The sequence below is a fragment of the Barbus barbus genome (genome assembly GCF_936440315.1).
Source record: "Barbus barbus genome assembly, chromosome: 4".
In the NCBI taxonomy this organism is placed as follows: domain Eukaryota; kingdom Metazoa; phylum Chordata; class Actinopteri; order Cypriniformes; family Cyprinidae; genus Barbus; species Barbus barbus.
Window position 1 is genome coordinate 29,007,250 of NC_136732.1, and position 72,089 is coordinate 29,079,338.

At 39.0% G+C, this 72,089-nt stretch overlaps 1 protein-coding gene across 1 annotated transcript; it reads right to left on the bottom strand.

Moving 5' to 3' along the window:
* Positions 1 to 12,339: 12,339 nt before the first annotated feature.
* LOC306861442 (C1q-related factor-like) lies at positions 12,340 to 34,677 on the bottom strand. Its single transcript, XM_079403688.1, has 2 exons — positions 33,964 to 34,677; positions 12,340 to 14,038 (listed from the first exon to the last, which is right to left on the bottom strand). The coding sequence occupies exons 1-2, from the start codon at positions 34,573 to 34,575 to the stop codon at positions 13,859 to 13,861; spliced, it is 792 nt and encodes a 263-aa protein (XP_079259814.1). The 5' UTR covers positions 34,576 to 34,677; the 3' UTR covers positions 12,340 to 13,858.
* Positions 34,678 to 72,089: the final 37,412 nt, after the last annotated feature.

Here is a 72,089-nt window from a genome sequence, read left to right on the forward strand (position 1 = left end):
TATGTGCTTAATTACTACCAATGAATGGCTAATATTCTAGTAATATGCATGCTAATAAGCAACTAGTTAAGAGACCCTAAAATAAAGTATTTAGTCAGAATATGCTGCTAATTTTGAAGATCTGTGAATGGAAAAATACATTTATGGAACCACTTGGTGTAGTTACAGCATCTACCAGCAGGGGCTTGCTAACCAGCTAAACTTTTTTTTTTTTTTTTTTGTCCACCAAGACACTTCATAATTATGACATTATAACTTTTAACACAGCCCTTAGAAGAAGTTCATACATATTTTTGTATGAAAACGCTTGATCTCCTTGGTATTAAACTGCCATCAAGCATAATCAAATGGGTCTTCGGATGCTATTGTGTAACAGCAAGATTAAGGGCAACATGTACAAACGTGAATGAGAAGGCGAGAGAAAGAGAAGTAGAGAGCAAGATAAGGCTGGCCTTTATCAAAGTCAGAGGCTGCCCTTTTCTCCTTCAGTGGATTGTGTGCACTCTGTTTGTCTGTTGACAGTGCATGCGGAATTCAGGATGTGTTTGGATTATGGTGTGTGATAGGGCTTTCAAACACTTCAAACACTCGTGCACACACTTGTTTTCATTAGGCACGGATACTGAGGGGCCGTATTTGATGTTGACCTCCATTATGAGAGTACGCGGCCAAGGGGCAGGGTAAAGACATCGGGCTTGTCCCATTGCTGCTAGCCAGAAACGCTGCAAACAGGCAAATGTGCGTAATTGCTTGCACTCTAGTAATCTCAAATCAAATCAAAGTAGGGTCAAACTGAATATTATGCCTTTATGTGGGGTTGCTGTTCTTTGTTGCCTGAACACATATACTATAATTAAACACATAAGAGCCAATGAATGAAATTAACAGTAGGTTATAGAGATATGGATGGAGTTGTTGGACACAAATAACAGCAATCCAGGCTCATGAAAAATATGTTCCTGTGACGCCATTTTTTAACGTTGCTTCTTGTATGTTTTGCGACAGTTTCAATGTGAAATAACCAGTGAGTAGCACTAAAAAGCATGTTCAGTTTTCTCCAAAAATATAAACATAACTGTATCAGCATTTTATAACATTATATAATGTTTATAAAATATCACTGCAATTTAGAAATCCGGTGCCCCATAAGTGGTGCTAAAAGGTCAATGCTAAAATACTGTACCGCCCATACTAAACCCAACCAATAATGTTAGTTATACATCCATTTTCTGAAGTAACCATGCCATTTTATTTGGTTAATACATGGCTTTGAGCTCTTTTGTCAAACCGTGTTTCACTGGACTCAAACCGAAGCGCACCACATCGCAAGTGCAGTGTTGTACCAGGTGTGCTACCGAGCAAGTTTACTAATTTGGAAAAGCCATCCATATGGAGCTGGGTATGTGATGCAAATGCTAAAAGGTAGTAGTGTTTTAAATCATGCGCTATGGTAAATGTGTTTTGTGGTTGTAACAGTATTGTGCAAGGATCTGGTGAAAATGAGTCTTCATTAATTGCTAATCTATTAATCATAATTTGTGTGGAAAGGATTAGAAATTGTTGGTGTTTTACTGTCTCTAGTGTTCATTTCAAATGGAAACTGCCGTGAATTGTAAATTTTTCCAATGAGCCTGGATTGCATCAAGAGCATAAACCTGGCTTCTGTGTTACATTGAATCTAGTTCAACTCAGTTCACAGTTTTTTAGTTTTTTTTTCTTTTGGCACGGTAGCTTCATAATAAAAAAAGATGGATTAGGTGTGGATTAGATTTATTAAAAATACATTTCAGATCCTGCAATATGATAGGAAAACTGCATAATCAACACATTTGACTATCAATTAAGACAAATTATTAATTCCCCTGGATTCCCCTCCCATCTCTCTGCAAGTAGCCGGAAGCATGTTTGTGCAGCGCTGCTGTGATCCATGATGCCTTGCTTGGTGGTGCCCAAATACAGACGAATGCTTTTGTGATGACCCATCTGTCAAGAAGCCAGAGGCAAACACTTCTGCTTTGTGTGGTTATCAGTATTTGTGTTTGCAGAGGGATGTGCCATAATCACATTGGGTTCAGAAGGTGTGTGGAGCGGATGTATGACACTCATAGTCACAGCACTGGATCTCTCTCTCTGTTTATCTGTCTCTCTTTCGTTCAGGTTTTCAATGGAGTGCATTGTAAGAGCATTCATCACCCAAGCCGTGTTCCTGTCTACAGTGTTCACTGCTCCCTACACACTTAACAAGGCATATCTGTAGAAGTTCACTTCATCTGACAAAATTTATTTATTTGGAACAACCTGTAGTGTCATCAATGACAACAATCTGCTTGAGCACTATATGTATAGTGTGCTATTTACAGTGGGGGAAAATTTATTTGATCCCCTGCTGATTTTGTACGTTTGCCCACTGACAAAGAAATGATCAGTCTATAATTTTAATGGTAGGTTTATTTTAACAGTGAGAGACAGAATAACAACAACAAAAAATACAGAAAAACGCATTTCAAAAAAGTTATAAATTGATTTGCATTTTAATGAGTCAAATAATTATTTGACCCCTTCGTAAAACATGACTTAGTACTTACTTGGTGACAAAACCCTTGTTGGCAATCACAGAGGTCAGATGTTTCTTGTAGTTGACCAGCAGGTTTGCACACATCTCAGGAGTGATTTTGTCCCACTCCTCTTTGCAGATCGTCTCCAAGTCATTAAGGTTTTGAGGCTGACGTTTGGCAACTCGAACCTTCAGCTCCCACCACAGATTTTCTATGGGATTAAGGTCTGGAGACTGGCTAGGCCGCTCCAGGACCTTAATGTGCTTCTTCTTGAGCCACTCCTTTGTTGCCTTGGCCGTGTTTTGGGTCATTGTCATGCTGGAATACCCATCCACGACCCATTTTCAATGCCCTAGTTGGCTTCAATGCCCTGACCCTGACGGTACATGGCCCCGTCCATCGTCCCTTTGATGTGGTGCAGTTGTCCTGTCCCCTTAGCAGAAAAACACCCCCAAAGCATAATGTTTCCACCTCCGTGTTTTACGGTGGGGATGGTGTTCTTGGGGTTATAGGCAGCATTCCTCCTCCTCCAAACACGGCGAGTTGAGTTGATGCCAAAGAGCTCAATTTTGGTCTCATCTGGCCACAACACTTTCACCCAGTTCTCCTCTGAATCATTGGAAAACTTCAGACGGGCCTGTACATGTGCTTTCTTGAGCAGGGGGACCTTGCGGGCACTGCAGCATTTCAGTCCTTCAAGGTGTAGTGTGTCACCAATTGTTTTCTTGGTGACTATGGTCCCAGCTGCCTTGAGATCATTGACAAGATCCTCCTGTGTAGTTCTGGGCTGATTCCTCACCGTTCTCATTAGGGATGTCAACGATTAATTGATGATCGATTAATTGTCGATAAGCAATATAATCGATAAAAGCTATTGATGGTCGATTAACCTGTTAACGTTCACCAGAGCGACGTCGCACTGAACGCTCTTTGTTTGCATGTGTCATTGTTTTCTAATAGAATAAATGAAACGGGACAAAGTTAATCTTGACAAACTATGTATCATTCTGAAGGTCTAAGCCTCAAGCACCGACGACAGATCGCTGTTTTTCGATGGAAAGCTTATAAGGAATGTATTTGCTACATTTGTGTAAGCAGTACGTACCTTTATCATTGTAATAACGAGCCACAAACACGTCCACTGCTGAAATCCCAGTTTAGTTAGAGAGGTAAGGGTCCACAGAACAACATACCAGCGAGCACTTTTAGTCCAGCGAAACAATAACGTTGTAATAAGGATGAATATTCCTTTGTTTACGTTTCATTTCTTCAGAGAGTTATTGTTCGCGTCCGTTATGGAATAAATTACGCTAAAAAACAGCGTCTTGGTGGTAAAAAAACAACACGGTGTTGTAGCATACAGTTTTACAAACAGAATGAGACCGTCCACGGAAAAAAAAAGTCTCAGAAAAGCGGAATATTGATTATTTGAATTTGGCGCTCCCTCCAGTCAGCTCTGACGCACGCTGTGACACGCACGCTGTCATCTGAGCGGGGCGTAACTTAGCGATCTGCTTTATCCATAAAAAACTGTTTTTTTTTCTTCTACATTTTTTATATATGTGTGTGTGTGTATTGTGTGGGGAATGTGGCCATTTCTGCATGATTATAATATGTATGGACGAACATCAGTGTGTTTATTACCGACTCTATGACGGCTATCATTGTGATTCATTGATCAGCTATTATTGATTATATGGCCCATCTGTATGATTATCATCTGAATGGAAGCACATCAGCGTGTGATTACTGACTGTATGACCATGTCTGGCAATATCACTTCATGTCTGGCAATCAGAATACTTCAGTATACATACTATATACAAAGCATTCTTTTTCTATTTTTTTTTCCTTTTTTATTACTCAAATAATTATTTTTGTATTTTTTATTGCTCAAATAAATCTGTCTATTATTTTATAGTTGAAAAACTATGCAGGAACATGTATAATGACTAAAATAGCTTGTATAATTCTGCAATCCATTTGGTGGTTATTTTTCTTCAAACAGGGGGGTGGGGGGACTATAAATAGTTTCAGAAAAAATATTGCAGGAATCTCATTTTTCATGGTATCTTCTTCAAATTTGAAATATAAACTCATGAGACTCATGACACATTGCTCCAGGACTTATTTCATGTATTTGTATATGAAATAAAAAAAACATTCAGTGTGGAAAAATATTTTTCAAGGCACGTCAGTGTGTATAACTTTTTATCTTTTAGAGCATTATCAACTCTGGATGATGGATAGTAAAGCCGTGAGTGTCTTCTTTCCAAAGATACCTAATTTGTTTGTGTAAGCACACTTTGTCACAAACTGTTACCATTTTAATTTAGGTAGGTTATTTTCACCTATGAGGCCCACAATGGGGGCGAAGGTTAACAGGTTAAGCAGTTTCATTTTGCAGTGCGTGCGGCTCATGCCCAAAACACATGCAAACGTTTATGAGTGACGGTGAAGGGGCTGGATCTTACACGAAAATAATTTACTAATGTACAAACTACGCTTTTAATGTGATCCAAACTTTAAAAGTACATTAAAACAGATACAATACAAAGTTCTTTTGTATTGAAATGTAGTAATAAGTAATGTTCAATTATAATTTCCTTAGATAATTGTTGCATATCGGGCACATTCGCTTTGACAGGGCTGCGCAGGTGAGCAGGACAGATACTATAGAGGCTATTCATTCATACAACTTGTTAATTATGACATATTACGACATATTAATTTGTGGCCACTTTCCAGGTTTCATTCATTTGTTCCCTAGAAAACCCATGAATTTAAATGCGGGAGCAATTTAAGTCATAGTAACGAATTCTTAATTTGTGGCCACAAAATCTTTCATTTCCCCCCACATGTTTACCACAGTAAGAGATGCGAAAACAGCGATTAAAACAACAATAAAATAAACCTGCAAATCTAGAGGGTGAGACAGGGAGGATTTGGGAAAAGAAACAATAAATAATAAATTCGTGACCATCTGGCAAAACAGGACACAATGCCGCATATGGCTTGATTTAAATGTATGCGCTCGAACGGCATGAATCCAAAAGCATGGTCGCGATGTAACATTTGCCTGCTAACCAATTATTTTTCTTATTAACAAAGCTTTGCACCTCACTTTTGTCGTAATAGTCGCAATAAAATGGTCAAAATGGGTAACAGTGTGTTTTGCCGTTGCAACGCCGGTGGTTTTGGAAATCACTGACTGCACTTCACAGCCCCACGCGCCGTACTTTAGTTTGGGAACATTAAATTTTAAATGCCGATAATGTCCATTGCAAACATTGCGACAATGTTTTAAAATAAAACAACGAGCACCATGAAACCATTTTAATAATTGCACCAATTGTTGTCACCTTCTCACCAAGCTGCTTGGCGATGGTCTTGTAGCCCATTCCAGCGTTGTGTAGGTCTACAATCTTGTCCCTGACATCCTTGGACAGCTCGTTGGTCTTGGCCATGGTGGAGAGTTTGGAATCTAATTGATTGATTGCTTCTGTAGACAGGTTGTCTTTTATACAGGTAAAACTGCTCCTTACCTGTATAAAAGACACCTGGGAGCCAGAAATCTTGCGTATTGATAGGGGATCAAATACTTTTTTGACTCATTAAAATGCAAATCAATTTATAACTGTTTTGAAATGTGTTTTTCTGGATTTTTTGTTTCTTTGTCAGTGGGCAAACGTACAAAATCAGCAGGGGATCAAATAACCCCCCCACTGTATATACATTATGTATTGTGACTTGTATTATGTATTGAAAGAAATGAAAACTTTTATTCATTAAAGATGTATTACATTGAAGAAAAGTGACAGTAAGGACATTTATAATGTTACAAAAGATTTCTTTTTCAAATAAATGCTTTTCTTTTGAACTTTCATCAAAGAGTCCTGAAAAAAGTATCATGGTTTCCACTAAAATATAAAAAATCCGCAAAACTGTTTGAAAGAATTATGTGACATTAAAGACTAGAGGAATGGCAGTTAAAAATTCAGCTTTGCCATCACAGGAATAAATTGCATTTTAAAATATAATAAATAGAAAAGTTCTTTATTAGTCAAAAAACATTTAAGCATACGAGATATCTTTTGGGAAATGGTTGGAATAGGACTCTTTGTGAATGATGTAATACAGAGTCTTGGCCAATCAGCTGTTTATTGTCATAAGATTCTCCCTCATGAAATGTCAGTTAATATCTAAGCTCTATAAATACAGATTCCTAATATTACACAAAGATTGCATTAATATTTACCTTTGCCAGCAGTTGGAAAGTTACTTTAGTATATTAAATACACTGAACTTTAAAGCTGCAAATTTCTTGAAAATGTGTTTAAAAGTGTTTAATATGAGGAGCTGTATCTTTGTCTCATGTGATTAAATTGTTTTAGCCTCCTACACACACACACACACACACACACACACACACACACACACACACACACACACACACACACACACACAGACACATTTATTAAGAAGGATTCACTAGATATTTAACTAACCAGCATGTCAGGACACTGTGGCCTTTTCAGCTGGCAATAAATTGATGACCAAACTTCAGCCATCATCATGGAAACCAGTGACTTCTCGACATTAGGAGCCTTCAAATTGTGTGGCTTTGACCTTTGAGTCAGAAACTCTGAAGAAAGTCACCAATGTATGTGTGTCTTTGCTGCATTACACACAAATATATTTGTGGATCCTGTTCCCTCTCCTGTTGGCCCTGTGCAGGTGTGTGTGTGTTTGAGATCAGTGTGGTAATTGAAGAAGTGAGTTGCGGCGGGTGCATTGCCTAATTGGGCAGATGTCTCTGTGAGTCTCCCTCAGTGATGCAGTGGCCTTTAAGCAAAACATACACACTCATACAGACACGACAACACCTTTCCTATCACACATGCGCACACGCAATTATCATTTCCCCTTTTGTCTGCCTCATCAGCCCTTAGTTTATCTCCCAGAGATAAACCTGCATCTGTTCATATGAAAGTGTGCCTGAAGATTTGCACTTGAGAACCAGTCTAAGTACATTAGAAGTTCCCTCTAGGCTGCAGGATTGTTTGAGACCAATGTTGTTGTTTATTTTTTATCATGGGCCACTTGTGAAAATGGCTTTCCAATCTGAGCTCCTTCACTGAAGATCTGCTGGATTTTTCACATTATAAGGGAGCTGTGCTCCACAGTCTAGCTCATTGGAAGACTTGATTCTGATTGGTAATAAATATAAAAAATACAACAATAAATAAACATAATTTCATTTTTATTTTTCTGAATTGATTTAACACTATTGGTATTTAATTTTATTTATTGATTTGTTTGTTTATTGATTTATTTAGTTAGTAATTAAAAAAAAATATATATATTTTTAATAATAACGTTTGGCCAACAATAACTTAAGCATATGCCATTTTACATTTACAAATGATGAAAAATTTCAACTTTAGATTGGGTACTGCAAAAGCACGAACAACCAGTTAATGATTAATTTGTAAATATGTGAAAATAAGTTGAATTCTGGTCATTTGGGACACATTTTGCCATTGACATGACTGCTCATAAAGTTACTAATGATTAGTAAACATTTATGAACATTTACAGTTGATGAGTTTCCACTTTAGATCGGGTACTACAAAAACAAACAAATAATTCATCAATGATTTGTTAAGCTGTGAAAATAGTAAGTCTAGCTTTACAGACTGTGATTTAATGAATAATATATTAACATGGAGAGTTTGTGATGTGCTTAAAATTGCTTTTAATTAATTTTTTTTACAACATTTGTAAATAGAAAGAAAAATAGAGCATTAGGTAATATATGAACTGAAGTTCAATGACATTTGTTAGCATTCAAAAGTACATGAACAAATCAAGTAAAATTTTAAAATCATTTGTAGATTTTTAAAATGTGCATGATCATATGAATTGAAAGTTTAACGACATTTGTAAACAACAAACTAATGATCATTTAAGCATTATATAATGTGTGTTAATGATTTATTAAAGTAAACCATCTGTCAAAATCATTTGAAGATTGTTTTAAAAACCGCGCGATCAAATGAATTGAAGATTTAAAGACATTTGTAAGCAATTCCATTTACCTTACATAACATGTCAATCATTAGATAATAATAAGTCCATTAGTAAACTTTGACAAGCATATTTTCTATATATAAATGTCTAGCTATGTGAATGTATTAACTGATGATCTGTTAAGCATTAGGCTATATAATGTTTGATAATAATTTATTCATTAAAGTTATTATAAAGTGTTACCATGCTTATGAGAAGGTCTTGGTTTGTTATGTAAATATTATTCAAACCAGGTCATAGTTATACAAATGTTAGGGGAACATCACATTTGATCATTTTGAAACTGTTATTTTTAAATGTTCAGAACAATCAATTTTTAATGTTATGAATGCTTTTTTAATGTTATGAAATACAGTGTATAATGAAAATATAACTAACTAATAATGTGAATTAATTGCATTTAAAAATATTTTAAATAATAGAAAAAAAACTAAATTATAATCATTGTTGGAACCGTTACGAGCTATTATTAGAATATTGTGTAAAACTGAAAGTAACCTATTTTGATACAGCATCACTTCCTGTGTGGAAGCTGGAAATTGGTGAATGCTTCAGTTCCTGTCAAACAGGTGTGCTGAATTCCTCTGAGCTGGAATGCTGTCTATCTGACAGTCTTTAAACTACTCTGTGATCAGACTAAACTCAGAAGCTCTTTGATGGCAGTTTGGAGCAGGACAGATCCCAGGACAATAGTCTGGAGGTGTCGAAGCTCTGGAAGGTTAGAGCTCATGAAGGAAGAGAAGAGCACAGGATGTCTGTTACTGTTGTTTTATCTTGTTTTCCAGCAGTTCCCTAGAGATGCCCAAGTACATGGTGTGTGTGAATAGCGCCGTTTCGTTCAGAGAGAGAGAAATGGAGGGAGAATAAAAGGGTCTTCTGACCCATAATATTGTCAGGCGTCTGTGCTGATGTTCAGTAAAGAGAGTTTAGAATGAGAAAAGACTCAGCACACAAGAGGACCAGAGCGGGGAAACTGATAGAAGCAAGACTACAATGTCAGTTGTGGAAAAAAATAAATGCTGGAACTAAACATGGGATTTGAGATTATGGGGTTGGGGGATTTGCAATCTCAGTTCACATCATGAACTATTTTAATGAAAAGATTTCATGATTTACAGTGCTTCTGCCAAGTTTACATTCCCCTTGCTAAATTAGATGTGTAGATTTTTTTATTCTAAAGAGATCAAAAAGATATGACAGTAATTTTTTTAAATTAAACTATATAAATTATTTTCATGACATTGTATAAAATAGCTTTTTCAGTATTTTAAAATATAGTACTACCCGGAAGGAGTTCCATACAGTATATATTTTTTATATACTTTACAATTAAAAGATAATTTACTTTATACTTTTTTCTTTTTCAAACTTTGTTTATATCCTTTCAATGCCCTTCTAAATATTTTGTAATGTCACTCTCAAGTGGCAAACCTGGATCTCGGTATCATATAGCGATTATATGAAAAAATTCAAATGTGTAAAACATACCGAGAGACCAAATAGTTTGTAGTATTTGGAGGATTTTTCTTAAAGGGGTCATCGGACGCCCTTTTTCCACAAGTTGATATGATTCTTTAGGGTCTTAATGAAAAGCCTATAACATACTTTAGTTAAAATTTCTCAATGGTAGTGTAAAAAACACCTTCTTTAGCCTATCAAAATCAGCTCTGTTTTCAGCAAGCCATTCTAGTCCATGTTGATTTAAATGCTAACGGGCTCTGCTTACTCCACCCCTCTCTTCCGTGGGGTGACGAGCAGACTTTAAACTTCAGCTGTGAAACTGGCTAACTAGTACATTATTAGGAAAGGCAATTTGCAAAGATTGCCTTTCAAAAATGAAGCGGCTCAGATGTCGGGAGTAAATGACGACTGCTATGGTAATTCTTACATCCATCAACAAAACACCTCAAACGTTTAATCTGAGACATCTAGTCTTCCCCTGCACCGGAGTCGACACAATGGCGGACAGCTCACAGCTCACTCAGGGCGGGTCTAAGGTAAGACAACCTTGTCAATCAACTATCAAAATCTCAGAACAGGAGAAGAGGGCGGATCTTCAAGAACTCAAACTCGGCATTAGCAGTGCTAGCCTTTGCAAATAAACATTTCACTATTAGTACAAGCCTGTTATCTTTACAGAAACGTACTCGGTTTCAAAGTCAGTCTGATTATACTGTGCATAATAAATTCGCGTTTATGAATTTCACAGACAGGGAATAACAACATAGCTGGTCTCATGCTATCACAAACTTTATAAGTCCCACTTCTGATAATGAGCTCGACAACTTTAAGCGATCAACTCACATGGCTTTCACGTGCAAATTTTTACTACCACATTCCTATTCACGATCATTCTGATAGCACTTGAAGGCAGCATCAGTGAAAACAGGCAGAGACAATGATAGCTTTAGCAATTAGCCTTATAGAGTGCCAAGAAGCTCTTTCAGAAAGGCAATTTGGAAAACAAACGCATAATACTTTGTCTGGAGCTGACGTTTGCGCACAAAGCGTTGGTTTTGATTCCTAAACATTTAGGGGACATTACCGTTTTTTCTGGGATATTTCCTTCGAATATGAAATTTAACCACAGTGTTCTCGACTCAGATGAGGGGAGATTATGGCAACTCCTATGTTCATTAGTGCATCCCAAAAGACAACACTTGTAAAGCCTCTTTGGCGCTGACATTGTATATATCTCCAGTAATGGTGGACTGAAGCTTCTCACTCAGGGCTGTGTTTATGCTAATAGGGCAGTGAGCGTCACAAATGGGCGGGGCTTTTTCCGTGAACAGAGGGAGAATCTGAAACAGCTCATTTGGAGAGACTTTTCAAGACTTATGGGTTTTATAAATAATGAGTTGGTGGATTTTATAGGCTGGTTGTTTTCACACACTGCAGCCACACAACTGTGTTCAAATATAAAAGTGATTTTTGCATAATAGGTCCCCTTTAAGAACAGTAGGCAACTTCACTGCTCAGGACAAAACAAAAACTCATGCATGTAAACTTTTAAATAAGATGATATCTTTAGAATCAGTTGTCTTGTGGAATATAAAAAAACCTGCAATTTTTTTATGATGCCTTTTATTATTATTTTATTAAGGTAAACTTCTTGCACTTGCTATCAGCTTATGGGCAGAACTGCACATTCATTTAAATCCCTCTCAGAATATCACTTGATGTGATGTAGTTTGCAAATATCTGCCAACATCTCTCTCCTTCTCTCTTTCTCCTATCTCAGTGGGAGTGACTGCTCTAAACAGCAGCCCTGGCTGTTTGAATGTGTCCTCTGGAAGAAAGTGTCCTGAGATGCAACAGTGGTGACAACGTGAATCAAGCAATGAGGCACACTTAATGAAAGCTGTTGTTAAGTCTACAGCTGTGTTTTTTCCCTATGTGCTTTTGTGAGTCAGGCCAGGTGACAGGTACGAGATAAAAATAGAGAGATAGGAGGAAGAAATCCAGGGATGGAAAAGAAGCAGAGGCATAAACGTGCATCTTCGTTGCCTTCCTATTTATTCTGATGTAATTTGAAATGACTAAAGCATGTATTAAATAGCCTATTATGTGAGGTATTAGATAAATTGGAAGATTTATGCAAATGGATTTCGCTTTCCCAAAAATGGTTTTCTCGCACTGAACAAAAAAATCATTACAGAACAAATGACTCCAAAAATCCCATTTGTTATTTAAATTTATTCAACATTTCCAAAAGATAGAGTAGGACTGACAAACATAGCATAGATTTATATAATTTACAGCTATATTGTTTCTTTTATATCTTCTCTGTAGAGGCTTAGTTAAACGTGTCTTATGCAATCTCATTGGCTCTATATCACATCTTTGACCGGTTAAAGCATAGAACATTTCTCAAACCAATAATGTGGCAAAGACGAAATATAGTTCATGCTCTGGTGTTGGTACAGATACACACACACACACACACACACACACTCACAAACGCACGTGCACACTTACAAATAAACCTAATTTTCTCACATTCATACGTCCCACCGGAATAAAATATTACAGTGTAAAAATACGCACTGCATGTTGTTGCATTTGTTAGCAGGAATGATTGAGTGACAAGTGAAGCCCCTCAAAAGCACCTAAACTCATCCTCCAGCCCTCTTCAAAATCAATACTTTTTAAGAAAAGACTTCTGACATCTGAATTTCGCCGTAATGTTCAGATTATAAATAATAATTGCTATAAAGTAGTAATACTGTGGCTAGGTGGTTTTTATAATTTAAAATACCACCGAATGTTTGCCCAACTCTATTCTGTCATGTTTTTATTTGAATTGTTTTGTATTTTAAGTTCAGAAAAATATTCAATTTATGTGTTCATCACAGGCTCTCCATTCATTCTACAGTAAGTTAACTAACACTAAAACACACGTAAGCATCCTTTAAACCATCTCTTTCATAAAAAAAAAAAGAGTTTAGACTATTATAAATCATCTGGAGTTTCTGGAGGGGCAGGAGGTGACTGAGAGGAGCGAGATTAGGGTCGAGTGCTAATTGACAGGGGAGGAAAGGAGTCGTGGGAGTAGCAGAGTATCAGTTGTCTAAATTGAGTATCAAGTGCTTGTAAGGAATAACTTTCATTCACAATTCTCATCAGCTACTGCAGTCCCAACAGAGTACAACACATACGAAAAGAATGCTGATGGAAACCAGTTTCCAACAATAGCCAACAGGGGGTGCTGTGCCCAATGTAGAGGTAAGGAGACATCGGACACAAGCGTTAGAATTATATGAATACATAAGTTGTCATCAGATTCACATATCCTTCAAAAGTAACATACTTTTTTCCACAGGTTGTCAGGGATATTTTTAACATTAGATATCTGTGGGCAAAAATAGTTGTACTGAGGAAAAGCATATGAGAATGAGGTTAGAGATCTCTGCCAGTCACTCTTGGAGTCTTAAAACAAGAAAGACAAAAATGCCCTTTCAACACCGAAAGAGAAAAACGTCACTTTTATAACTTTATTTCCTTGTCTTTCATCAATCAATAAGGTGATTTGAAGAGAAGATACTGAACTCTCGTTCCACCGAGTCTCTTTCTGTAAAAATGTGTGCTGAAGCAATGGAGAGATCCTGGTAAAATAAAGCGCTGGGATGTTAAATGCTCCTTCCTTCACTTCCACTTTCCTTTCGCTATATTTCTTTCTTTCCAACTGCTTTTCCTCTGTGCTCACATATTCAGTCGGCGTAAAGAATGAAGCCAGAGAATGTGCTGTATTTGTTGTTGTTGCCCCCGTGGGCTTTGCCCCCATCCAGTTTGATGTAGACTTCATCGCCAGCGTCTAGATGCAGAATCACACTGTTTGAGGCATAGTCATAGTTCTGATCAGCATCTTGAGCGATCGCGCTGGCTCGCACCTACACAAGAGAGAGAGAAAGAGAGAGAAAACGAACAAAGGCATCAGTAATAGAAAATGTCTTTCTGACACATTTGGTTAAGGTTTAGCTAGTTAGAAAGCTCCTGACAGAGCTCGATGGTTGCCAGATGCTGGAACCACACCATCTAAATCCAAAGACATCTTAAACCATTCAAAATTATTTATGCAAGTAACATAGGTGATTGGCTTAAAAAACTGGCAAATTTGACAGATTTCAAATGCCATACTGCATAGGTCCTGCGCCAGCCAAGCAACTGCCATTATTGGAATGCTAATGGATAGCTTTCTCCAAGTATTAAAGACAAATCATGCTATGAGAGTTTTAATTTAGTGACAATCTTATTTTCTGACTCTGATACTTAAAATCTGCAACCTCTGCGAAGGTTAAATCTTCTCATTAAACAGGAAGGATCAGATATCCACCAACACATAAGCGCGCATAAGACTCCAGGATGCATGAAAACACGCAAGCGTTGACACACATTCAGATTGGCTTCAAATTTATGACAGCTGTTCTCGTTCACCTGAGCTGGCTGAGAAAAGATTGAGACACGGATGGATTTAATATGTGTGGATTTGTTCGAGTACCACACAACAGCGTTGGGGAAATTGCTGAGGATTTCTGTAATCTGTCTGGTGAATGAACGTTTGAGCTGGTGGTGAAGGCATGAATATGTATGGCTTGACTGCCTGGATCTCACTCACAATAAGCTGTGAAATGTGAACATGTTTTAAATGTGACAGGCCAACTTTTTTTTTAGTTCATTATCAGACAGAAAGTTCAGCTTCTGATAAATGCTAATGTCTATGTTATTTATTAGAGAAAAAGAGGGAAGGAAGGAAGTGTTTGTGTGGGAGTGTATTTGTGTGTCCTTGTGTTCTAGTTCTAGATGACCTCTGTTCCATCTAATTAAGAGTTCTGTTTGAAAGGTTTTTGCAGACTCCAGGGAGTGCTCCATAGGCAGAGGTGGTAGAGCAAACCCTGATACACTATTATAATCAACACCAGTGTGTGTGGCGGATTTGGAGTGTGTATGTGTGTCCCTCCCACACAAAGTGGCTTGCGCTCATTGGCATTACTGGTACGAAATATACTGTAAAGGGAAGAGGGTTTCTGGAAGGGGAAGGGTCAGAAATTAATTCACTTTGCTTCTTTTCTTCTGGACCAAAAACACTGAGACGTTTTTTTTTTAAATATCTCTTTTTGTGTTCCATACAAGAAATAAAGTCAAAGGTTTTGGATAATGCCAGAATTTTCAGTTTTGAAAGGCCTATTTTTATACCAAATTCCAGCCACATTTTAAGATATCACTGCATTTATCTTTACGAACACTTGGAAACATATGCATTCAAGAAGATTAATTAGTTGAAAACATATTTTACAACCAATATTGCAAAGTATAGATAATGTTTTAGTTTTTTTGCCATTCAATAAAAAAATTAATAAAATTTCCAGTAGGCCTATTTGTATGCTAAGCGTCGTGTCATTAGCTAGCAACATGCTAATGTCAAAGCAAAGATTACAAGAGGATTCACTCATATTTGTAACGTAATAAAAACGTAATATTAATATGTAATTTAAAGAAATAGTTTAATTTAGCTCAAAGGGAATCATTTTTGATTTTATAGGGATTTGAACAGACTCACTCTTACGGCGATTCACTGAACGAGCCGTATAACAAACTCTGCACTGGATATTAAAATCCAAAATATAGTGAAAACACTATTAAATAGCACAGTAACAAGATCGGCAGATTAAGACATTAACTTGTGAGCACAAAACACAAGATACTTATCTTTTCAATATAAATAAGATTTATTTATATAAACCTAAGACATGTAAACTAATCTAACACATGAACACAAGCATTCACACATTCACAGAAAGTGAGGGAAGGATGAGTTTAAGAGAATGAAAATGTGAAATCCCAAGTTTACAGCAATATGTTCAATTGCATAGACATGAACAACCATCAATTACTTATTTAACCCTTGCTTTGTGTTTCTCAATGAGGCTAAAATTTATATTAAATACACCAATTCAATTAGAACCTGGAGGTGTTACTTGCTTGCTTTGGGGTTGCTAAGGGGTTTCCTTTGTATCTCATCGTCGTTGCAGACGGGGGGTGGGGGGGGGGGGGTGTCCCTGAAGTGTCTGATTGGTTGAGAGTTCAGTAGTCTTTGAAGTGAGGTCTTGGGCGTTGGCTGAGGATGCGGAGTTGATCTGGTTAAAGTTTGAAGCGAGTGCAGTTGGAGCTGGACTTTGCAGCAAACTTACATTAGAACACGAAACTCCACGGAAAGAAAATTAACTAAAGTAAAAGAATAAGAATAAAAGGATGTAACGAGACTAGGTTGGTTTTCTTCTTATCGTGGTAGCAGCTGGCATGTGGGCCAGAGCATGCTCAAAGAGCAGCGTCAAAACGCTGTAGTAAGAGAGAAGAAGAGGAGAAGGGAGAGGACCAAGAGGTTGTAAGATAGCATTTTTAAGAAGAAGAGCGAAGGGTGACTAAGAGATAGTTTGATGGTGTCCTGAGTTTTTAAACTCGGTTTCTGGACACATCCCCTCTGGTGTCTTGACCAATTAGATAGGCTATTTTCTTAGCTAGGGGTGTTCCTTCCATTATAAATCAGCATGTTATCAGTCACATGGTCCGAATTTTACAGGCCCTTGCAAAGTATAATTTTGGATGTGATTTCTATAACCAGAATATGATACGTCTGACAAAGAATTGATTGGAAGAAACATTTAAAGCATGATTTTTCACACTCATACATACTAAACACGCATCTGAATTATTCAGCTATTCAATAATGATTAAAAAGACATAATATTTGATTAAAACATGATAGTCTAATATGTGGGTTACAAACATAATATGGGGTTCTGCATAGAAATGTCCTTTTAGGATGGTTTTATGTGCATATGAAAAAGAAAGTCTTTGTATAGTTCTATGGAGAACGAAGGCATGTTCTTTAGACAAAGGAATTTTGGTTTGGACTGTCTTCTATGTGGGGGAGAAGTCAGTCTAAGGAAGCTTGTGAATTCAATCGTGGAACACGTGATGGCCATCTCTTTGACCATCAGTCTTGATTATTTGCAACAAATTTGACAGTCTCCTTCCTGAATTGCAATTATCAATAAGTTTTCTTTTGTCTCAAGGTTGTAAGCTGTTCTGTGAAAAAGTTGGTTAGTTTGCTTGCTTCAGACTAGTGGTGCCAGAATCTAATTTATGACATTGTCCTGTTTCCTTGGGGCCTCTCTGAATTCCAGCTCCTCAGCTTTCAATGTTCTGATGCATCTTAAATTTGTCTGATTCAGTCTCTGATATTCTACATATTGCTCAAATGCTTATTATGTTTAATTTCAAACGCTATTTTCTATCTTTAAAATGTAAAGGTTTCTTCTCTGAAATAAGCCTCAATGACACCGTCGGCTCACAATATGGTAGAAAATGTCCCACACGCTCTATAAAAGAGCTAGTTGGCAGTTGGTGAAGTCATCGCATTGCTGTGGCCGTTAGAAGTTTTTATAGAAACTCAGTGACTTGAGATGTGTGCTTGGGACTGAAATATATGCCTGTCTGCTTTTAAACTAGAAAAAAAACAAAAAAAACAATTATGGGTCACTTTATGTCAGAATTAGTTGCTGATTCAAAATATGTTATTTAAATGTGAGTTTGGCAAGTAGGTTTTGATATTTAAGTGTTTCCTACGGTGGCCCAGAAAATTAAGAAAACAAATTTGTCAATTTGACAACACACATGCTGCAAATGCTCACAACACAACCAAATAAAGAAACGCACTGCAAATAGAAAAAAAACACCTGCAACTTAAGAAAACAACTTCATCAATTTGACAACACACAGGCTGCAAATGCTCACAACACAAACAAATAAATTGTAGTAATCATTAGAATCATTGTTCTAACTTTAGCTTTTAGGGAATCACTCTTAAGATTCGATATTTATATGATTAATTGAGATTAACCAGAATGTCCAACTTATACCTTGTTAACGATACCTTATTAACGACTTGTCCAGCAAGCATTAAAATCAGCACGTTATCTCTTAACTATTTTGTTTATCTTATTCGCGGCCAACGATAAAACAAACCAAATAGTTAGTTATTAAGCTCATGAGCACAGGTAACGTTATCTTTTTGGCAAGTAATTTAGACTTGGGCCCGGTTTCACAGACAGGGCTTAGACTAAACCAGGATTAGGCCATAGTTCAATTAGGACATTTGAGTAATTTTTATAAACATGCCTTATTAAAAACATTACTGGTGTGCATCTTGAGACAAAACAAAGGCACTGATATATTTAAAGATCAATCAATGCAAGTTTCTTTCAGTTGAAACAGCTCAGACTTACATTTTAGTCTGGGACTAGGTTTAAGCCTTGTCTGTGAAACCGGGGGTTGGAGAATCACATAACAACAGACATGAGATTTCTTAATAGAATCAAAGTATGTTTCACTACTCTAACACAATACTAAGCTAAACAACACGAAACAAAAGACGTAAATAAACACACACATTTGTTGCAATGAATTGTTTTGATCTGAAGAGAGTCTTAGGTTCTAATGCTCGTTTTCAACCTGAGGGAAATCACACACGCATGGGACTCTTCTATCTTTACTCTTAAAAGATAAATACAACCAATTCAGCCAATTCAGGAGATTTTGTCTTACTGTTTTCGGTCGAGTTCAGTCTTTTTTTCGGTTCAAGGAGTCTCTACTTCCACTTTCTCTGCTTTCAGTTGAATTTCTTCCTTCCCGGCTCAGAAAAGATTGCGCGCTGATGGTGGCTTGGTAGGTTGCTGTCACAAAAATACTCTTCAGTGGTTGGTCGGCCTCGTTCTGGCTTGATGACGCTCCCAGGAAGTTCAGTTCAGTTTCGGAGACTTTTGGATGTTAAAGTTCTTTGGAAGCTTGAGTCTTGATCTCAGTTTACTGCTCGATCATGATGTTAAATGACTGAGAGCGTCGAGCGCTGAGCTTAAGCTTTTCTTTTCATTTTCCAACAACAACCAACCACAGACAGTAGAGTATCTGTTTTTAACGGGCCGATTTGGGATCTGCCCCCCGGGCGACTGACCCAATCGGATTCACAGCCCCTTTTCCGTGCATACATTATCTGTTCATTTTACATTTACATTTATTCATTTAGCTGACGCTTTTATCCAAAGCGACTTACAATTGCTATATATGTCAGAGGTCGCCCGCCTCTGGAGCAACTAGGGGTTAAGTGTCTTGCTCAGGGACACATTGGTGTCTCACAGTGGATTCGAACCCGGGTCTCTCACACCAAAGGCATGTGTCTTATCCACTGCGCCATCACCATCATAATAGTGTTTTCACTATTTATCACATGAAAACTTATTAACAGCAGATTTCTAATCGTATTGTAATCATGCATTGATGAGAACAAACAAATTTCATCGTATTTGATATGCACAAATATACATATATCCTTTGTATTCATTACGCGGTTAATGCATCGATTAAACGATCCTGAATTCTACATAAACACATCCAGCATGTGAACTGAACACTAGGCATCAGGTGACGTTATGCATCAGAAGATTACAACAATATCATACGTTCCAATAACACAGTAAAGTTTATACATGTTGTGACAACCTTAATATATGTTGTGAATATATTATATATAGTGTTTTTCAAGTATATTGCTTCAATAGCAGAAACTAGTATAAATTTGTCCCTGTAAGATACGTGACGTCTTTGTCTGTTAGAGAGCAACAAGGAAAAGGCGCATTCCCCTCTTGGGGAGAAATGGAGGTCGTGGGAAAGGTCACTTTCGTGGAGATCTGGAGATTTTCTTAGTTGGACGTTGATCGTAAACACATCATCTTCAACGATACTATCCTTGAATTTACTGCGTTAATGGGGAGAGATTAGGGAGTGTTCATGTGTGAGCTATTTGTGTGGAATCTCTGACTTTGAGATTCTGCCTTAGAAGGCAGCTGCTTATGTAGACAGTGAGCAGTGAGGCAGCTCTCTAGGTTTTGGATTGGAGATAGTATGTTTGTGTTGCTTGAGTAAATGGCTGAATTGATTAGCCAGGCACATATCACCACCTGTCCCATTGAAATGTTGGCCGGTGTTTGCGGGTATGCATGTGCGTGTGTAGCTGTCTAATTTCGTTCGTCCACACAAACACCCTGTAAAGATTCTGGAAGAGGGGATTCCCTGAGGTCAAGGCCATATGGATGTTTGGGCTGTGGTATGGTGGCTGTAGAGGGACACATGAGGTTACGGTGCTGATGTGTAATGGGTAATGGTGGAGTGATGGTTTGACCAACTGCTACTGAATACACTTTACTCAAGCTCAATCTGCAGATACGTAAACACAGAACTCTTCTATATGCTTACATGGAAATGTATGAATATCCAGGTTTATTAAATATGGAATACTTCTGATTCTGATATTATATTCTTAAAATCTTTTAAACTGCTTAAAGTGAAAAAATATTTAATGTGTATTTATTTGGTAAATAGAATAAAAGTAAAAGCAAAAGGCAAACAGTGTGAGGATTGTAAATTGGATTGATTCAATTTAGCCAAATCAAGTCTGAATTTCAGCAGAGATGGCTATTAAAATCTCTATAGGACCGTATCAGTTTATGATTTTAGTGACAAAGCAAATGGTGGAAGAAAATGCAATAAAGTAACAAAGAGAGAGAGAAAGAATATTATGAAGCTATCTTGAAAAGAACTGTCAATTCCTTCAAATTGAATGATTCTGCTGTGTTTTCGGTTTTGTGCTGAGGCAGCTCTTGCCAGAATCATTCCTTATTGATCGGACACATTGTTTACCGAATGTGCCAGTGTAAGAGTGCTGCGCTGCGTGAGTGACATTGCCCGAAATTCACCCTCCTCTTTTAGTGTCCACTTTCTGAGCCAGAGAGAGAGAGCGAGATCTGGAGCTTTCCATCATCTGGAGAGGTGGGCCAGTCCTCCTTAGGGACGCAGTGGGTTCAGCAAACACAGCGGAGGCTTCTCATTAGTTTTCATTTTGGGCTGAATGGCAGTGAGTTTATCAGCCTGAGACTGTAATGTGTTATTTAATTATGATGGACAGAGTGCAGAGGAAGAAGGAATGGAGAGAAATGTGACAAAAGAGTGAGATTTGGCAGTTCAGTTAACCATCAGAGAGCTTCAAAACCCTTGGATGAAGTCTCTGGCACATCTGTATATTTACAGTGACTAGACCGGAATATTTGGACACTGAAGCCATGCTTGAAATATATGAATTTATTTGCGTTAGACTAGGGTTTCTTATAAATGGGGGTTTGTAAGGAAACTGTAGGGGTTTTTAAGTTTGTTGATACCTTTAGATAATTTAAAGCATTTCTTTGGACAGAAGTTGACAGAATTTCACCAGTATTTACTCAAAATAAAAGACTGAGGATTTGAAATGTTTGTGTAGGTGTGTATTTGCTCTAGGGTTTTCATATGAGATTAAATGTCATATTGTTGTTAAAATATCCACATAAGACAAAATAATTCATCAAAATAAAATATACCTGCATGTCATTTAACCATTAACCAATATCAGAGAACCATGAAAATGTGAAAGTGTTGTCAAATTATTGAAATATTAACTTAAAATTCTTCAAGTAAATATTTTCTGTCTACGGGGCTTGGCCGAAAGCCTGGGAAAACCTGCATTAGATAACATAACATCAAACCAAATTAACTCCAGATATGTTTGACAACCAGAAATTGTTGCAATACTTAATTTCGAACAATGCATCTTTTATTTTATACCCTTAAACAGCTTTGTTTTTCTTAAAAAAAAGAAAAATGTTATGCTTGATAAGTGTGCTTAGGCAGTATTTCTTTAAAATAAATGCTAATAAAATCATACATTTTTAAATTTGTCTAAATTGTCCAAACCCTTTTTGCGAACATTGTATATTCTGTGTGGTTAACATCCTTCCTCTCAGCAAAGGAACATTTTCTCATCTATTTGAGTCTCTCTTGTCATATATTATGTTCTCTTTTATAAACCTCTTCACATGCTTGTCTTCCATTCAATTTGTTTTCTTAATCATCTTAGGACTTTCAGTGCTCTATCTCTCTTTCCTTTTTTTCTCTTTCTAATTTCTGTTTCCATCTCTATCCATATCTTGAGGTCTGAGAGGCCGAGAGCAGACGATCAATAGCTCAGGTAAGAGAAGTAAATGTCTGGTGATGTAGATGAGAATGGCTTGAAGAGAGACAGAGAGGCCACGACCTTGTGACCATCTGTCCACTATCTTCACCTCTCCACCTCACTCCTAGTATACCATTTATATAAAAAAAATACTTTCTGTGTATTCAAAATTTGACCTTTGACTTATTAATTACTTTAACATTTAACATAAGGGTAAATAAGTTATTCTTCCGCCATCATCTAACATTAGTAACACTTTCCTAACATTAGGTAATTCTTAGTGTTTGTCTGCAACCCTGAAGCTGTGAATTACTTTGTTAATGCTATGCGTAGTTAAGGTGTTCTGTCAGTCTTTATATCAGGTATAATCAGAAGATGAACCGAGATGAACATGAATATTAATTTAGCCATTTTTCAACAATTTTCTTCCTACCCACAACCTTAATATAACCAGTAGTGTTAAAAAGAGTAAGTGACATTTTGCTTTGACCCACAGAGACTAATGAAAAGATGTTAATTAGAAAAAAGAAAACTGATTTGAATTCAAAGCTTGTGTCTTACACACCTATACTGTATGAGTCATGGACAGTTTTAGATAATTGCTATAGTGAATAATGCTATAAATAGTTTTTGTGAATACTAAAGCCATAATAAAACATTAGACTAGTGTCAAGAAAATATTATACCAGCATGTACACTATTAACAATGGTTTTTTTTTTTTTTTTTTTTTATATAACAAAGATTATTGGAGTACATTTTACAAGAAAATGTACATTTAGTTCAATGTGTTACTTGCTGTTTCTAAGTAATTGTTTGTCAAATTTACTATCAATTTCTGAGTGAAATCCATTTCTAAGCCAATTTAGTAACTTATTCAGAAGTAAAGTTTGCTGTCAGTGGCACATTCAGTGCAATAAAGCAACTTTAGGGCTCCTGCAGCACCTTGTCGTCACATAAAGGCTCTGTCGGTCAAATGGAAGAGGACTTGCCCATCACTCAACCCAGATGACTCTGTGTTGCTCTCTCTTTTTTTTCTCTATCTTTTTTCAATTCATTGTTTACCTTCTTGATTAAATCTGGTGAGTCTAATATCGATGTGCAAACAAAGTCTGCTATTCTGAATCCATGGTGACGATCGTCCGGTGCATACTAATATCAAATAATACGCCTTTAGCACACACAGCCTGCACAGCGGCCTTATTAAAGGGTGAGCTCTTAGTGCCCGGGAGTGCGTGGGATTTGTTGGAGGGGATTTCGATGAAACACGTTTTAATCTTTTTTTTATTTTTAATATTAGCCTCCTTTGGGAGTCCGGACTTCCGTTGTTGGCTGTGTTTGGATATCATTTCAGGGTAATTAAAAAGCAATTGAACTGCAGCTGAAATCTAAGATAAAAAAAACTCGTATAAAGACAGAAACTGTTCTGATTGACAGTAAAACTGATTTAATTGGTAAAGCCACTGTGACAATAAATGATATCCAAAGCAATGAGGAGACACCATAAGGCATTTCAAACTTTGTGTAAATAGAAATCAAATAGAAAGATGGATGTATCAATTGCCTCTTAGAGGATCACAATAAATCCTTTCTTTACTATGCCCCCGGAGCATCTCTGTTAGCAGAATCCCAAACAAAATCATTAACAAAGACAGTTACTGCAGTAAACATTGAGATTTAAAGGAATATTCAGGGCTCTTTCTGTCGATTTTGTCTATTAAACACGAAAAATAATTGTGATTCTTACCTTAGTTGTAAAAACAAACTGAAAACGTGTATATGCACTTACAATGGAAGCCTACGGGGCAACCATTGTGCACTTGCCCCATAGACTTCCTTTGCACTATCAATTATTATTTTTTTTTTTCAAACTTGTTATTTCTCTCTCTCTCTCTTTGTTTACAATTAAAATGATATTGTGTGTAATCAACAGCATATGCCACAGATGCTGTCGTGTACTTACAGTATATTTAACCCAGAATGTTCCTTTAACAGGGAATGAAATAGCTGGAAGCCAGGTCCATGGGGAACAAATGAAAGAGGGAGGCGGTATAGTTGGGCAAAGTCAAAGAATGTAAGTCCAAAGACATTGCTGGGCTTTATGGCTAGGTTAGGGGGACAGACAGTCTGCATTTAGCATTTCAAACAGACGGAAACCGGCGGCCGTGCTCTGACACACATCTGTTTGTCCCTGTTTTGGAAAACAGTTGGTGTGTGTCATGTGACAACAGTCATGTGTTTATAGACTTCATCATGGAATGTCTTTTTGACTTTGAAAATATGACCTCTCTGGTGATATTGCACGATTTATGTGATAGATCACAGACCTAAATGCCTAAACATAGTACATTATCTGGCATAATTATGTATTTGTTCAATTTTAAGCATGTGTAGATTTGGGTTAAGGGTGGTGTAGGACATGTTCCTACCAAAGTCAAGAAACCACTGAATAATCTCCAAAGTTTCTTTTTCATGTGTACACTACAGTCACACTTTTCATTAGTTTTAGAAGCTTTTTATTCACAACAATGCTACATTTATTTGATCAAATTACAGTAAAACTTTTCTCAATAAATGTTATGTTTTAAAATAAATGTTTTCTGTTTTAGTATATTTTAAAAAGTAATTTATATTTATGTGATTATAAAACTTAATTTTCAGCAGTTATTACTACTGTCTTCAGTGTCACCAGTGTTTCAGAAATCATTCTAATATGCTGATTTGCAATTATTATTATTACTCAATTAATAATGGTTTTTATTATCAATACTGAAAACAGTTTTTGCTGCTTAATATTTTTGTGGAAAATGTACTACACTTTTTTTTCCAGGATTCTTTGATTAAATGAAATTATAAAAGAACAGCATTAATATACAATATAATATAATAACACCAGTATTACTAATGGTCATTATACATTAAAACAGCTTTTTTTAAACATGAATAATAATTTAATAATATTAAAACCTTTTTTTAATTCATCAAACTCCAGTTTATTGTTTGGACTGTTTCTTTCAGAACATCTGATCAATTCTAAAACCTGGTTTAAAATTTGGTTTATTAAAACTAAAAATACACACACAAAACTACACCTTGGTAAACCAAACCTTACACCTTATCCTTGGCTCAATTTCTTAATACAGTCAATGGAGAGATTAAGCGCGCTGCGGCTGAAACGCAGTAGTAGCCAGTGGATATTCTTACAGATGTCAGCAGCATCTCCCTGCCAGAGACTGATCTGTCTCTGAACGATATGAAACAGTTCATCTATAAAAAGCAACCTAATCCTGAAGGACACATCCTGCTGTCTCCATGTCCCCCTGTTTCCTTCTCTCTTTCTTGCTTTTTTTTTTCTCTGTGACTGACACCAGTTGACTTCTTGTACCGCATTACAGGCTCTTAGTCAGTTAACGGTAGTGTGGTTCAATTGAAGCATGTGCCTGGCTCTAATTATACTTAAAAGGTGGACTGTGAGCTGCATCTCTGATCAAGGCTTAGTGGAGCACTTCATGCAGCGCTTGGAGAAAAATACCCTCGCGGATGAGAGCGAGCCAGATGCTCGCTGCATGTGTGAAATTCCTGAGGACATTAGAGACTTCCATGTGCTCCTTTTTCACTTGGGTTTATTAGCAAAGCAAACCTGATTAAGGACAAGATAAGTAGTGGAGAACAAAAGTGAAGGTGCCATGCTTTCATTTCCATCTGTCGCACTACCATGCAGAGAAAGCCGGAGAGATTAATCTACCCAGCTGCTCTTTGTCTTGTCAGCGATCTCCAGGAATACTTAAATAACACGGATATAATGTTTAAACAATGATTCGAACTGTTTGAGAAGAACGGACAGTGATCTTTGCATAGAGAATGAACGATGAATAATGCTGAAAGAGAAATGTTTTTATGAAACTTCTGAAGTTCTTCTAATGAAGATATTACTCAGAAGGAGTTTAAATAATAACGTCGTCTGCTGATGGCCATGATAGACGAGGGCCAGCTGGCTAGGAAATAAGATGCCAGCAGCCATCAGCTAATGCCAGAGCAGCTTTCCATCAGTTACTCACACTTGTGCATCTAAAAGACATCTAAACAGCCTGATTCATACACAGTTCAAGTAGCTGAAGTCAAGGAAGACAGTTCACAAAATAACCCCCGCAAAATAAATTCTGGAGGGGAAAAAATAGATTTTTAGAGATTTTTAGACTGCCTAGAAAAGCCATTTGGTAGTCATATATTCTAATAACGGTTGACAAAATAGCCAGGTAGTTTCAAACATCTATTATAACCCAATTCATTATGAATCTTTGCAAAGTTTGACTGTAGTTTGCGTGATTATAGAGCCTATTTGGGAGGTATATCTGTCATATCAGCCCACACACACACAAAAAAACCAACAAAAAAAACCTGTAACTTATTAAAATATTCTTTGCTTTGGAACAATGTTTACTGTGAAAGTGCTATACAAACAAAATTAGAATTAATATAAAACTGAAAAAAAACATAATATATGGATGAAAAAGATTATACTTTTAACACAAAATAAATGAGCCATTTGACATTAAAATATATCCCTGCCTTTATATTTTTTTAGGATTTTTGCCTTTATATCCACCTAATTTTTCAACGCAGAAAGCCGTTTCCTGTGAATGCGAGACATCAGGTCCAATAGCCGCTGTAGGGAAATATCGAGAAGAATAACAACGTGCAGTAAACACAAACTGTTTGCACTGCAAACCAGTGTGTTCAAAATTAAGATAATACATTAAAATAATATGGTAAGGCACACCAGTTTTCAATATCAAGCAGCAAAATGAGCTATTTGTACAGCTAGAAATAGCTGGAAGCGGATGAGACTGGAAGCCAGACCAATAAAATTGACAAATTACCACATCTGCTCTTACGGGAAAAATAAGGTGGATAGCTCCCTTTGTATTTAACATCATATTTGAGAGTCCTTCAAAAGAGTGCAGTTTTTAACAGTTGTTAAAAAAGTTTTCAAAAAAGCTTGATACCTCGAGTAATATCTAGAACGTGACAAACTAAAGCGTATGCCACTGTTACTGATATAACTGACAAACAGATGCCTTTTAATTGGTTTGTTTAAAAAAACTGTCAGTCGAGCTCAATTTAAACTAATTACCTCACACTTAAAGCAAGAAATATTCCCCCAAAGGGAAACTGGCGGTTCCCCCTGAAGCTGAACTCTTAGATTTGCTCATGGTGTGCACACGGTGGCCTGACCTCTGCGCGAAGCCCCTCCGAAGTCTTTGAGGAGCGCAGCTGCATAATGAAACATCTCGCTGCATTATAACGCATTATGGTGTGATAGAGTAGCCTCACCTCCTCTCAGTACCATAATGAGGAGAGTGCAGTAATTCTAGTCTTGGGGGAGACTGAAGGAGAGGGGGAGAAAGATGAGGAGAGGGAGCGAGGGAGAAACGCATGGTTTTTGCTGCAGCATACATTTTTCATGAATTGCCCTATTCATCATTTGGAGCCAAGCGGATAGTTGTTATCTTACAGTAGCTGTTGTTTATTTTCTGAGGTGATCGAGGTGTTAAACACGCACGTACTCGCGCTGACTAATTCGACCGAGTAAGTGGGCTGAGCGAGGGAGTCACAGCGGACATACGTAGGTTTGTAGCGTCTGAGTGGAAGTGAGTGGAAGGAGTCATTAAAAACATCATCGAAGCATCAAGATGTTTACAGAAGAACTGTGCCGAGGGGCAAGTTGTTATTCCCCAGTAGAGCACGAGCATGTGTGTATATGCGTCTGTGTGTGTCGAACACATGAAAACATGATTGGAGTAACAGTGTGAGTGTTGGTTTCATTGCTCATTAAAAGAAGAAGAGGGTCTCCTCCTGAATCACCAGCCAGGCCAGAGTCATTCAAACAGGTAGACACAGCTATTTTAGTGCATGTATTCACCATACGCACTCACAACAGTCCTGTTGAAGTCTCTCTGGGCTGGATATTTGACTGATAGTGCTGAGGTGCAGAGGGACTGTGCTTTAAGAGTATAGTTCCTCGCCTATAAATAAATGATGGATTCCTTTCGCAGCTCTTGCTCCGTTACACCCAGACACATCTGACATGTGTGGCATTTCTTCGCAGCACGGGCAAATCCAGTGCTAATAACCATACAGCACCCAATTAGACTGGTTTTAATGTTCTGCTCCACTGGGTACCAAATTTAGTGTCCAATTAGACATCACATCAGGGGCAAAGGCCCCGCCCCAGTGCCTCAACAGCTGATTAGACGAGTGGAGAGCGGGAAGAGTGTGTTTGACTGAAACACAAGCATACCCTCCAACTCCGACGCAAATTAACAAGCTGTAATTGAAGAGGACTGCTTCTTGGACTTGTTAAAAGATGCTGCAGACTTTTTCAGAAGATTATTTTAGGGATAATTAGTTTGTTTCGTGACTCAAAAGACAAGTGAAAGATTTGGTATACTTCAACCAAAAGGATTATTGCATTAGCTATACTGTATGTTCTTTTGTCCTGTTTCCTGCAAAAATAGTATTGATCCTGGGGTTGTTTTCGCTCTATCAGCATGTTGCTTGTCTCTCTCTCTTCATCCAAATACCAATGAACAACACTTGCATTTATGCGCGGTGTGTAATTAAACATGAGTAATTTGTTTGACTCTATTAATTGAACACTGAACTCTGTAATTAAAAACATGTTTTTTTCTCTTCCAGATGGTGAAGTGTGCTGCTTTTCCACACACATACAGTGCTATACACATACTGTATATCTATTGCTCCCAGTCATGTTAATTACATTAGCGCATTTTATGCACGCAATTGCATAAAAGCATACACTATTCCCAAAGATATCTTATGGAAGGAGTGAGTGAACAAAAAATAATAAGGAAAACAGAGTGTCATGTCATGTGCAAAAGGACAGTTTTCATCTAAAAATGCAAATTATGTCATCATTTACATACCTTCATGTCATTCCAAACCCAACGCTATCTCACGATTTTGTATGATTTGTCTAAACCCCAATGACGGGTAGGTTTAGGGGCGGGGTTAGGTGTAAGTCATTCGTACAAATTCACACGGATTGGAAACTCGTAAAATACGTACGATTTAGCAAAAGTCGTATGAATTTGTACGAGTGAGGTCATACGAATTAGCCACCTTGTAAAATATATACAAATTGCCGTGAGATTGGGCTGTCCAAACCTTTCTGCTATGAAACACAAAATTGCTTTTTTTTTTTCAATTAAAGTCAGTGGAGTCCAGTGTTTTATTGGACCCCACTGACTTTCATTATGTGGACGAAAAAAAAAAAAAAGGGACAAAAAACTTATTGTGTGCAAGGCAAAAGAAAATGTCTTAAAGGTACATGAGGGTGAGTAAATGATGACAGAATTTTCATTTTTACTCACTTTTCCTCCCTTTAACTCATTGGAAAACATCCTGGAAAACATAACCAGTACTTTATAAACTAGTTGTAAACCAAACAGGTGAATCTTCAGATAATTGTTCTAGACCGTGCGAGTGCACATCTGCACATGCGTGAGTGTGTGCGCTTGTGTGAGTGTGGTCTGAGACAGCAAGATTATCCCGAAGGAGCCTCTTGAGAAACACAAAGAGTGCCTGGATGCATTTGCTTATAATGAAGTCAGAATGGGTTTGGGTAGATTAATGACAATATCAACAGAAGGAACACGAGGACAGGTGCCAGCGCAATCTGGATGCGGTTCAAAGTTTTTAATTACGATTAAAAAGACTCTCTGGCACACGACAAACACCTTTTTTTCCCCAGCCTTTCATTTTTTCTCACTCCTTTATCACATTTGAAGTGGAATTCCTTGTAAAGCCGGTGGAGTTTCAAAAGGAACGTATAGTCATCTGTACATGTCCATCTGGCAAAAATGGGATTTTTTTGGGAGAAAATTTGGCAAATTAAGAAAAGAAAACTGAGACGGCGAGGAATAAACAGAAGAAGCTTGGAAAGAGGAGTGGAAATGGATGAAAAGGAATGCATCCTTTGTGTGTTAAAGCTAAAATCCATTAAGCATACCCAATGTGATGGTAATAAATAGAGCACTAATATTTTCCCACACAGACTGCAATCTTTCCAGAACAAAAATATTCTTTCATGCTCTTCCTCATTCTCATGTATACTGTATCTCCTGCAGACCAGCTATGTGGGTTTGTATGGCGGTATGGTCAGTGGCCGCTTGAAGAATAGAGCAAGTCCACAGGGATGCAGCAGACTAGCTAAAAGTCTGTTAACACTCCTTCACTGCCATTGAGAAACACTGTACTGCTTTAACACACATTCAGAGAGTAAGAGGGTTACAACAAAGTTAAATAGTAAAAGTTGCTTTTAAACTGTTAAGAAACGACGTGAGACTCTGAAACCAACACATCCAACAGTGGCTCGCCTGAAGTCCTATATGCCCACACTCTCTCTCTCACGCACACATACTGCTGCAATTCCTCTGATCTGGAATAGTGGTTTAATTAGTGAGGCGGTAACCACTTTATAAAGATTAGCTTGCTCTCGGGAGGAAGGCTAGTCGCCCATGTCTGCCTAAAGTGTCTGTGAGGAGGGTCTCTAGAGATCAGGACCCATTGTGTTCAACAGACGGTGCTTTACGACAACATATGCTCTCCCTCCCCAATGCTCTTCCTTCCCACCCTCCATAAATGCTGTACTGTGCTCCCAGCAGTTTTTGCCTGCTCTTGCCTTTGCCATTAGTGTACTTCTTTTATGGTTTTGCTTACGCAATCTAGTTAGGGCACGGGTAAAACAAAGAAACCTTAAAACAGCACTTGGGAAGATTGCAAGTTAGCAGACAAACTTTTTAAGCTGTACAACAGAGAAGTTCACAAAGGTACAGCCTCCTGCTGTGAATGTCTTTCTCTGAGGCCTGGGTTCAGATTAGAGCATAATTAATCAAATCAAAGATGTGATTGTGACAGATGCAAGTGTTCATCTCAATTAAAAGGATGTGTTCTGCCCACATTGTCATTGCACCAAGGGACCAGACAAGTTAAATTAATATAGCAACTAGAGTATAAAAGACAGGCAGCTCTTACAAGGACTCTGTATCAGCAAGCTGCCTGGTTTGATCTAATGAAGAACATGATTAACTTTAAATAAGGTTTTTAAAAAAAGACAGAAACGGAGGGGGTAGTGAGCCACATATCAGAAGAGAAAGAAGGAGATGGAGTTTAAAGACATGTTGAGGAGGGGGAAAAAAACATATTTCAATTCCAGATATTACAGTGACAGTTAGGTTCCTTTTATTATCTCTTTCATTTTTCCTCTTACCCTCGGGGCAACGTCTGGCGGTCTTTCTTCTGTGACAATTTCTTTATGGGAGTTGAAATATTTCCTCTAACAGAGGCTGCTGGATGATCGCGGCGGCAGTCGGATAACCCTCGGTAATTGTATTTATCTGACTGAAATATCGGCGAAAGCTTCCCTGCGCGCACTGACCCCCGGGCCAAGGAAGGACTAAAAACACACGCGCCCTCCAGGAGCTGCTCTCCTCACCCCATTTTCCATTCCAGGTGCAATTACAGTTAAATTGTTAAAAATAAATGTTGACAAACATACTTTTATGGGTCGCTTTGTCGGTTGTTAGCGAAGCAAATTGGAGACATTTAAGTTATTTCTATTAACTGGAATACTTGAGCCTACAAAGAGCTTGGAATGTATTAAAAGTGAAAATCGCAGACTGTACCTGAAAAAAATGTTTACTAGATATGTATGCATTAAACGGTTGATTTATGTAGACTATTAATAAAACATACACACTGTAACTCAGTAAAATGGTGCCAGTTTATAAGCACTAAACGAAGCGCATAATCCAATCTAAATTTAAACACACATCAGAGCAGATAAAGCTTAGATTAGTCAAATAAAATATTTAATAAAATACCTAATTATTTAAATGTGATGAGAACCTTGATACGTTGTTATTGAACTATATTATTTATATATAGCCTATGTAATAATTATTATTACCATGGTAGTTACAGTACTCAAAATTATCTTAGCCTTCCATTTAAGTAATGTGATTAAACACGTCACGTTTATGAAAGATTCTGTCTGACAGGACATAAGTTTATATTAAAACTCAATATTGGCCTTGTGGACTGGTCTCTTTGTAAGCTCCAGAAACTTTAGCTGTAATATTTCATTATATGAAAATGTTATTTCTAATTCAGTAGATCTGAAGAAACTCTAAAGTCTACTGTCTAATTCTATTCCATCTGTCACAGCTCCCCCGTTGCGCGTGCGGCAGAAACTCAGTGGATGACGCTGCACGTGCGCTTTTCTCCCACCTGAGAGTTAGTCTCGCGTGCCAAACCACTCCAACATCACAATATAAATATATAAAGGTCTCCTAATAAATACTGAATCAGGAATTACAACCGTGGCAACAAACCCTAATCGTAAGCACATCCCTAAACATTGCAAGTTCCACTTCTGTCTGTTTCTGTCTGCACTGACATGCCAATGCATCTAGTGCACTACTGCATATTTTCTCACTGAAAAGCGTAAAAAAACAACTCTGAACATTGGGAGATGCGAGCATGCAAATACAGAAATGCACAGAGAGAAAGAAAAAGAAGAAGAGAGTAAAAAAAAAAAAAGCACACACACTAAATGGTAATTTAATGAGACATGCTGAGATAATATAGTGTGTTTGTGGCTGTAGCTTGTGTTCATGGCACTGTGATTACAAGTTCATAAAGTTGCACGATTTCGCACACGCTACAGATTTTTGTCAGATTGTGGCATTTAGGTTCGCGCCCTCTAATTAAGGAGATTTACGGCAACTGATCCGAGCTAAGTGGGCAAAATAGCCTATAACTGCGGTGAAACATTTCCTTAAAACCAATATATGAGTGTGGCTTAGTGTAAACAGATGGAGTAGCAACATGTGTTGTATTTTCTCCCTCTATATCTGTAATGATAATAGTCCTAATAAACTCGACAACAACACTAAAAATTAAATGTTTACTTACATTATTTATAGATCCATAAACATAAAATATATGCTCCTAAAATGAAAAAAAAAAAGATGTTTCATGCGCTTTATAACATATTGGACACTTCATAAAAAAAGTTTTGAACGGCAAACTTCTAAGAATCCCATGCAAAGACAATTGCATGAAAGAGAGAGAGGCAGAATCAATGTCCTCTGTTAACGGGGACACGCGCACAATGTCAGCACGCATTAAGCGCGTTCAGCGCGTGTCTTCTCGCCGGGTTTGTGGCGCCGCAGCTGTGCGAACTTCACCCGTGTGCTCTGGGGGGACGAGAAACTCACAGCAGATGTTACTGCGTCTCCCACCAGTTTCACACCAAACAAAAAAAGCAGAGGAGAGAGCGAAACGGCAGTCTTGTTTGTCCTCTGCGGGGTCATTATTAACACCTTAATTAATTTTAGATCCACTCTGTGAAAACCGGCGCAAACCACAAGCACATAACAGAAGATGAAGAAATGCGCTTCATAGACATGCAACACGATTTTAGAAACACTTGGAAAAAGATCAGGAAAAATATACATTTATAAAAATTAAGTAATGAAAGCAGTAACATTGAAATAAAAGATAAACATATATTTATAATATATAGGCCTATATACATACATAATACATATGTAATGTGTGATGTAATAGACTTTCAACATAAAAAAAAAATTGTTCACAAATAACTTGTATGCAAAGAGGAACGATTTGGCACTCACCTGTCCATTCTTGCACAGGTCAGCCCACATGCTGGTTCCGTCACCTCCTCTCATCAGGACGTGGTAGATGAAGAAATACGTGCCGGGCACACTGCATATGAACTTGCCAGAAGTGCCATCATAGTTGTTGCCGAGGTTGGTGACCACGTCGTCGAACTTGAGGATCTCATAGCCCTCGTGTGGGTTCTTCAGTCCCGCGTAGAAAGCCACCCGTGGATACGTGTTGTATGTAACCGTGCTGATAGCTCCATCATTGCCCAGACTCAGAACCCCGCTTCGGCCCCTGTCCCCCCGGTCCCCCGGGGGCCCCATCGGACCCGGGGGCCCTGGCTCCCCTGGTGGCCCCGGAGGTCCGGGTTTGCCTGGCCGGCCCGGCTTCCCCTGTGGCCCCTGGAGGAGCGTGGAGGGTGGAGGCATGTTGCTGTGGTCGGCCAGAGCCTCGGCCTCGGCCTGCACAGAAGAGCCGGTGCTGGCGATGTCCGTGCTGGTGCCCTTGTTCTGGTACGGGTCGCACACCATTCGACAGGTGCCCAGCATCTCGTAGTGGCTGTTGTCATTGCTCACGGAGCTAACCAGCACGGGGATGAGCACCACCAACACCAGCACCAGCATGACCCCTACGGCGGCTGCCACTAGGGTCTTCCTGCCCAGGCTGAGGCGCGGGAGTGGCTGGGCAGCCAGCGTGGGTCTGCCGGGAGCCGAAATGGTGACTGCTGGAGAAGAGGAGACCGCAGAGAGACAGACAGACAGAGGGGTGCAGGGGGGGTCCCGGGGGAAAGGTGCCAAGCCCTAGGATCCCAAGTGTGTGGAGGAGTGCGTGAGGGTGAAAGAGACCCACATGCACACGCTCTCACACGCTTGCCCAGCTCCGTGCACGCCTGGCTTGCTAAGCTGGTTCACTGGATCCGGTGGGCTGGCAGGAAAGCACTTTCTCACAGATCCCGCATCTGCTCGGTCTCACTCACACGCATATGCACTCTCACACACGCACGCGTATGCATGCGAACACACTCACACGCTCTCCCCAAAAGTGGATCCCATTGTCTGGTGGACCGAGTTGCACTCGGTAATGAAGAGAATGAGGGATGGCAGAGGCAGCAAAGAGGAAGAGAGGATGAAGTGAGCGAGTGTGAGCATGGGAGTGAAGGACAGCGTGAGAGAGAGAAAGAGAGAGAAGCAGATATAGAGGAGAGACAGGGTATGTTTGCAGAGGCGTTTTCTCAGTCTGAGGGTTTTATACTGAGTAACCCCCCCCCCCCCCCCCCCCCCCCCAACACACACACTCACCCTCTCTCTTCCTCTCCTCTCCCTCTCTGTGTCACAGCGATACAGCCAGAGGAAAGGAAGAAAAGTAACCGAGAGGAGGGGATGGTACAGGGAAATGTAAGAGGGAACAAAGAATACAGTAGGAAAGACTATATTAAAAAGAATCCTTTCAAAGGGACTCATATCGTGAAAAATAAAGTTTATTGGCTGGCATCTATAACCTCAATTAATGGAAACTTTCCATTGTGCAAAAGGTTCTTTATAGTGTAAAAAGGGTCATTAGTAAAATGCTCTTTACACTATAAGAAAAAAACTGAACCCAAAGTTGATCATATTAGGTATTGCTTGAGGAGGAAAAAAATAATTTGGAAACCTTTATTTTTAAGAGTGTATATATTTCTTTTTAGATATAGAAACATTGAAACATTGCCATTTTCCGAACTGAAAAAGTCCTTTCCAAACCAAAAAGACCATGTAGCTGCAGCTCTATCTATGCTTCGACAGTTTTATGATTTCAAACAAATACATTTCAATAAACACACCATTGAAACATTAGCAATACCTATCCAGTAATCAGAAACTTAGTTCACCCAGTTATTGTAATGTACTGTATAGTGCTGCCTAAATTTGGAAACAAAAGTTTAAAAAAATGGAATGAGCCAAACCAATCTCACAGGAAAATTTTACTATTTTACTAGCTGGCAATGTCAAGGTGGTGATGTGAATCGCACAACAAGATACAATTTTTAGAAAAAAGTAAGCAATAAGGTCCACCCCTAAACATAACCACCACTGGCATAAGCAGATCATATGAAAATGTACAAATAAGATTTAACAAATGAGCAAAAATTTTAAAAAGTTATGAATTGTCATGAGATTGTGTTGGGAAAAGACTCAAATATTGTGCTTTTCCTGGTTGTGTGTAGTACCTGATGCTCTGCAAATCCTTACGATGATCTCAATGCTAGAAACTAGCGGTTTGTGCAGAACATTTCAGCATGGAACCTGTCATGTTTATAATTTTGACAAATAAATAAATAAATAAATAAATAAATCAAAATAATAAATGATGTGATCCCTTTAATAAAAACACAAAAAATACAATTATTGTTATTATTATTAAATAATATGACCCCTCTCTCTCTATATATATATATACAAACATATAAGCATGCTGTTATTTAACTGAGGTCCTACAAGATTATTTTAGATAGTATTATGATAAGATAATTTAAGGAGCAAATTCAGTGCTATTCCTCTCTGTACGTGTCTTTGACTTTGAGTGTATGTCATATAGAGTCTTATTGTATTTCACTTACTTTTTTCCCTGGCTGCCAATAAAGTTCCCTCACCCTCCTCCTGCTCAGAAATGGTTTGTTATTGGCCTGTTGCGTTTTTGAGCATGGTGTCTATTGATCCGATCCTTTGATTGAATTAAGGGTCCTGTGTGGAAAAAAATCCATCTCTATGGCTCATACTAGACAGCTGACATTTCTACCAAAATCGCTGGCCGCTGGGAGAAGAGCTGCAGGATTCTGGACATGTCATATGATCTTAAATTACAGCAGGAGTGTGATGTGACTAAGGATGAGGTTTTGTTAAGGTTTCAAAGTGTGTAGAAGTGACAAATCCAAAAGTAAAATCTGTGTAGTTATTGGGTAACGTTGACTACTTGGTCAGAAGTGAAAGAAAAATACTCTTTCAGACTATGAGAGTAAACAGTGAGGGAAAGCTGGAAATAAAGGAGCAATGAAAGATAGAGATACCAATAGATTGAGAAAGCAACTGAAAGGCAAGAACAGGGCCGGCGCTCCGCACACGCACATCACGCACTGCGCGTAGGGCACCAAGTGCTTGGGGGGGCACCAAAAAATCTGGGTCGTGAAAATATCATCACAATATAGGCTACTAGTATAAATAACAAATAAAATATTTCTAGCATGTTAATATACAAAAGCAATACAAAAGTAATATAGGCCTAGACCAAATTAGTCGAGAAAAAGGTGAATCTCTGTGCCAGTCTCCCTCTGGTGCCCCCCCTTCCCCACCTCCCAGTGGTCTGTTCAATTATGCTTCAATCAATTTCAAATTTGGCCGACACCGACCTCAGACATGGCCTCGAAAAGGCACCAAGAGTCGGGGGCGGAAAAAAGAAAAAAGAAGAGACAGCGGGATGATGCTCGCGCGTCGCTTGCAGGTAAGACAATGTTTTAAATAAAAATGTTAGTTTTGTGCGTGTAGTATGCATGTCCAGGGGCGTCGGCGCGTCCGCGTCGCTAGTAGTGCAAAAGATCCGGGGCTTTAGCCCTGCATGTTGAGTCTTTTATTTTAACGGGGTCCGGGGGTTTCTCCCCCGGGAAATTTTGAAACTTGGGCTGTTAAAGATGCAGTTTGTTTGAGAAGGAAAGGAAGGCCAATCGTTGGGGTCCTCATCGTCATATTTGAATGACAAATAAAGCTAATTTTCCCCCTAGGTAGGCTATACGTTACAGATGTGTGTGCATATAGCTATTAGTGCAGAACGTTCCCTATTGTAATTTCTTCGCTTCAATATAATGCCTATCTGCCTCTTGGTAAGGTGAACTTTAGAAAAACCCTGCAACTGAACGTGATGTGATTTTGCCAAATTAGACCGCTTAGATAAAGTTTTTTCGTTGTTGTTCTATGCGGTCATTTTCAAGAGGTTCGGCCAAGGGCGACATCTGTTGGTGAAACTGAAATTAGAAAAAAAAAACCCACAATCTCAGTGTTTGTATATTTTCATATTCACAGAGTTGTCAAATTATTAGGGCTGGGAAAAGATTAATCTCGATTAATCGCATCCAAAATAAAAGTTTGTGTCGACATGATATATGTGCGTGTACTGTGTATAATTATTTTGTATATAGAAATTATATATACAAAATAATTATACAATTTTTTTTTTTCAAAGCTCAAACTCATCAAAACGTACCTGCGTTCATCAATGGGGCAGGAACGTTTAAGTGGTCTGGCTGTCATCAGCATCAATGGGGACGTGGCTCAGAAACTGTCATATGATGACCTGATAGCTGATTTTGCAGCTAGGAAATGTAGGCGTGTGCCTCTGTAGGGCCTCTGACAACTGATGGTAGTGAAAATGTTTAATATAGTTCTATAGAATAGCAGAATGGTCTCTTTATAGAGATGTAGTCCCTCTGTTGAGTAAATTCTACTGTGCAGTTATGTATGGTTATTTGCAGTTTAAAATGTGCACTTTAAAATTCATACTTCATAAAATTCATACACTTATACTGTTATTTGCACTTTAAACTTTTTTTGCACTTTTAACTTTCTGTGTTTACATTGTTCTGTTCCAATTATTTATTTGCAGCAGTTATTTTGGAAGTAAAGAGAACCTAACTAAGAAATTCTGAATGGTAGTTATTTCTTTGGTGGTGGTGGGGGGGGCACCGCCAAGCGTTTGTGCTTAGGGCACCCAAATGGCTAGCGCCGGCCCTGGGCAAGAAAGGGAGACAGTGATGATACCATGTGCTCACTGGTCTAAGCACTGGGGTAATATATGACCTGATGATGTTTTCATTGCCATTGATGGTTTCAGTAAAGGAAGTGTGATTGAAAAGAGGAAGGTATGGTGACATTTATTGGTTGGAGACTGCAAGCATTCATACTGCTGTTTCACACATGATGTAATGATATTTTTCAAGAATTCGTTGGACACAAATGCCTGTATGTTCTCATTCCTCCAGGAACTGAATTTGTGAAAACCCTGTTTTAACCCTGAATGCTGCATGTGTTTAAAGCATCTTTCTTCTAAACCAGCCTAAAAGAAAAAAACTATAAGTAAGATCAATCCTTGTATCATTATTATTATATATTTTTAAATACAAAACCAAAAGTAAAAAAAAAAACTTGAGTTTGAGTGAAAAATTAAAAATGGACAACAATGTTTTTATTTATTTATTTATGTATATTTACTTATTGTTTTTTTTGTGACAATAGAAAAAAAAAGTTTTGTTCTTTGAATTTATATAAAAAATAAATTAAAGATAAACACATTAAAGGGATAGTTCACCCTCATGTCGTTCCAAACATACATACAAACAAAGATATTTTTGATGAAATCCGAGAGCTTTCTGATGCTCCACAAGGATCCTTACACGATCAAGGAACAGAAACGTAGCAAGGACATTGTTAAAATAGTCTAGTGACATCAGTGGTTCAACCGTAATTTTCCGAAGCTTCGAGAATATATTTGTGCGCAAAGAACACAAAAATAATGACTTTATTCAACAATTCTTCTCCCCCGAGTCACCCTAGGGCGACACCTTGGAGAGTATCAAAACGCATGCGCGTGCTTTGATCTGCATGTAAACACTGCGTGTGTGTGATGCTGCTGACGCAGAGAACATCGTGATATTCTCCAAAATGGAGGCAGAGGGTGACTCGGGGGAATAGAATTGTTCATCAAAACAATTTCATCAAAAATATTTTAATTTGTGTTCGGAAGATGAACGAAGTTTTTACGGGTTTGGAACGAAAAAAACAAATGAAACAAAACAGCAAGGTTGGCTCAACCATTGGATGCAGTCAGGATGCAGGGAGGGGCTATCTGTTTGTCCAGCCAATGAAAGTGTTTAGGAAACCTTTTTTGAAAGTAATAATTATTTTTCAACTTATCTTTCTTAATGAAAGGTGTATGCTTCAAATCTATTAATTTTCTATCCAGAAAGCAAAAGTAAATACAGTTCAAAAGTTTGGGGTCTGTAAGATTTGTTAATCCGCTGCGTTCTCAAAACTCTGGCCGTTTGATAATACCTAGAATATCAAAATCGACTGCGGGCGGCAGATCCTTTTCCTAGTTAGCACCCAAACTCTTGAACAATCTACCTAACACTGGTCGGGAGGCAGACACACTCTGTCAGTTTAAATCCAGATTAAAGACACATTTCTTTAACCTGGCTTACACATGTAAGATATCAGAGACTGAATGAGACAAAGTGAAGATTCGATCAGAACATTGAAACCCGAGGAGCTGGAATTCATAGAGGCTCCAAGAAACAGGATGTAATAAATCTGTCCAGATCCAGCACCAGCTAGTTTGAAAGCCTAACCAGAAAACCTCTTTCACAAAACAGCTTGCAACATTGAGACAAAAGAACACTTATTGATAGTTCTAATTCAGGAAAGAGACTGTCAAATTTGGGGCAAGGAATCAAGACTGATGTTCAAAGAGATGGCCGTCACATGCAAACCTGTGATAGAAAATCACGAGCTACAGACTCTCTTGGGCAGGTCTTCGCCCATACAAGACAAAACAGACTTAAATTCCTTTGTCTAAAAGAACATGCCTTCGTTGTCCATAGAACTACATAAAAGACTTTCATTTTCAATTTTTAACGAAACTAATAATTTCTATGCATAACTGCATATTGTGTATGTAACACACATTTGAATATCCTTGTTTTAATCACTTATTGTGTATGTAGTGGTAATAGCTGAAGGATTAATATTCATGTTTAGTATGTATGAGTTTGAAAATGCATGCTTTAAATGTTTCTCCCAATCAATTCTCTGTCAAATGCATCATAGTCTTGTTATAGAAATCATGCTCAAAAAGTATACTTTGCAAGAGCCTGTAAAGTTCGGACCTCTGACTGAACAGATAACAAGTTGATTTATGATTTGGTGGAGACACAAAGCAACTCCCCAAGCAAGGACAGTATCTAATTGGTCAAGACATCCAGATGGGACGGTCTGAAAACAGAGTTTAAAAGCTCAAGACACCATCTTGGCTTCTCTTGGCTCTCTCTCTTGTCACTCTTTCTTCTTCGTAAAAATGCTCTCGTAGTTACTCTCTCTCTTCACTTTTGCCACCGCGTGCTGTTCTTTGAGCGTGCTCTGGCCCACATGCCAGCTGCTACCGCGATGGAAAGAAAACCAACCTAGTCTCGTTACATCCTTTTATTCTTTTACTTTAGTTTCTTTTCTTTCCGTGGAGTTTCATGTTCTAATGTAAGTTTGCTACCAAGTCCAGCTCCGACTGCACTCGCTTCAAACTTCGACCAGACCAACTCCGCATCCTCAGCCAACGCCCAAGACCTCACTTCATAGACTACTGAACTCTCAACCAATCAGACACTTCGGGGAACCCCCTGTCTGCAACTACAACACAAAGGAAACCCCTTAACAATGGCAAAGCAAGCAAGTACCTCCAGATTCTAACTGAATCAGGTGCAGTTAATATAAATTTTAGCCTCATTGAGAAACTCAAAGCGAGGGTTAAATAAGTGATTGATGGTTGATCAGGTCGATGCAATTGAACATACTGCTGTAAACTTGGGATTTCACAATTTCATTCTCTTAAACTCATCCTTTCCTCACTTTCTCTCTTTCTGCAAAGTGTGAATGTGTGAACGCTTGTGTTCATATGTTAGATTGGTTTATGTCTTAGGTTTATATAAATACAATCTGATTTATATTGAAAAGAGAAGTATCTTGTGTTATCTGCTCACAAGTTAATGTCTTAATCTGCCGATCTAGTTACTGTGCTGTTTAATAGTGTTTTCACTATATTTGAATTTTAATATCCAGTACAGAGTTTGTTATACGGCTCGTTCAGTGAATCGCCGTAACACTGATTCTGTTCAAATTCCTATAAAATCATAAAAGATTGCCTTTGAGCTAAATTAAACTATTTCATTTGAATTAAAACAATAAGAAACAATAAATAAACAATTATCTCCTGGCCAGAGGAGAACTGACCCCCCAACTGAGCCTGGTTTCTCCCAAGGTTTTTTTTTTTCTCCATTCTATCACAGAGGGAGTTTTGGATCCTTGCCGCTGTCGCCTCTGGCTTGCTCAGTTGGGGACACTTAATTTCTAGTGATTATTGTCAATTTGATTTCGCAGATACTATTTAAACTAAACTGAGCTAGACAATGACATCTCTGAATTCAATAATGAAATGCCTTAACTGAAAACTGAGTCTTTAATCTTATTTTTATACATTACTGGCACTCTATCCTCCAATTTGATACTGTTAAGCGCTTTGACACAATCTGTATTGTTAAAAGCGCTATATAAATAAAGGTGACTTGACTTAATGTTTATAAAAATAGTCTCTTATGCTAACCAAGGCTGCATTTATTTATTTAATTAAAATACAGTAAAAGAGTAATATTGTGAAATATTTTCAGTTAAAAAAAGTTTTCTATTTTAATACATTTTAAAATTTTATTAATTTTAATTTTCAGCAGTCATTACTCCAGTCTTCAGTGTTACATGATCCTTCAGAAATCATTCTAATATGATGATTTTCTGCTTAAGAAACATTTCTTATTATTATCGATGTTGTAAAACAGTTCTGCTGCTTAATATAAACTTTTGAAAGGTAGTGTATGTAATATTTATATATAAATAAACAAATATGCCAAGTGATGCTAAATCCAAAGTGAACTGTTCTTAATAATTTGATTAATTTGACCAAGACTTTTAGAGCAAGACACAAGTAAAGTGAAGAAGTAATGGAGTGATGCATAGGACACAAGTGATGCATGTTCATTTAGCCTTTGATCTGTGTGCCGTTTGTAGCCCAGCGCTGCGAGAGAGAGACCAAGAGGACTCATATCCCCACCTACTGAAGATTACGCACTAACCATCCACACTAGAAAGGGTCTCAAATGGATTCTCTGGCATTCATGTTTGTCATGGCAACCAAATAAAGTGCACAAGACAAAAAGATTGGAGACTCTTAAGCGCTAATGGTTGAAAAACAAACTAACAAATAAATAAATAAAAAAGAAAAAGTACAGAGCTCAAGAAAAACAAATGAATACATCACTTTTAGTGCTCATGGAACTTTTTAGTCTCTTAATAATAATAAAATGTGTATGACAAGAAAGCTGAATTAACATTATATACACACATTTCTAATGCCTCTGACTGCTTCCCTGCATCCTTCCTGACTGCTGCCTTATCAAAGAGCTCCTTTCAGAGCAAAGCAGTGCTGAGGTTCAGAGAATAGCCAGAGAGAGAGACTCAGGCACAGTTTGGCTTTTGTCAGAATTGATTTGAAGTCACAACTCACATTGACTGCTTGTGCTAAATGTTGTGCTTATTAGACTAGCGTTTACATAATAAAATGAACACAACAGAAGTTAAGATGCAAAGGAAAGAGCACAAATTAAACATATCAGTTAAGGTCAGCAAGACGAACAGGGTCTGTGAATAGTGCAATGGAGAATGTAAATGAAATCCTCTTGATTCTTTTTTCATTTTATGAATAAATGCTAATTAAATTTAGTCACAAATACACTTGAAATTTGTAGGGATTTTACAATAATACCTTAACGCTGATAGGGTTATTTTCCAAAGAGAACTGCAAGCATAGAGAGGGATGTGGTCACTGAGGGGGTGTCTATATCTGAGACATTTTGAGCATTTGTGTATATGCACATAATTGGATGTTTGTGTAAAGGCAACTCTAAATGAAAGCAAGACTGAATAAGAATGGCTTCCTTGACCCAGGCAGAATATATGGCGGCCGCCAATAAGCACAAACACTTTTTAGCCAGTCAAAGCGAGACAATTTTGCCCGAGTTGAAAGATTTTTACAGATTGAAAGACACTCTATTTGGAGGGCACGCTTTTTAAAATAGAAAGCTAAATGTAAGACATTAGCACCTACACTGCCTCCGTGCTCCCTTTGAGCTTTAAAATGGATAGACAGATAGATGAAAGTGATGGGGAAGACAGGATGGCCTCACCTCCTGCACTCTGGGAAGGCCCAGTGTGGGTAATGCATCCTGTTCGCCCGAATCATTCGTGATCCAGCTTTATCTACAGAAGAAGTAAGTATAAGGGTTTTTATGAATCTTTGCAAATAGCCTTTCCTAATAATGTGCTAGTTAGCCAGTTTCGCAGCTGAAGTTTAGTAGTATGCTCCATAGATATATGCCTAGCTGCCTCATTATCGACTGTTTCTATGGGCCGCAATATGTAAGCCATCTGCCATTTTTGGAATGGTCTGCAAATCTTTGAGCGCATTGACTGTGTGCATCTACAACAGCAAGTTATACGCTTGCATATCTTTGAATAGTCATTGATTATTATGGTAAATTCGAGATGGCTGACATGTCAACGTATATGGAGCGGTCAAATAGGGATCTACTCATATCTATTGTCTGCTCGTCACTCCACTGAAGAGAGGGATGTGGTCAGCAGAGCTCACTAGCATTTAAAGCAACATGGACTTGTCAGGAATCTGCAAGAAATGGGACCCAGATGCAAATGAGCGGACAATGGTGGTTTATTAACAAGACGTTGACTAGAAACAGCAGGGAGAGTGAGAAGTGAATCAGTCCAAACAGAGGGGCAGGGCAGACAACACACAGGCAGGAGGGATGACCACTGAGCCTGTCCAAGGTGGCAGCGGACTCAAACACGGAGGCAGCAGCTCCAGAGGAAGGCAGGAATACAGGGACACCGTAACTTGAAGTGAATCTCAGAAGTCGCACCAGTCTAGCCGCCAGGTAGTGACTCACAGAACCGAAGGCCTGACTAGTGAGAGTGGAGAGCTGCTTCCAGGTAGTAGGGGTCAGAGGCCAGGGAATCTGGGTAAAGGGCAGGAAGGGAAAGCAAAGACACAAGGGAAAGGAACACTAGGGCTGTGTCCAAATTCAGGGTCTGCATCCTGCATCCAAATGAGTACTCATTTGAAGGATGTTACGTCACAGCGCCGCGACGAAGGCTGTCCAAATTCGTAGGATCCTTCAAATGCGGCCCACAAATACGTCCTCCTTTTCCCCGAATTGGAAGGATGGGTGTGGTGGATCCTTTCCCGTCCTACCTATCCCATAATTCTTTTCGGCAGAGCGTAATGGCGGACGAAGCGAGCGGTAGCGGAGTGGGAGAGGAGTTTCTCTGACAAAACAAGCTAAAGTTTATGCTTCGGCTCAATGAATTTGTAGGAGAAATTAGTAGAATACTTAAAAACAAATAAAAATAGGCTATAATGGCTTACCTGGATGTGACTGTCTTGTAGTCTGATATAAAAAACTCTCCGACAACGAGCAAAGAAAGTATTTAATTGCTTTATTTCTTCCAAAAGAATTAAAATGAGGAGAATAACTCTTTGTCCATTTTCCCGCTTCTTGCTTGGCGCTGTCACGGTTGCTAGGCGACAGGATATGAGCAACGGGTAAGGGAGGGAACTGAAAGAAGGGTAGGCTGTCCAAATTCACAAACACCGACTTCCGGGTTTTGCGGACGTCGGAGGATCCCTCCTCCTTCAACCGGGTAGGAAGGATCCTAAGGAGGATGCAGACCCTGAATTTGGACACAGCCAATATAAAGCAGCAGAGCACACGAGGATCAGGTGAACACTATCAAGCAAATGAGGACTAGACAAGGACTAAACAAGGGGGCGTGACCATGGGAAACAGGGAGGTTGGACAAGAGGAGCACGTGGCAAACACAAACAGAGACAGAGCCATGTGCTCAGACACAAAACAAAGAAACATTGAACAGGGACAAGACAGACAAGACTGTCAGGGTAGGATCCTGACAGGACTAAGACAGAGCAGATTTTGACAGGGTAAAGAAGGAGTTTTTTTACACTACCATTGAGAAATTTTAACCAAAGTATGTTATAGACTTTTCATTAAGACCCTAAACAATCATATCAACTTGTGTAAAATGGGCATCCGATGACCCCTTTAAGTCAGAACATAGTGTCTAAGTTAAATAGATCACATTTATGATATATTTTATGGTTCTTTTGCAACCTTTTTGTAGCTTGACAGTCTTCAGTTTGATTTTCATTCTAATGAAATGAGTGACCAGAATATTAATCAAAAACATCATGTTTAGAAAGGACATCATATGAGTTCGGAACACCATAATGACTCAATTCTGAGTGAAATATTCGTTGAAGTCTCAAACATTATAGCATGTTTGACGCATGCTGCTCTGCATGGCATGTGATACATTTGCCCTGAGCTCTACATTAATGTCTCTCCATTGTATGTTTTCAATCTTCCATTTTCTTATTTTTCTTTCTTTATCCTCAATTGTCCTCAACAGATATTATATACATGCAATATACACTGCCGCTGGCAAATAATTGAATTTATTCATTACAACTATGCATCCTTTAAAAGCCACATTGATTGTAAAGCTGGACCTCATCTGAGAAGGTCAAGGTTCTGTTTTCCACACCAGGATGACACCAAGTGTTTTTTACACACTTTCTTTACTTTCAAAGGCTGGGCGGTGTGCACACTCATCTAAAAGGTTTATTCAAAAGGCGCATGCTGTTTTTGTTGTTTTTTCCTTTGTTGAAGAAACACCAAGGCCACAGAAAACAGAGTCTCCGTGTGCACTAATGAGTCACTGGCATGAGTCAAAAGAAAGGATAAATAAAAGTGGCATTGCCATCCCTTTGTCCATCAATTTTTCTCTCCTTCTCTGCAAAGCCACCCCCCGACCCCGCACTCCACAGACCTACCGGCAAGGGAATGTGGAGCTGTCACTGGGTTTCTCTGGTATGGCATCCCTCTGGTTAAACTTGCCTAGAGGGCAGTGGTGAATAGTGACAGTGCTCCTAGTCATGATTATGGCCACTTTTCCTAGACTCAGTGTTAATTTGTACAGGTTTGTGTCATTTTGGTCCATTTAAAATGAATGTTTTAAAAAGGCATAGTCAAGAAAAATAACAAAATAATGTAATAATGAAAAGAAATATAAAAATGTAACAGACCGAATAAATCTTTTTTCAATGTATACATTTATTAAATTCTTAAATGCAAAATATAAAATGTGAAATTATTAGAGTAAGATGCACACACACACACACACACACACATATATATATATATATATATATATATATATATAGTATCTCACAGAAGTGAGTACACCCCTCACATTTTTTAAAATGTTATATCTTTTCATGTGACAACACTGAAGAAATGACACTTTGCTACAATGTAAAGTCGTGAGTGTACAGCTTGTATAACAGTGTAAATTTGCCGTCCCCTCAAAATAACTCAACACACAGCCATTAATGTCTAAATCGTTGGCCACAAAAGTGAGTACACCCCTAAGAGAAAGTGTCCAAATTGGGCCCAAATTGTCAATATTTTGTGTGGCCACCATTATTTTCCAGCACTGCCTTTAACCCTCTTGGGCATGGAGTTCACAGAACGTTACAGGTTGCCACTAGAGTCCTCTTCCACTCCTCCATGATGGCATCACAGAGCTGGTGGATGTTAGAGGCCTTGCACTCCTCCACCTTCCGTTTGAGGATGCCCCACAGATGCTCAATAAGGTTTAGGTCTGGAGACATGCTTGGCCAGTCCATCTCCTTTACCCTCAGCTTCTTTAGCAAGCCAGTGGTCGTCTTGGAGGTGTGTTTGGAGTCGTTATCATGTTGGAATACTGCCTTGCGGCCCAGTCTCTGCTTCAGTATGTCACAGTACATGTTGGAATTCATGGTTCCCTCAATGAACTGTAGCTCCCTAGTGCCGGCAGAACTTATGCAGCCCCAGACCATGGCACTCCCACCACCATGCTTGACTGTAGGCAAGACACACTTGTCTTTGTACTCCTCACCTCGTTGCCGCCACACACGATTGACACCATCTGAACCAAATACGTTTATCTTGGTCTCATCAGACCACAGGACATGGTTCCAGTAATCCATGCTCTTAGTCTGCTTGTCTTCGGCAAACTGTTTGCGGGCTTTCTTGTGCATCATCTTTAGAAGAGGCTTCCTTCTGGGACGACAGCCATGCAGACCAATTTGATGCAGTGTGCAGGCGTATGGTCTGAGCACTGACAGGCTGACCCCCCACCCCTTCAACCTCTGCAGCAATGCTGACAGCACTCATATGTCTATTTCCCAAACACAACCTCTGGATATGACGCTGAGCACATGCACTCAACTTCTTTGGTCGACCATGGCGAGGCCTGTTCTGAGTGGAACCTGTCCTGTTAAACCACTGTATGGTCTTGGCCACTGTGCTGCAGCTCAGTTTCAGGGTCTTGGGAATCTTCTTATAGCCTACGCCATCTTTATGTAGAGCAACATTTTTTTTTCAGATCCTCAGAGAGTTCTTTGCCATGAGGTGCCATGTTGAACTTCCAGTGACCAGTATGAGAGAGTGAGAGTGATAACACCAAATTTAACACACCTGCTCCCCATTCACACCTGAGACCTTGTAACACTAACGAGTCACATGACACCGGGGAGAAAAAATTGCTAATTGGGCCCAATATGGACATTTTCACTTAGGGGTGTACTCACTTTTGTGGCCAGTGGTTTAGACATTAATGGCTGTGTGTTATTTTAGGGGACAGCAAATTTACACTGTTATACAAGCTGTACACTCACTACTTTACTCTGTAGCAAAGTGTAATTTCTTCAGTGTTGTCACATGAAAAGATATAATAAAATATTTACAAAAATGTGAAGGGTGTACTCACTTCTGTGAGATACTGTATATACACATACACAATGTGTGTGTGTGTGTGTGTGTGTGTGTACACACACACAAACACAATTTTTTTTTTAAATGCATTGGTAACACTTTATTTCGATAGTCCACTTTTGGCATTCTACTAACAGTAAGTAACTTTGCAACTACATGTCAAATAGCAGTCATTAGAGTATTAGTAGACTGTCTGCTTAATAACTTCTAACATTTTATTTTGGTGGGTCTACAACATACAACATACTGACTATGAGAAACTTTGCAAGTATGTCAATACTTGCAATACTTATTCTACTAACCTTAAACCTACCCTGCTGAGAGTTAGTAGACATGTAGTTGCAAATTAATGAGAATTAGTTGACACGTAGTTGACATGTTACAAAGTAACTTATAGTTAGTAGAATGTCTAAAGTGGACTATCCAAATAAAGTGTAATCAATGCATTTTATTTACTCTTTAAATGCACGCACGCACGCGCACACACACACACACACACACACACAAAAACACACTCAAACACACACACACAAAATCCAAAAAAGTAGAGCCCAATGTTAGTATTAAAGAATTTCCCATATTGCTTTTAACATGTGTTTCAGCTGTATTTTGAATTATGAATTGCATTGTGTTGTGTTTTAGAGTTGAAGTAAATGTCCTTAATCTTAACAAATAATATACTGTTAATATTCTGGCAAGACATTATCCGTTTTTCAACTATATTTTTCCCTCTTCACTTTATGTGCCAGTGTGATTTGCAATATTACATTTATAGCAAATGCAATATTGCAGCGTGCCCAAAATGGCAAATATATGACTACAGCGCTTTATGAAATAACATATTTGACAGGTCTCTTGTTGAACAGACCTGGAGGAGGACATGGACGTTAAAGACTCGAAATTCCTCCGTTACTTATTACAGTCAATGTCAACTGATTCACGGAGAGAGAGAAAAAAGCCATTGAGGATCTTTATTCACTGAAAGGGACACAACTGAATATACCCCCTTTGAATAGTTTCTCTAAAGTTCAGAGATATGAGAACAGTTTTCTCTATTGCCCACTTCTTTTCATGTCAGACACTTCACCCCTCTGCAATGTGGAGACAGCTGTCAAAATATATCTTTAAAGAAATAAATTAATAAATGAAAACTTTCCTGAGTATGTTTTTCTATTCCTCCCTCCTTTTATCTGACCCTGGGGAGGAATTGCAGGACGGTTCCTGTCATCCAGGCGTCGGGAAACAGAGGCTGTCAGACTTCAGGCAGGATCCCAGCTGGGGTGCACTATGCTTGGCCTGGCCCCCACGGAGGGGATACTCTGGAAGAATCCCATCTCTCCGGGGAGGGGAGTGAGGCGCACGGACCCAGAGGGAGAACAGGGAGAGATGGGTAGACATTCTTAAAGTGAAATCAGGCACACATTCAGACAGGATCCGGTTGACCTAAACTCCCCCTGTCTTGCCACACGCTCCATCATTCTTTCAGATATGAAATAAAATTAAGCCTAAGGTCTGTTTCACACATACAGTGTCTGTGGCGCGTGAGCAAGCTTGCCTTGTACTTTCACACTGCCTGTGTTGTTTCTAGGTAACCGCAATGAGTTTTATTGTATTAATGGTCATAAATGTAAAAGAAGTATGTTTTCAACATGCTTTCTACTTTCATTTTTTCTCATTTACAGCAAGTAATGCATGTATATTTTTCTTTAGGTAAAAACCTAGCTTGTTAAATTGCTTTTATTTATACTACAGTTAGTTCCAGTCCAAGAACTCTGATATACTGTCAACACTTGGACTTTTTTAATGGTAAATTCAGTTCAAATGTTCCACTGTGTAAACGTGCAAGACATATTTTGGACCGCTCACCTTTTTTGCATTGTCTCACGCATGAAACAGCATTCTTAGAGGTCGTTCACACATAACACATTTTTGCATTCCACTGCACTGCTTTTCCAGTGTTTTCTATGTAAACAGGTTTGTTTGACCATTGTGTTTGTGCCTTTTGCATTGTCTTGTGCATGACATGGCACCCTAAAAACACAGCACTCGAGTAAAAAAACAAAAAAAAAAGTTTAACTTTGGAAAAACATTTCTTTATACCTAGATAGGTAGTAATAATCTGATGTGTGATACACTGTTTTATGTGATTTTTGTTTTTATATATATACACACACACACACACACACACACACACACAGACAGAATCTACGCTGTTTTGAATTGGCCGCCTCCAGTTTTCCCTTTGTTTTGCCTCCAGCTAGCACTGTGACGTAAGCCAAGTCAAGTCAATATTATTTGTATAGTGCTTTTAACAATGCAAATTGTGTCAAAACAGCTTTACATCGGCTTGATATAAAGATGGGTGGTTTTATATCAGCTTTACAGTATTTAGACAGGGGAATAGTTTGTCAAAATAGTGTCATTCTCCTCTGGCCAGACAAAATCAGCAGTTTAAATCTAGGCTAAAGCAGAATCAGATTGTGCAAAGGACTCATCTGGTTCCTGTTGTCTTGTACCGATGGCCGTCTTGGAGACAGGGTCTTCACTGGGGATCAGTCTCTGGGGCTCATCTAGGTGTCCTGGCTGTAGAGGTCATCTCTAGGTGCTGATCCACCATCTGATCTGGATACAGTTTGGATCTGGGTGGCTACGGTGACCTCGGAATAAGAAAGAAACAGTCTAATATTAGCATATATGCCATTCTTCTAACAATGTAACAAGTACATCAGGTGTTTTGGGAAGTGTTCCCGGTTCCGGTTGACCTAATTAATGCAGCCTAACAATCCTTTAACGGATTTGAATTATAGAAATGCGATAGTGTATTATGTGTAAGCCAGGTTAAAGAGATGGGTCTTTAATCTAGATTTAAACTGATAGAGTGTGTCTGCTTCCCGAACAGTGTTAGGTAGATTGTTCCAGAGTTTGGGCGCTAAATAGGAAAACGATTTCCCGGCCGCAGTTGATTTTGATATTCTAGGTATTATCAAATGGCCAGAGTTTTGAGATCGCAGCGGACGTGAAGGACTATAATGCGATAAGAGCTCACTCAAATACTGAGGTGCCAAACCATTCAGGGCTTTATAGGTAATTAGCAAGATCTTAAAATGTATACGATGTTTAATAGGGAGCCAGTGCAGTGTTGACAGAACCGGGCTAATGTGGTCATACTTCCTGGTTCTAGTAAGAACTCTAGCTGCTGCATTTTGAACCAGCTGGAGTTTGTATATTAAACGTGCAGAGCTACCACCCAATAAAGCATTACAATAATCTAGCCTCGAGGTCATGAATGCATGAATTAATGTTTCTGCATTTGGCATTGAGAGCATAGGTCGTAATTTAGATATATTTTTAAGATGGAAAAATGCAGTTTTACAAATGCTAGAAACATGTTTTTTTCGAAGGAAAGATTACTATCAAAAAGTATGCCTAGGTTCCTAACTGATCACAAAGAATTTACAGAGCAGCCATCAAGTATTAGACAGTGATCTAGGTTATTACATGCAAAAGTTTTTGGTCCAATAATTAACACCTCTGTTTTTTTCAGAATTTAGCAGTAAGAAATTGCTAGTCATCCAGTTTTTGATATCAACTATACATTCTGTTAGTTTTGCAAATTAGTAAGTTTCATCAGGTCGCGAAGAAATATAGAGCTGGGTATCATCAGCATAACAGTGAAAGCTAACACCATGTTTCCTAATGATATCTCCCAAGGGTAACATGTAAAGCATGAAAAGTAAGGGGCCAAGTACTGAGCCTTGAGGTACTCTATACTGCACTGATTGGTATGATACCTCATCATTTACTGCCACAATTTGATGGCGGTCAGATAAGTACGATTTGAACCATGCCAGTGCACTTCCTCTAATGCCAACATAATTTTCTAGTCTATTTAAAAGAATGTTGTGGTCGATAGTGTCAAACACGGCGCTAAGATACAGGTTGTTGGTTTAGATGATTTAGTTTATAAAGTTTACAAAATTTTTCATTTACAATAGAAGAGAATGAGTGGAATAGTTCCTCAAGAGATCTATAGTGTACTATCTGATGCGATACTGTGGCTGACAGCTGCATGGTTACAATTTTATCTCTAATAGTTTCGATCTTGGAAGTAAAGTAGTTCATAAAGTCATTACTACTGTGCTGCTGGGTAATGTCTGCACCTGCTGATGTTATATTTTTGGTTAATTTAGCCACTGTACTAAATAAATACTTGGGGTTGTGTTTGTTTTCTTCTAAAAGAGACGTAAAGTAAGCAGATCTAGCAGTTTTTCATGCTTTTCTGTAGTATAGGGTACTTTCCCGCAAAGCAATACGAAATACCTCTAATTTTGCTTTTCTCCAGCTGCGCTCCATTTTCCGGGCTGCTCTCTTTAGGGCCGGAGTGTGCTCATTATACTATGGTGTTGGACTCGTTTCCTTAATCTTCCTTAATTTAGTCGTCTAAATTTTAGTCGTCGTCGTGACGTATTGTCAAGTATGGTGACCCATACTCGAAATTGGTGCTCTGCGTTTAACCCATCCAAGTGCACACACACAGCAGTGAGTAGTGAACAAATGCACACACACACACACACACACCGTGAACACACACCCGGAGCAGTAAAGGAGCAACCGTATCTAAAGTGCTAGAAAAGTGAGAGACAATAGTTTCTGTTACATCATCAAGTTGTTCTGAGCTATTGGATATGCTGAGGAATTGAAATAAGTCAGGAAGATTATTTATAAAGTAGTCGTTTGTGGTAGAAGTGATGGTTCTACCATATTTGTAACAAGGAATTGGCTTTACAGCTTTAGCTATATGGAATATACACAAAACTAGATAATGATATGAGATATCATCGTTCTGCTGCAATATTTCAATGCCACTGACATCAATTCCATTTTTCAATTTTTTTCAATTTTCCATCAATTGCCTGTATACAGTAGCCAGTACAAACATCACAGGGGATTTATCACTAACACTTGTTTCTTTGGATAACGTTATATGAAGCACCATTACTTCGAATGAATTGTACTTGAAACCCGACCTCTGAGAAATACTGAAAATATTGCTATAAATTATGGCAACACCTCCCTCTTTACCTTTTGGATGCAGTTCATGTTTGTAACTGTAATCTTGGGCGGTAGACTCGTTTAAAGTAATGTAGTCATCTGGTTTTAGCCAGGTTTCTGTCAAACAAAGCACATCTAGTTTATGGTCAGTAATCATATAATTTACAAAAAGTGCTTTTGTAGAAAGGGATCTAATATTCAATAAGCCAAGCTTAATAATTTGTTTATCGGTATTATATCTGTTTTTTATTTGTTGAACATCAATTAAATTGTTACTCTAGTTCGGGGAACAGACACAGTCTCTATAGTGTGATATCTAGGTGAAAAAGTCTATATGTGCTGAGAATTAACTGACTTCTGTGACGTGAGGCGGCTAGCAGACGGTCGGTTTAGCCAGTCTGTCTGCTTCCTGACCTGGGCCCCAGTTAGTCAAGTACGAACTCTAAGACTATGTGCCATATTTCTAGAGAGAAGAGCGGCACTACCCCAAGAGGAATAAAGACCATCTCTTTTCAACAGGTCAGGTCTGCCCAAAAATTCTTCCAATTGTCTATGAAACCTATGTTATTCTGCAGACACCACTTAGACATCCAGCCATTGAGTGACAACAGTCTGCTATGTATCTCATCACACCGATAAGCAGGGAGCGGACCAGAACATATTACAGTGTCTGACATCGTACTTGCAAGTTCACACACCTCTTTAAAATTATATTTAGTGCTCTCCGACTGGCGAAGTCGAACATCATTAGCGCCGACGTGAATAACAATTTTACTGAATTTACGTTTAGCATTAGCCAGCACTTTTAAATGTGCCAAGATGTCAGGCGCTCTGGCTCCCGGTAAACATTGGACTATGGTGGCTGGTGTCTCTATTTTCACATTCCATACAATAGAATCGCCAAAAACTAGAGCACTTTCATCAGGTTTCTCAGTGGGTGCATCACTGAGTGGGGGAACCTGTTTGATGTTTTGATCGGAAAGGAAGAGCGGTGTTTTGACCCGCGACTATGCCTCCTCACAGTCACCCAGTTGCCCTGCTGCACGGGCTCTACCAGAACCGAACAATGTACAGGACTCCCTGAGCTAGTCGCATCCAAAGCAGTATCTACAGCCCTCACATTCTTACTGTCCTCAACTAAAGTTTGGATGCGTGTCTAATTCTGAAATCCTCTCTGTCAGCCTAACTATTTCCCTGCATTTATCACATGTGAATCCCTTGCTGCTGACAGAGACAAATAAACTGTACATGTGGCAAACAGTGCAAACAACAATAGCAGGAGAAGAAGCCATTACTCACCGTGATTGAAGAATGATTAGCTTACCACTGTTGTTTGATGAACTCGTGAAAAACGGAGCAAAAAAAAAGAAAACAATAATAGGCGTGAATAGAAATGTGAATGGTTTTAAAAAGCGAACGATCAAATTAGTTTGATAGATAATACCAGAAATATGGTGGGAATGAAGTTATATATTATCACTTTAAACAACAGAGAGTGAAAGTAAGATAGAGATTCAACAGAAAAGCGAAGCTACAGAGTTACAATCGCAAACCTCTCAGCAGCACGACAGACAGGGACAGACCAACACACACACACTCTGTAAAAGTGAAACTTGTCATACAACAAAGTGAGAAAAAGAGACACTAAAGTAACTTCCCAGAAACAGTGATGATGTAGAGCAACTTTATTTAGCATAATTATTCCTATAAGGAATTCAATATTTTAATGCACTGCTTTCAAAAATAACATCCCTGTTTATTTAGCAAACACTTTATATATAAAACAAATGACAGAAAATAGCCAAAACAAGTAAAACAAGACTGACAACATTGTCATAATAGAGATTTTTTTTCTATATGCCAGAACACATTAGCATCCAACTGGTTTCACTTAACATATATAATGGATACAGCACCACCGTGAAAACTACTATAGCCAACACTATTAAGCCATTACACTAAATGGCAGCTTTTCTATCAGTAATGTATATTTTTGAGCTTTAGAGATGGGAATCTTTGAGTATTTTCTACACAAACCATTTACAAGCAGTCTAGCAGACATATTTAATGTGCTACTCAGCATGCCCAGATCTTTTGAAACAGGTATTTCTGCACTACTATGGCCTGTGATAACCGTGCATGCATTAATATGTATGTATTCAAATGATAGCTACAATGCCTTGTGGTACTGTCAGTAGTGAAATGTTTGCGGAGTTGTATAATAGCATTTTCAAGACTGTTTCACAAATGACCACACACAGGAGAAAACAGGCATTGTATTATGCTGCAATATTAGTTGTGTATTTGTTCTAGCCCTCAGGATAGAGAAGAGGGAAGAGGGAAGACCTCTCCACAGCAGAGATGCGCAGAAACCCAGAGCAAGCTAAAATACGCTTTTATCCAAAAAGGAAAACACTAAACACAAGACAGATTAATAATGCTTATGAAGAAGACGAAAGAAAGAAAGAAAGAAAGAAAGAAAGAAAGAAAGAAAGAAAGAAAGAAAGAAAGAAAGAAAGAAAGAAAGAAAGAAAGGAAACAAACAAATCATGAGAACCATTAAAGGTAAGAGAAGAAATCACAGCTTGATAAGGCAGCAAGCGCCGTGAGTCTGAATTTGCCTGAAAGCATTCTCTCCTCTATACATGTATACATCATCTTGAAGTCTTCTAAGAAGCAACTCCCCTGCCATGAAGTTTCAGCAATGTGTCATACAAAGCGAAGCTCTGTGCTGCATCTCATATGCAGGCATTTTGGGGACTGCCCTTTTCAGCATATGAACACACAGTCTTACTTCACCCTGGCATCGCCTTCTCTTTCTCTCTTACTGTTTCGCTCCTGGGCATTGCTCTGTCCGTTTGCATATTAATGAGAAGTGAACAGCTATTTTCTTTTAATCATGAGGAGAGAGACATCCAATGGGAGCGAACAGGACAGCTGTGGATATTTATGGGAGGGTCAGAGGAGGCTGACTTTTTCCTCCTATAACACCCAATCGGTAACAAGATGAGATTATTAACATGCTCCATATTTGGTTTAGGGACGTCCTTTGGTCAACTGGAGCAGGACTGAATAAATGTTTGAGTATATTATAATGACTGCTGTAACTATGATGACATGCAGAGAGTATGGGGTTGACTCATAATAGGGATAGAAATTGTGAAGAATTAAATTATTCTAGTTATGGCTTTAGTAGTTTTAAGGTATAAATATTTGGTGGTAAAAAATAAATACAATTCCATTGCCAAATGATTAGATCATTTCAATAATAAATCAACTGAAAACAAGGCTCCGGCATCCCTGCGTCCCTACAGAGGATAAGTGGTTTGGAGAATGAATAGATGGATGGATAAATCAAAAACAATGATTCACTTCATAATACACAGACTTTTAAAGACTTTTCACATTCTTTTTAGTGTCAGCAGCTAATACTTGGCCGTTCCTATATATTAAACACCAAACAGGTCTACTCAACATATTAAAATGGGGTAAAATGCTTCATTATTTACATGTCAAGTTCTGTCATGAAACTCTAGATTGTGCAGACTGATAAGTCATTAACGCAAATAGATGATATTCACAGCATTAAACTATTTGGCACAAGCTGATTGGTTCACGTTGCATAAGCAGCCAAACTTACTACTTTACATTTAAATGGATTGTCAGCATTCACTAGAGCAGATCGTAATGCGCTTTTAGAGTTCCTTTGAAACCCTCCACCTCCCCATAGTAACAAGATCGGCAGATTAAGACATTAACTTGTAAGCACAAAACGACCTAGGTTACGTATATAACCCAGGTTCCCTGAAGGGACCGAGAGCTGCATCAAAACGCATATGGGAACGCCATCAGCGTAACCGACGCTCTGAATATCGTCTACAACAAGTCCAATAGAAGGGCGAGGCGTCACGGGCGGGGTGACGTCACGGCCAGGAGGTATATAAGCACGTGAGGCAGAGCCCGCGTCAGCTTCATGTCATGAAGCAAGCGCTGGCAGGGATGCCGGAAGTATGGCTTCGAGACGCAGCTCTCGTTCCCTTCAGGGAACCTGGGTTACATACGTAACCTAGGTCGTTCCCTTCCAGGAACGTCGAGCTGCGTCAAAACGCATATGGGAACGCTATACCAACGCCGCCAGACTGACAAGTCCCTGCCTGATGTCAGGCCAGAGGACAGAAGAGCCTGTAGTGGCTCGGATGTCGAGGTCGTAACCTGGCGAAGTCAGGGGCGTGGACTACCCAGCAGCGTCGCAGATGCCCTGATCGGTACACCTGTCCAGAAAGGGAGGAGGACAGAGGCCTGGAGTACGACCGGCTGTGGTACGACCGTTAGAACCTTCGGTACGTACCCCATTTTTCAGGGGTAGAGAAAGACTTTCGCCGAACCGGGCACACAGTCAACATCGAAGGGGCCGCAGACAGGGCCTGAAGGTGACCACCCTCCTCAGAGAATGATGGCTAACCAGAAGACGGTCTTGGAGGTGAGGAGTCTATCTGTTATCTCCTCGACATGCTCAAAGGTGCTCACACCGAGCCTCGGAACCGCAGCCAGGTCCCACGTGGGGACCTGATCGTACAGGAGGCCTCAGCCTCCGCGCACCGGATGAAACATGTAACTAGGGGGTATCTGCCCACTGGCTGGCCACCGATAAGGGCGTGGTATGACAAATAACTACCACGTAGACCTTAGTACTGGAGTGGGTCAACCCTGCGGAGAATCAGGCCTGCAAGAACTCCAGAACTGCACTAACTGGGCAGTTGACTGGGTCAAGGTGGCGGTCTCCGCACTTCAACGTACAGTTTCCTCGTGGAGGGAGCTCTGGATTGAAGGAGGGTCTCGGCAACCTCAGTCGATAGACCGGAAGCTATGAGTTGCGCCTGCTCAGAGGCCAAACCCACAGCTTCCATAGCTCCGGGCAAGGGTGCACAATGGTGCCCCCGGCCTGTGAGAGGAGATCTCTTCTGATCGGTACCGGCCACGGGGTGCCGTCAAGGAGAGAAATCAGGTCCGAGAACCAAACTCGGCCCGGCCAGAACGGTGCTACTAATAGTAGACTGACCGCGTCCCGGCGCACTCTCGCCAGAACTCCCGGGAGCAGAGCGATCGGGGAGGGAAGGCGTACAGACGGAGCCTCGGCCACGTCTGTACCATAGTATCCAGTCCCGGAGGAGCTGGAGGAACTAGAGAAAACCAGAGGGGACATTACGCTGACTTTTGAGTCACGAACAGGTCCACCCGTGCCTGGCCAAAAACCTTCCAAATCTGCTTCACCACACCTGGGTGAAGCATTCATTCCCCGGGCCTCAGCCCCTGTCTCGACAGAACGTCTGCTCCTACATTGAGATGCCCAGGCATGTGCACAGCTCTCAGTGATCGGAGCTGGCCCTGGGACCACACAAGGGTCTGGTGTACCAGCTTCTACAAGGGGCGCGACCGCAGACCTCCTTGGTGGTTGATGTAAGAGACCACTGCCGTGCTGTCGGTGCGGACCAGCACGTGGTGATCTCTCAGGTCCGGGAGGATCTCTAGCTGGTTGATATGCCACGTCAAGTGGCGACCACTCCACAGACCGCGGGCAGGATGGCCACTCATAACCGCACCCCAACCGGTGAGGGAGACGTCCTTCGCTAAGGAAACACGGCGACAAGGAGCTCCCGGCACCAGGCCCTAGGACAAGAACCAAGGTTTCCTCCACAAGTCTAAGGCACGGTTTCTCCATACAATGGCGTGATCCTTGACAACGCGAAGCGAGTCTCCCCTCAGGGAGACCCCCTTGGTCTTGAGCCACCACTGTAGGGGCCTCATGTACAGCAGGCCAGAAGGAATCACACTGGACGCAGCTGCCATGAGCCCGAGCAGTCTCTGAAACTGCTTGTCAGTGAATGGCTGGCCTTTCCGCACTCTCTCGACTGCCGTGAGGATTGACTCGATCCAAGCAGGGGATAACCGCTCCTGCGTCGTGGTCGAATCCCACACCACGCCTAGATAAGTGGTTCTCTGAACTGGAGAAAGCACACTCTTCTTGGCGTTTAGTCTTAACCCCAGATCTTTCATGTGGGCGAGAACGACATCTCGATGCCGAACCGCCAACCGCTCTGATTGAGCGAGAACACAATGCGGGCAGTCAGCTCCCTCGAGAGCCGCTGCCGCGCGCTCCGCACTCGGGTAGACCACGCACAGATCATGTGTGTCCCCACTTGTAGTGTAACGCAGGCAGAGGACTAACACACAATCTTAAACGTGATCTAGGATCGCCCCCTGTTTTGGTCTTAGCTTTAGGGATGTCTACTTTCTTTTCTCAGGACATACAACACTAAATAAGACTCACAAAACAGATATGGACTGACAACACACAGAGTGCTTGCTGAATGACAAAAAGCTGACGCGGGCTCTGCCTCACGTGCTTATATACCTCCTGGCCGTGACGTCACCCCGCCCGTGACGCCTCGCCCTTCTATTGGACTTGTTGTAGACGATATTCAGAGCGTCGGTTACGCTGATGGCGTTCCCATATGCGTTTTGACGCAGCTCGACGTTCCTGGAAGGGAACACAAGATACTTATCTTTTCAATATAAATAAGATTTTATTTATATAAACCTAAGACATAAACTAATCTAACACATGAACACACACATTCACACGTTGCAGAAAGAGAGAAAGTAAGGAAAGGATGAGTTTAACACTAGAACTGCCAGAGGTTGCTGTACCTAAAAGCTCCAGCGGGTAAATTTTACCCAGACACATGGCAACTGTTTTTATATGGCTAAAGAACATACTATTTCACTGTATTATGCCACTGTCTTCACAAAGAAGTGTTTAGACTCATGAAATGATTATGTCTAGTCGTCAACTATATTTTTACCCTGTTGTTTTATGTTCAAGACTTTTTAATGCAGCCTACACTAATCCATTATGGTCAGTAAGTAAAAAAAAAAAAAAGTCTGCACTGACAACAAAAATTAGAAGGTAGTAAATATTTGGGCGTTTATAATTTTAATAAGAGAACAACATCAATAAACTTTGGGTAATCAAAAAAAAAAAAGTTTTATTCATTAAATACATCGTTTTTTTGTTTGATTTTTGTTTTCTTCAAAAAAACGGCCAGACTGAATAAATAGCAACACAGTAGCGAACAATAAATGATATGGCAAGGCAAAAATTAAATAATCAATCAAAGTTTGACCAATAACGAGTAACATTAGGCTAAAACATCTAAATATGATGTCTGGATCACTGTCAGATGAGCCGTCAAATGCTAAGCTGACCCAGGACGCATAACTTAACCATCAGACTCTCCATCACTCTGATTTAGTGTTTAGTGTTTTAGCATTTAGTGTTTCTAATACCTACCTTCCTTAAATCGCCTTCTTTTAGTCATTTTGACTTTATTTATGAAACTGATAACCGATATATGTATTATATAGCAGGTAAATTTGACCCGCGTGGCACTTATAGGTATAAATGCTCCGTTTCTATATTCAATCTGTTTTTATCTAAATAATTTTTAACAACATGGGATTGTAAATTACATAATTTTAGTAAAAGTCAATGACTGGGAGACTTGAATGTTTTGTTGAAAATCTGTTATGTACATTTGAAAAACAGCGACGGGTAAAATTTACCCCGTGGCGGTTCTAGTGTTATGAGAATGAAAATGTGAAATCCCAAGTTTACAGCAATATGTGCAATTTCATAGACCTGAACAACCATCAATCACTTAATTAACCCTCGCTTTGAGTTTCTCAATGAGGCTAAAATTTGTATTAAATGCACCAATTCAGTTAGAATCTGGAGGTTACTTGCTTGTTGCTAAGGGATTCCCTTTTTGTTGTCATTGCAGGAACTGGGGTTCCCCGAAGTTGCTGAATGTGTGGGTTGCATACATAATATGGAGTGATGCATAAAAATGATTAGTTTCATTAAAATGAAAATTAAAGTCTTTTAAGATGATTTTAGGTGCATATGGAAACGACAGTCTCTGTGTAGTTCTATGGAGAACAAAGACATGTTCTTTAGACAAAGGAATTTTGGTTTGGTCTGTCTTCTATGTGGGGGAAAAGTCAGTCTAAGGAAGCTCGTGACTTCCAGCGTGGAACCCATGTGATGGCCATCTCTTTGACCATCAGTCTTGATTACTTGCCCCCAAATTTGATGATCTCCTTCCTTAATTGGAATTATCAATAAGTGTTCTTTTGTCTTAATGTTGCAAGCTGTTTTGTGAAAGAAGCTTGGTTGGGCTTTCTTCCGACGGGCTGGAGCTACGAATTCTGTTACAGCTTTGAGGCCCCTCTGGAATTTCAGCTTCTCATGTTTCGATGTTCTGATCGAGTCTTAACTTTCGAGTCTTAACTCTGATTCGGTCTCTGATATCCTACAGCAGCAACAATAAATCTACAACAGCAGCAGCAGCAGAATACAGCAGATCTATTTTGCCAAGACCAAATACATTAACATTGTCATATCCATTACCATGCTAAAATATTCAGTGAGTTGTCATGATAGAAATACTGATAAAATGCATATCTAGATTTAGATTTAGCAGTCAGTATATGGAATTATGTTAGGTGAAAGTGCAATCTTTTTGATTCACTGAAAAGAACCTGCTCAGATTTTTAGCCAGTTGGAATTGACTGATTTCATAGAAACTCTACTCTACTGCCAACAGTGAGGACTCTTCTGTGACTATTCTCTCTCTCTCTCTCTCTCTCTCTCTCTCTCTCTCTCTCTGTGTGTGTGTGTGTGAGAGAGAGAGAGAGAGAGAGAGAGAGGGAGATATATTATATTATAATGATACTTCATTGATTCTACTTAGCAAACAATTTCCCAATTGTACTTTGTGAGTCTTACAATGCAGCCAATTCCCAAACATTTCACCTAAGCTAATTAGGCAAAAAAAAATCGTTGTTATCAGCAGCCTTGTAGCTGAGTCTTGATCTCTTTGGCTGATTCAAGATACTGGCAGCAAATCCACATGCTTTCAACAATAGCTAACTTTCTTTAATTTAATTGCCTTGCTTTGGGTGTTTTCTCTGTTAACAACTTTAAAAAAAAAAATCTCATATTAGCGATCCAGCCACAGGCACCCTCTTGGTGGCTCATGTGAGGTACAGGCTCATGCACGGATGCATGAAGCATGGGGTTGTTGCGACAGAAACCCATTGATTCAAAAGACATCATATGTGGCTTTCTGTGAGTCAGGAAGATGTTATATATCAGATAGAAAGATGCCAAAATCATGTCAAACACAGAAAAGCACAGCAGACTTGAGTTTTGCCTTCATATTCTATAAATGACAATGAAAAAACAGAGAAAGCTGTTATGAGTCATGCTGATGAGTAGTTTCATGGTCTCCAGACTGATGCTGCATGAAGTTATTAATCTGATATATTCTGAAATTGCATTAATAATTATTTCACACTTCTGTTTGAGACACTTTGTCTACAAAATTGGAGTCAATCAAATGGTTTGAAATTTGTTTTTGGAAAATGAGGAATAAATAGGGAATAAATTTAATTTACTCTTGATGACAGGGAACAAGACAGTCATCAGGGATTTATATTTGATCTCTCATCTCATTTATTAGTAAAGCTGTTTAATCCTAGTGCTGTAGAGAGAGGGAGAAAATGTAAACATTTGGTAATTCCTCAGTTTTTAAATGAAAGAATAAGGGAATAGTGATATTTCATATTATCCACAATCAGGCACATGCACACATAAACATAAAAGGGGGCTGGATCACCGGCCCTTTTTCTTCCTCGAGAGAAAGTGCACTTTTTTTTTTCTTTTTTTTGTATAAATTAATATAGGCCTATGTATGCGTGTGTGTTTCTGTTTGCGCACAGCTTTCCCTGTCAAACAAATAAAAAAAAATCCAAATATCAGATCGGGTCGGAAAATGTTGAGACTCTGTCGAGTTCCGATGCCTTTCTCCCCTCCGCGTCTCGGCGCAGGCGCGCTCAGCAACAGCAGTGTAGCACACATTGATCAGCACATGCACATCACAGACAGGCAGAGAACCGCAGAAGTGAAGACCTCCCTCCCTCTCCAGTTGTGTTTATCTTGGTGTGGAGATGAGTGGTAAACAAAAGACTAGGTACCTGTGCCTCGAATTTACAGATAATTATCCAAAAGACAAAAGGCAAATATAGTTAATTTGTCTTGCTAACATCAGCTACCACAGACTAGTGCGTGTTCTTTCACTGCATGATTCAGTTTATTAAAATGCATTTAGATTAAGAATGATCACAAAATAAATTCAAGATATGGGGGAATTATATAATATTTATATAATTTCATATAGTTAATCAGTATCACGCGAAGACTGACTTTTTTTTTGTTAGTTTGTTTGTTTTTTCCCCACCAAAAAGCAACATGATTACAAATGATTTATTGATTTTATAAAGCAGTTAAATAAACAAGAATTTAATATTAACATACTTATGTTTTAGACACAATATTGACTGTTTTTGCTCTATTTCGCCAACAAATATAATTTCAATTTGGTCTCTGAGCAACAGCTGTTTTGTTCCTGAATGAATCAACCATATAAATGATTCGGTTCAGTTGCAATGACTCACTTATTAACAGTGACTTGCTGCCACCTACTGGCAGTTTTAATTCCACATTTAAAGTATCTATTTATATTTTTTTAATCAGTATTCAATGTTTTATGTTTAAAATATAAAAACAGTATTAATGCACTTGTTAAATGCATTCATGTCCTGCATTAAACAGTGTGCAAATGCATCTAAATGCCACTCCTTATGAAGCTTCTGTGTTTTCTCTGCATGGCAAAGATTAATTTTGTCAATACTGATTTCATTTGCTTGGTAACAGCTTAAATGACTTATTCTAATTGACTGATTCAATTTAAGAATTTGACTGAAAATATGATTCACACACATGCAGGGCTTTATTACGGAAGTTCTAAGCGGCCATGCATTATTATAATTTTTCTGTCTAGTTTTCTCGTGATCACGACTTAATTTTCTCGTGATCTCGACATAACGAAAGTTGTTTTGTCGTTATCACGACTTAATTTTCTCGTGATCTCGACATAACGAAAGTTGTTTTGTGGTTATCTGGACATAACGAAAGTTGTTGATCTCAACCTAAAAACCGTTTTCTCACGACGTAATTGTAGCTATCGTGAGAAAATCAGGGTCGCTATATTGTCTTCGACGATAAAGTTGCAGACCCGACATCCTCCTTCTCAAGTGTCGAACACTTATGTGTAAGTCGTCAATCACTGACAGACACAGAGCTAAAATGGCCGAGTATGAATATGCATGAAAAGTATTCTATCATGGATCAATGTAGTCGGTCACACACACAACACCTTCAATATTTGGGATGGTAGCCTACTTATACCATATTTTTATTATTTCAGTTTGAGTGAGTCCCTGATCAAAGTAAAAGCGAATACGATCATCCATGATGCTGCGATGATGCTGCTTCTATAGCATTTTCTCATGCCGAATACACAGAGAAAATTAAGTCGTGATAACGACAAAACAACTTTCGTTATGTCGAGATCACGAGAAAATTAAGTCGTGATAACGACAAAACAACTTTCGTTATGTCGAGATCACGAGAAAATTAAGTCGTGATCATGAGAAAACAAGACAGAAAAATTATAATAATGCATGGCCACTTAGAACTTCTGTACTTTATAAAGGTAAAAATGCCCATAAAAGTAAAAAAATCAATTTAAACTTATTGGAAAAGATTAATTTCTACCACTGCTGTGAACTGATCACCACAGAATATGCAGAATATCAAAAACTTTAGGAGTCAGCTGTCCACGGTAGTCCTTAAGATATCAGCACAATAACACACTCAGCAAAATATTGTCTTATTATCGTTATCGATAAAATCCCTAAATATTTTTGTCAATATCGCACACCCCTAATATATTTAGCATTTCGCTTAGAAAATGATTAAATTAATATGAGAAGTGCCCTTTTTTCCACTTGAGCCCCTGCCCCTCAAAATGTCTGTGCACGTCCCTGACCACAATATACCTGCATATATATGCACAGCCACTATTACAGAATGTATTGGATCATCTGAAGTCCAAAAAGAAGAAGAAGTAGAAGAGTATGAAAATCTATAATGACACTGCAGATATCATAAAACAAAAGTTTTTATATTTTTAACTTCAGTTGATGATCCAGTACAGTATATAAAGAGTGCACACCAAAAATGTTAATAAAAATCATGATCATGATTATATTCAATTTCTATCAGTTTTTACAGTGACGGCTCTAAATTTTAGCACACTAAGCATTTTTTATTGAAAATTAAGGAAGCAAGCATAAGACAAAGGCCTCAGCTGCTCAGTCTATTCATTATCTGAGAAAAGTGCACACAGAACTATATTTTATGCTAAGAAGTACTCTTGGTAATGCTGAGTTAATGTTATTCAGCTTTAAACACAGACAATGCTTGAGAAATTGCCAAAACCTTCCTTAGAGGAAAAACTGGAAAGCAGGATGCTCCAGTGTTGGTGAAAACATTACACTAGTGTTGTCAAAAAACTATCCAGACACTCATGTCGACTGAAAAGAAAATCTAACCAACTTAAGTTTGGATGTCTCTGACCAACCTTTGCTTTATAGATGCAAGCTTTGTTTCTATTATATGGCAGTTAATACATGTTTGTTACTGACCTCAGATCAGTTTCTTTTATATGTGGTTTGGTTCAAGCCCATGTCACAACAGCCTCCCTGGGGGCTCTGGGTTTTTTACTGTATTTATTCAGTGTAATTTATCTGTCTCTTACCTGTTCTTGTGTGTGAGTGTATATGTGTGTGTGTTTGTCCACAAGGCAGGACAGCTCCCCTCTCCCACACAGCAGTTAATTTACATTCAGCTCAGAGATGTGTCATAAATCACCTGAGCTGAGAGTAATGGGGCCTGCACTGGGGAACTCTCTTTGCTCTCCTTCCTGCTTGCTCTCACACAACCCCCCACACATGGTATAGGCCATGCATACATCTAAGTGCAATGCAATACAATAGTGAAATTGGAAAATACAGCACGATACAGTATAGTGTTAGTGTGTACAAAAGCACCCAAAAAAGCACCATAAATCTCTCATACTGTTTCAGATATTGGCTTCACCTCTCAAAGCGCTTTTATAGCACTACAGAAAAAACAGAGATTAGCATACACATGTCCCAATCCGCTCCTGCGTGGATGAAGGAATGCCCTACAGGACCCTGCCAGAATTAACCTCAAACACACACAAATCTTACCTATGGGCTTCTGTAACACTTTCACACAATCTACCCTTACAGCTTAATCCTCAAAAACAAACAAGTGTAATCCTTACTATGCAAAGTGCTTAGTTGATTAAAGGGAAGAAAAAATGTCTTCTAATTTATAAAAAATTCAGTCAGGGTCAATAAATGATGTCAAAAGTTCAGGAGCATATCCGCTTGTTAAGTTGTGCCATATTAAATATTGTTTCCATGTCCACGCTTCCACTCTGTTTCAGTTGTGAATAGTACCTTAACAGCCATTAATGAACATTTATGTTTATTAATTTCACATATTTAAGCTAAGCTTTTAAAAACTCATGGTATACACTACATGCAGCCTTTGGGCTCATGGCATTTTACCAATATTTTAATAATTCATAATAAATGAATCCATGTCTGGTAAACTGAGATTTCGATATAAATTTTATTTATTTATTTATTTAGTCATTTAGCATGCGCTTTTATCCAAAGCGACTTACAAACGAGGACATAAGAAGCAATCAAAACCAACAAAAGAGCAACAACATGCAAGTGCTATTACAAGTCTTGCTTAGCCTAACGCAGTACACATAAAAAAGATTTAGAAAACGAGTAGATAGAAAAAGAAACCTAGTGTTTTTTTTTTTAATTATTATTATTTTTTATAAGAAACAAGTAGATAGAATAGAAAAAAATAAGCTAATGTTAGTTTTACAAGAAAAGCTAGCAGTTAGAGAATAAATATGCAATTGATAGAAGATCAAATGTGTGTTTTTTTCAATAAAAAGAAGAAAATTAGAATAGAGAGTGCTAGAGTTAGAGGGTCAAATAAAGATGGAAGAGATGAGTTTTTAGCCGTTTCTTGAAGATGGGTAAGGATTCAGCTGCTCGGATTGAGTTGGGCAGGTCATTCCACCAGATGGGAACAGTTAATGAAAAAGTCAGTGAAAGTGATTTTGTGCCTCTTTGGGATGGCACAAGAATGAGTCGTTCACTTGCAGAACGCAAGCTTCTAGAGGTCACATAAGACTGAAGTAATGAATTTAGGTAAAGGGGTGCAGAGCCAGTGGTGGTTCTGTAAGCAAACAGTAATGCCTTGAATTTAATGCGAGCAGCTATTGGTAGCCAGTGCAAATTGATAAACAGAGGCAAGATGTGCGTTCTTTTCGGCTCATTAAAGATTAATCTTGCAGCGGCATTTTGAATTAATTGTAGAGGTTTGATGGAATTGGCAGGAAGACCTAAAAAGAGAGCAAGTCATGATGTTTTATTAACAAATTTCGGGAGGAGCACGCGCAGATAATTAACACGGCCAATTCACCATCAGCAATCACTCAGTCTATCCTATCAGCCGAGAGAGAACTTCTATAAATAGACCAAGCCATCTTACCTTCATTCTCTCTACAGTTTCTAGCATCCCACCTCCACCCCAACTCCTCACCATCAGCCCGCTCCTACCCCAGCGTGGGGAGGAGCTCGGGGGGAGCGCTCTGGGTCCGGGCTAAATGCAGAGCTCGGACCCCTCTCCCCGGACAGGGGGAGTGCCCCGGGTTCGGGAGTAATTTACAGAGCTCGGAGCCCTCTCTCCGGACAGCACGCCAAATACACATAAACCTTGACTCTGTTCATTATACGCAAGGGCGAACCTCGTGATTGGACAGAACTAGAGCCTGAACAAGGAGTTGTGTTGCATGTTCCGAGAAAAAGGGCCTGATCTTCTTAATATTGTATAATGCAAATCTGCAGGACCAGGCAGTTTTAGCAATGTGGTCTGAGAAAGTCAGCTTATCATCAATCACAACTCCAAGGTTTCTGGCTCTTTTTGCAGGAGTTATGGTTGATGAGCCTAACTGGAAGGTGAAATTGTGATGAAGTGATGGGTTAGCTGAAACTATAAGCAGTTCTGTCTTAGCTAGGTTGAGTTGAAGGTGATGGTCCTTCATCCAGCAAGAAATGTCTGTTAGACATGCTGAGATGCGAGCAGTTATCATCGGATCATCAGGATGGAATGAGAGGTAGAGTTGAGTGTCATCAGCATAGCAGTGATATGAAAAGCCATGTTTCTGAATGACAGAACCTAGTGATGCCATATAGACAGAAAAGAGAAGTGGTCCAAGAACTGAGCCCTGAGGCACCCCAGTAGCTAGATGTTGCGACTTGGATACCTCAACTCTCCAAGTTACTTTGAAGAACCTATCAGAGAGGTAAGACTCAAACCACTGCAGTGCGGTTCCTGAGATGCCCTGTCTTAATAGGGTTGACAAGAGGATCTGGTGGTTGACCGTATCAAAAGCAGCAGACAGATCCAGCAAGATAAATAATGAAGACTTGGAAGCCGCTCTTGCAAGTCTTAGGGCTTCAACAACAGAGAGCAAGGCAGTTGCAGTCGAATGTCCACTTCTGAAGCCAGATTGGTTACTGTCCAGGAGGTTGTTCTGTGTGAGAAAGACAGAGGCTTGGTTGAACACAACTTGTTGAGTGGCTTTTTAAGAAGTGGAGTTATACAAGCCTGTTTAAATGCTGAGGGAAAAATTCCAGTGTGAAGGGATGTGTTAACGATGTGAGTGAGTGCAGGTACAACTGCAGGAGAAATGGCTTGAAGGAGATGAGATGGAATAGGATCAAGCGGACAAGTAGTAGGATAACTGGAAAGGATGAGTTTAGAGACTTCTAAACTTCGAATTGTTAATTTTGTCATGATAGTATGTCCTTTTAGCAGTGAAAACATTAGCAGATCAAAAGAGGCAAGTAGAGTGTGGAAGTCAGCAGCCTGAGGTTTATCTAGGTGGATGTTGAAGGCTCCAAGTAAAACTAAGGGAGTATCATCCACAGGAAAGGTTGAGAGCAATAAATATGATTCTTCCACAAAGTTACCTAGTGGTCCTGGAGGACGATAAACAGCTACAAAATGGATTTTTAGAGGGTAAGTGATAGTAACCGAATGTGATTCAAAGGAGCTGTTGATACAGAGAGTAAATTTCCAATTATTAGAGATGAGCAGACCAGTACGTCCACCTCTTTCAAACGGGGGGTGTGGGTAAAGGAGAAATTATTGGAGAGTGCTGCAGGTGTAACATTATCCTCTGGTTTGATCCAGGTCTCTGTCAGGGCCATGAGGTTTAACCTTGAATGACTAGTAATGGAAGTAATGAAATCAGCTTTGTTGACAGCAGACTGACAATTCCAGAGACCAAAAGAAAAAGAAAGTAATGTATTAGCAGACATAGGCAAAGTGCGCAGGTTGTTAGGATTGCGCTGTCTACAGTGTGTGATGCGTGGTTTGCGAGTGGTAGTGATAGTATTGATCAGAAAACACAGTAAGAATTGGTTATAAAAGCTAAAACAGAAGTGAAACAAGTAGTAGGAAAGAGGAGAAATAAAAAGCGATACTTATATCCCTTGCCGGTGTCCCAGCCCGGTGGAGACGCACGGTAGAGTCGATGGTCTTTTTTTATACCCGTCTAACAAATCACTATTTGAATTCCCCTGAACACACTTTCCTGTTTATCACAACAAATGGCCAAGCAAGCACAGACACTGACAAGATATGCGATACAGTACGAGACCAAGCGCAATTTCAGCAAGTCTCAACACAGTAAACAAAACAAGCGTTTCCTAGCAACGGCAACTGCGCTAAAGTCAAGTCAAGTCAATTATTTGTATAGCGCTTTTAAAAATGCAAATTGTGTCAAAGCAGCTTTATATCGGCTTGATATAAAGCTGGGTGGCTTTATATCAGCTTTACAGTATTTAGACAGGGAAATAGTTTGTCGAAATAGTGTCATTCTCCTCTGGCCAGACAAAATCAGCAGTTTAAATCTAGGCTAAAGCAGAATCAGATTGTGCAAAGGACTCATCTGGTTCCTGAAGTCTTGTCCCGATGGCCGTCTTGGAGACCGGGTCTTCACTAGGGATCAGTCTCTGAGGCTCATCTAGGTGTCCTGGCTGTAGAGGTCATCTCTAGGTGCTGATCCACCATCTGATCTGGATACAGTTTGGATCTGGGTGGCTACGGTGACCTCGGAATAAGAAAGAAACAGACTAATATTAGCGTATATGCCATTCTTCTAACAATGTAACAAGTACATCAGGTGTTTTGGGAAGTGTTCCCGGTTCCGGTTGACCTAATTTATGCAGCCTAACAATCCTTTAACGGATTTGAATTATAGAAATGCGATAGTGTATTGTGTGTAAACCAGGTTAAAGAGATGGGTCTTTAATCTAGATTTAAACTGACAGAGTGTGTCTGCTTCCCAAACAGTGTTAGGTAGATTGTTCCAGAGTTTGGGTGCTAAATAGGAAAACGATCTCCCGCCTGCAGTTGATTTTGATATTCTAAACACCTATGAGACAAGTAAATACACTTACGAGCTGATTTGAACTTCCGCTTATAGACTGCTTCTCTTAAAGACTATTTCTTTACACTGTCTTCTGCTAGTGCTATGAATATGAATATAAAGTTAATATAAAATATATTACATGAATACAAAGATTATGATCCTGATTTTTTTATCAGTATTACAATTTTGTTAAAAAAAGATTTGTCATTAAAACCTTGTTTGTCTACTAAATAACAATATAAATAAATATATAATATAAAACAATATAAATATATAAATATATATACATACAGACTCACACACACACACACATATATATATATATATATATATTTATACATACACACACACATACATATATATATATATATATATATATATATATGTGTGTGTATATATATATATATATATATACAGTATATATATGTGTGTGTGTTATATCATAAATTATAAATTAACATGTAATAAAAAGTAATTAGAATTTATTTTTCATAAAAAACAGGGATGAAATAAGGCTGCTACAAACTAAACATGATGAGCAACAGGGTTAAAAGACGCACACGGATGCAGATTTAGCCTAAATTAGGCTATCACTCTGGGATAGCTAGTCTGGCACCGCATGTAGGCTAGCTACATTTCATGCTAGATTAATTTTATGTTAGATAACAACAGATCTAATAGTTTTCTCTCAGAAGAACATGGCTTTTGTGCATTTCCTGCTTTAAATAAAGTAATGAGAAATCAATTAGAC

What these genes read in the sequence shown, in the direction of transcription:
- LOC306861442 (XM_079403688.1), bottom strand. Translation starts at nt 34,575, where the DNA reads ATGCTGGTGCTGGTGTTGGTGGTGCTCATCCCCGTGCTGGTTAGCTCC. An exon ending in ACCTGTGCAAGAATGGACAG is followed by an intron (nt 14,039 to 33,963) that starts GTGAGTGCCAAA and finishes TCTCTTGTGTAG; the next exon opens with GTGCGAGCCAGCGCGATCGC.